Source organism: Cebidichthys violaceus, unplaced genomic scaffold, assembly GCF_023349555.1.
Source record: "Cebidichthys violaceus isolate CVI_PGR_0920_01 unplaced genomic scaffold, fCebVio1.0.p SCAF_204, whole genome shotgun sequence".
In the NCBI taxonomy this organism is placed as follows: Eukaryota; Metazoa; Chordata; class Actinopteri; order Perciformes; family Stichaeidae; genus Cebidichthys; species Cebidichthys violaceus.
This window is the reverse complement of record NW_027176378.1, coordinates 918-73006: the sequence shown is the minus strand read 5'-3', so window position 1 is coordinate 73006 and position 72089 is coordinate 918. Positions and strand designations below refer to the sequence as shown.

The 72089-nt window shown below is 43.1% G+C and overlaps 1 protein-coding gene across 1 annotated transcript; it reads right to left on the bottom strand.

Moving 5' to 3' along the window:
• Positions 1 to 11838: 11838 nt before the first annotated feature.
• LOC137877015 (SH3 and multiple ankyrin repeat domains protein 2-like) lies at positions 11839 to 70675 on the bottom strand. The gene is made up of 12 exons (XM_068716693.1): positions 70575 to 70675; positions 63549 to 63631; positions 61385 to 61509; positions 43833 to 43968; positions 42295 to 42375; positions 42156 to 42164; positions 40260 to 40283; positions 39311 to 39349; positions 38544 to 38656; positions 38198 to 38303; positions 33829 to 36322; positions 11839 to 17673 (listed from the first exon to the last, which is right to left on the bottom strand). Exons 4-12 carry the CDS (start codon positions 43918 to 43920, stop codon positions 17154 to 17156), a joined length of 3474 nt encoding a protein of 1157 aa, XP_068572794.1. The 5' UTR covers positions 43921 to 43968; positions 61385 to 61509; positions 63549 to 63631; positions 70575 to 70675; the 3' UTR covers positions 11839 to 17153.
• Between the last annotated feature and the right edge of the window lie 1414 nt (positions 70676 to 72089).

The window sequence follows — 72089 nt, the reverse complement described above, 5'->3', positions numbered from 1 at the left end:
GGTGATCAAGTGTCGTTTTGGTGCATTGAAAACTGTGAGAAAGCGAAACTTGTGATTGTCTGGATATAAGTAGAGTGAGACCAGAAATGGTTCAAAGACTGCTCTCAGATTCTGATATGCACGCTCATCTAATCGTCAATATCTTCTGATCTTTACTGATGCAAGAACAATGAAAAGTTTGTCTTTTTTTATTTTGTCAGTGTGACATTAACACAAGAGGAAGGAAACAGATGTTATGATTTGATTATGGTTCTGATTTGTACTTTTGTTAGTGGGTTGAGTGTTTTGGGGAATGCATGAAAGTGTGTTCATATAAAAACAGCTGTGAGCAGCAGAATGTGCAGGTATGTCAGAGGAGGAAGAGGAGGAGAGAGACATTGATAAATAACCACGTAAATAAATGCTCATAAAAATAATAATGATAACAAAGATCAAAAGATTCTTACACGATTTTCTCTGAAGCATATCTCGTCAATCATTTTAGTGTGTAGTTTTGAACTGTCATGTCTTTTGACCCTCTCTGCGTCTTTCACACCAGGATGCAACACGTGATTATGGATGAGGTCATCTGCTAGCAGTCACCTGAGGTCATCATGAATAAATAAATAAATATGTGTGTTTTTTGTTTCATCTTTAATCCTTAATGTTTCTGTGTACATGTAATATGACAGGCTGAACACACATGTGCCGTCCTCTTTGTTTACCAGAGTAAAGGTCTCAAACAAAGTTCATTTTCTTTCTTGTGTCTGAAAAATACAATTTTATTGTCAAAATGTATGGAAGACATGTGGTTTGTGAAATTTGGGTCCTTTATTTACTTAGAGTGAAAGAATGATTCATGTTCATGCTCACTTCTCTGGAGTCAAGAGACTCAGGACGTGTTGCTAATGTCGTGTCAACATTGGGCAACGACGTCTTATTTTATTCACTCATCATTTTTTTTAATAAATAATGTAATTCGTGTAACTGTAAAAAACATTTCTGAGTATAATAAGGTAGCTGTGTTTAGCGTACAAAACAATTGTTATTTAGCAACTCTCTCAAGGTAGAAATAATCTACAAACATGTGGTAGTATGAATGACGCAGTGAATTAAAGATGTACTGTTGGAGATGTGCCTTTGGCAGAAGTTAAAAATAATAACTAGTAATAATAAGGTGGTTTAGTTTCCTGTAACAGTGTGTTGTTGACCGCTAACCTCGCCTATGTTCTTTAAACAAACACTGAAGTGATGATGTGGAAAGTTCCCTCACTTAAGTTTATTTATATATATGAGTCACTTAAGTTTGATTATTTATATTTATGACCAATTAATTTTAAAAGAGTGAGTGACTCATCAAAAGCCAGACAAAGTTTATAACATCGATGAGCTCAGAATGACTCAGTAAAAACTTTTTTTTTTATCTTTTTGACTGGTGAACTCTTTTTTTAACACATTCATATTCACAACACAAAAAAAACACATATTCACACAACACACTAAATGTGTGTTTCAAACCTCGGAGGTAAAAGAATGTGAATATGGCGTGTTCACCTTCACCTGATAATAAACAGGTTCAAGGAGCAAGTCATTGCACTAATGCACAGACAGTCGAGAACAATCGTTCAATGAGATCCTTCATCAGTAAGTTTATATATTGTGTCACTAAAATATTTCTTAACATTACTAAAAGTAATATTTCAAGGTGTTTAAAAAGAAGTATTTTTCTGTTCTTTTGGATTGTATGAAGAGAACACAACACAATTCTAAACATGCATTTACAGTTTCACAAAGTTTTAATGTTTTTGCCACCAATAGTTTCAATCAATTCATCCAAACAATGAAGAAAGACTACATTGGCATTTAGCAACATACTTAACAACTCCCTGGATAGGCAAATCCCGGCTACCGCCCCTTGTGTACTTTCTATGTGTAAGTTGCGTACGTTGTGTGCTACTGGCACATCAAATGTCATGATGGTAAGCAATGCATTCAGTATGTTTAGCACTGAAAGGATGAAGAATCAGTGCCAGCTGTTGCAAAAGTGCAGCAGAGAGAAGTTGTTGAGGTGTGAAAAGAAAAAAGGAAAAAGAATGTGGTACTATGTGAAATAAAGTGATTTAGTTCCTTTTGAAAATGTTGCATTAGTTGTTTTCAGGTTATTCTGTACTACAAATGTAAGAGTAACTCTCTCCAAACAGAGTATGAACGTCTACTGCGTCACATAAAAGCAGCAAGCATCATGTGGAGAGGGTTGTGGCTTAAACCTTCTCTTGGCACTCAGCCCGTACTGAAGTCAAGCAACAATAACAAATCAAAAAATAGGAATGCAAGAACAATCAAACAGCGCAGCTTCAATGATTCCATTGGTTCTCATTCACAGTAACAATTCTTGCCGAGGTAAACGTCACTCCTGCTATTCATCTTCATGCCAATCCAAAACTATGTTTTCTAACTAAACAAACGGTCTCATTGTTTTCTTCATTGGACTCAGGTCTGCCCAGATACCTCTCACCGACTTTCAGTGGAATTCAAGATACTCCCTTCAGGTCACAGAAACCGATATTGTAAGATCAGAACCAACCGAGTTAAAAAGTAGTTTATCCCCATGGCAATAACCCAATTTAACACCACGCTGTTGTAGAGTGTCCTGCAACACATGTGTTGCAGGACACCCTACAACATCTTAAGTTGGGATAACCCAACTTAAGATGTTGTAGGGTGTCCTGCAACACAATAACCCAACTTAAGATGTTGTAGGGTGTCCTGCAACACAATAACCCAACTTAAGATGTTGTAGAGTGTCCTGCAACACAATAACCCAACTTAAGATGTTGTAGGGTGTCCTGCAACACAATAACCCAACTTAAGATGTTGTAGAGTGTCCTGCAACACAATAAGCTAATTTAATTAACTGTCCTAGGGCGACGTGTAACTAATTACATTACACCACACCCTCGTCCACCGCCCACCCCTGATTACATGCTTCACCATGCAATCAGCATGCAAGCAGCCTTTGTTCATATGGAGAGGGATGAGACTGACCTTCACTTTGGTGATTATCTTGTTATAATTAAACAATAATGAAGGAAGTAAGTAAGAGCTACATAATAACACATTTGGTAGCAGGTTAAATCTTGCACTGTCATGATTAATATGTTTCTAAACTCACTAAATAAACTAAAAACTAAATGTTGTCCCATTAAAGCTTGTTTAAGTAACCGATGTTTGGTATGAACTTGCAAATAAACTGAAACACATAACCCCTCAACAGGTGCATCTCAATCTGTTGTCAAACATGTTGTCTTTACACGTTTCTTCAAACCACGGGAAGCATTGAATGCCGACGTTACTGAACCAAAAACACGTTTCATAAATACGTTTCATAACGGCCTCTTATTACGCCTGCAGAAACACACGATGCCTCGTGGTTAATAGATACATACAACACTATCTTAGTGTTGTATGTATCTATTTTCATGGCGACTTGGCTGCCGTTGAAGACTCAAAACTCAATCTTAACAGAACTCTTTTAATTGAATTGTAATCATAGTTTGACTTCTGATTAGGACTTTGAAAAATGATGATATGTATTATGGTTCTCATGGACAGGATGTCATGATCTGACTTGGCTGGGAGGTGTGTCTTCTAAGTTTCAGGCTGGGTGAGCAGGTTTCCGTGGAGACCAGGGTGGAGTCTGGCTGCTGCCTGCTGTCACACCTGTTCTTCATTCACCATCAAGAACCCTACTTAAGGAGCAGCAGGAGCACCAGTCTTCGCCAGATCGTTTTACCATTCCCATGCCTCGTTCCAGTCTCATTTCTCCCGAGTCTGACGGATTCCCTGGCTTCCGGTTGCATTTCTCCCACATCTCAGCATTACCTGGATCTGCCTCACCACCTGCCTGCTCACCCGCCGCCACACTGGAAAACACCCTCCAGCCAGTCAGTCTCTGCCTCACCCTCCAGTTGTGTTTTCACCAGCTCACATTGCACCTGTCGTTCGGACCCCTGCGTTCTCCTGGTTTCCCCAACGTTTCTCTGGCTCATGATCCAGCATTCCTATCTCGCTCCACTTCTCTAAAAGAAAAGAAAAATAAATCTTTTTCATACTATTGAATCCAGCATTTGAGTCCACCTCTGTTTGGCTTACACCCCGTGACACAGGACTGCTGCTCGGGAGAATCCAGCATGTGGTGTTGGGTTAGTCATCAACTCAGTCTATGGAATGTATTCTGGTTACGGGAAACATTCACTCAGCCCTTCCTTCTTTGCACCATGAGATTAACAGGAAGCAGATCATCTTCATCTTTAGTCTCAACAGCAATGTGCTGACATAAACAGTCAAAGTAAACATTAAAGAAACATGTATTTTACTCATAAAGGAGTATGAGCAGTGCCCTCTGATCAAAGATTAAAGAATAGTGATACATATAGAGAAAGGTTTCCCTCATTTATTTAACACAACTATTACATTTACATTATATCCTACAAATGACTTTCTGGATGATGAGTATTGTGATTTTCCAAAAGTGATCTGTCGGGCGATCCTGTTTCCGGAAGTAAAAGTATCTCATCTCATCATCTCATCATCACCCGCTTATCTGGGATCGGGTCGCGGCGGCAACAGCTCCAGCAGGGGACCCCAAAACTTCCCTTTCCCGGGCCACATCAGCCAGCTCTGACTGGGGGATCCCGAGGCGCTCCCAGGACCAGTTTGGAGATATACTCCCTCCACCTGGTCCTGGGCCTCCCTCGAGGTCTCCTCCCAGCTGGTTGTGCCTGGAACACCTCCCTAGGGAGGCGCCCAGGTGGCATCCTCACCAGATGCCCGAACCACCTCAACTGGCTCCTTTCCACGCAAAGGAGCAGCGGCTCTCCTCCGAGTCCCTCACGGATGACCGAACTTCTCACCCTATCTATAAGGGAGATGCCAGCCACCCTCCTGAGGAAACCCATTTCGGCCGCTTGTACCCGTGATCTAATTCTTAGATCTAATTCTTAGATCGCGGCTCAGCTCTCTTTTCGTCACAACGGTGCGGTAGAGCAACTGCAATACTGCCCCAGCTGCTCCGATTCTCCGGCCAAGCTCACGTTCCATTGTTCCCTCACTCGCGAACAAGACCCCGAGGTACTTGAACTCCTTCACTTGGGGTAAGGACTCATTCCCTACCCGGAGTGGGCAATCCACCGGTTTCCTGCTGAGAACCATGGCCTCAGATTTAGAGGTCCTGATCCTCATCCCAAACACTTCACACTCGGCTGCGAACCGATCCAGTGAGTGCAGGAGGTCACAGCCCGATGAAGACATCAGGACCACATCATCTGCAAACAGCAGCGACGCAATCCTCAGCCCACCGAACTGTAAACACTCCTCCCAACGACTACGCCTCGATATCCTGTCCATGAATACCACAAACAGGATTGGTGAAAAAGCGCAGCCCTGGCGGAAGCCAACCCTCGCGGGGAATGAGTCCGACTTACTGCCGAGAACCCGGACACAGCTCTCGCTTTGGGCGTACAGGGATTGGATGGCCCCCAGAAGTGGCCCCCTCACCCCATACTCCCGCAGCACCTCCCACAATATCTTCCGGGGGACCCGGTCATACGCCTTCTCCAGGTCCACAAAACATATGTAGACCGGATGGGCGTATTCCCAAGCCCCCTCCAGGATCCTTGCGAGAGTGAAGAGCTGGTCCGTTGTTCCACGGCCAGGACGGAATCCGCATTGTTCCTCTTCAATCCGAGGTTCAACTATCGGCCGAACCCTCCTTTCCAGCACCTTGGAGTAGACTTTACAAGGGAGGCTGAATAGTGTGATACCATGGTAATTGGCACACACCCTCTGGTCCCCCTTTTTGAACAGGGGAACCACCACCCCGGTCTGCCACTCCCTAGGCACCGTCCCAGACCTCCACACAATGTTGAAGAGACGTGTCATCAAAGACAGCCCCTCCACACCCAGTGCCTTCAGCATTTCTGGATGGATCTCATCAATCCCTGGGGCTTTGCCACTGTGGAGTTGTTTGACTACCTCAGTGACTTCCACCAGGGAAATTGATGATGCTCCCCCATCAGCCTCCAGCTCTGCCTCTACAATAGAGGGCGTATTAGTCGGATTCAGGAGTTCCTGAAAGTGCTCTTTCCAACGCCCGATTACCCCCTCAGTTGAATTCAACAGAGTCCCATCCTTACTGTATACAGCTTGGATGTTTCCCCGTTTCCCCCTACTGAGGTTCCGGAAGGTTTTCCAGAAACACCTTGGTGCTGACCGAAAGTCCTTCTCCATGGCTACTCCGAACTCCTCCCACACCCGCTGCTTTGCCTCCTTCACGGCAGCGGCTGTAGCCCTTCGGGTCCGTCGGTACCTTGCAACTGCCTCAGGAGTCCTCCGGGATAACATATCCCGGAAGGCCTCTTTCTTCAGTCGGACGGCTTCCCTGACCACCGGTGTCCACCACGGTGTTCGAGGGTTACCGCCCCTTGAGGTACCTAAAACCTTGAGACCACAGCTCACCGCCGTAGCTTTGGCAATAGAAGCTTTGAACATCGTCCATTCCTGTTCAATGCCCCCAACCTCCACAGGGATGCTAGAAAAGCTCCGCCAGAGGTGTGAGTTGAAGATCTCCCGGACAGGGGCCTCCTCCAGACGTTCCCAGTTTGCCCGCACTACCCGTTTGGGCTTACCAGGTCTGTCCAGAGTTTTCCCCCACCCTCTGACCCAACTCACAACCAGATGGTGATCAGTTGACAGCTCTGGCCCTCTCTTCACCCGAGTGTCCAAAACATACGGCCTCAGATCCGATGATACGATAACAAAATCGATCATCGACCTTCGGCCTAGGGTGCTCTGGTATCACGTACACTTATGAACATCCTTATGCTCGAACATGGTGTTCGTTATGGACAATCCATGACTAGCTCAGAAGTCCAACAACAAACGACCGCTCGAATTTAGATCAGGTAGGCCGTTCCTCCCAATCACGCCTCTCCAGGTATCCCCATCGTTGCCCACTTGCGCGTTGACATCCCCCAGCAGAGCTATGGAGTCCCCCACTGGAGCCCCATACAGGACTCCAGTCAGGGTCTCTAAGAAGGCCGAATACTCTGAACTGCTGTTCGGTGCATATGCACAGACAACAGTCAGAGTTTTCCCCCCCATAACCCGCAGGCGTAGGGAGGCGACCCTCTCATCCACCGGTGTAAACTCCGACGCAGCGGCACTCAGCCGGGGATTTGTGAGTATACCCACACCCGCCTGGCGCCTCACACCCTGGGCAACTCCAGAGAACAAAAGAGTCCAACCCCTATAATAAAAGTAATTTAATTTAAACATTCAGACATTGGAGTACTTCTGCAGCTTGTATCAGCATGAAACTCTCCAGATTTACCAACAGTAAAAAAAGAAAAGATTCAAGAGGCATTGTCCTTCTCAGTCTTTAGTCGATATATACTTACTCATGACATGGAAGCAGGGACAACCTCTGGGTCTGAAAAGTGGAGCCAATACCGAACTGTCTTAAACCTGCATTCTTTGTGATGTCCATCAGAGGGCGACTCCTCTCAGAACAGAAGTGCATATTTAACAGATTCAGCGTTGACAGCAAGCCTCCATCTTTAAAGGACACAGCATATAGAAGAGGACACATCTCTGGAGGTAATGTACACAGACACAACTGACACAGGTTCAATACTGAGAGAGAACGAGAGGGAGAGAGCAGTATGAGCCAGAGGAGGAAGGACAGACTGCACATCTTCTGTAGTGTGGGAAGAGACTGAGGGAACAAAGAACTTCAGTTTTCAATTGAAATGAATAATTATACATTTTCATTGTGTCACAGTTAAGGAAGGCTGTGTAAATCACATTTAATCTCCTTTATTGTCTTGTTCATGAGTTTACCTTTTGGCCACCAAAGATGTGCTGAATGCAAGTGCTTAAAAATATTAGCGTCTCTCCCTGAACTTGACAAATTGATCATCCAAATCACATCAAACTGCATTTAGTGTGTGAGTAGATGAACTATGCTTTCAAACAAAAAACTTTACGTGTAATAACTGTAAAACAGCAACAGGGATGGAGGGTAAGGGGGGGGGGGGGGGGGGTAAGGTGATGGTTCCTTTACTCTCTTTTACATGTATAATTTATATGTTTACGCCATTTTGTGAGGATGGTTTGGTAAATTAATAAAAGTTTGGTCAGATATTTTATTGTCTATATATCTATAGGATCTTCATTTTTTTAATCTCTCAAATCTTCATCTTCAAAGTCACGTACTCATGTTGACAACATCTGTCCACAGACAGAATATAAACATCTGGTGGACAAAGAATACTCCAAACCTCCCGTGTGGTAGTTACATTACAGCAGGTGTCTCCAGGACCACATGTCGCTTTGATGCCTCACAGAATGTTCCGTTGGAGTGTGCATGTATGTGAATGTGAAATAGTTGAGTCCTGATGGTATTCTCAGCCATCAGTGTGTGGATGTGTGTGAATGGGTGAATGTTGACATGTAGTGTTAAAGCCCTTTGAGTGGTCATCAGACTGGAAAGACACGACACAAAAGCAAAGTCCATTACACAGACTCACAAGATGAAAACAACACCAGCGTCTGGAAGTATTTCCTAGTTGCAAAAGTTTTGATCACTCAGGAACAGGCGTAGTTTTAAATATTAAAAGCTTTTTAAAATAGCCAGTAAATAAATTCAAGTTCCATAACAGTTTTGTATTAAAGGTGTGAATGAATTGAAGAAGTAAAAGTTTTAATTATAAGTTTTAATTATAAGTTTTAAAAGTTATATTATTATGTATTTATGTCTGTTGCAAATCATTTTGACTATTTGGATGGTTGTACTTGACTGTGTCACAATGTCATACTTTGTATATTTCCAGTTATACAATAAGTAATAATATTTCAAGTTGTTGTTCTTTCATTTCCTCCTCCAGATTGAGTTGATGCCAAAATGCACATTGTCTCATTCTCATGTCATGAGTGGAAAGTTTTTAATTAATAATAATAATAACAAAATGACCTAGTGATTACTGCCATAGGCATGCTCCACCAGTGCACACCCACACATGTGTTGTTCTGTGAGTGATTGATTGTTTGTTAAAAATATTTTGAAAGTGTCACACCCAATGACCCACTGAGACCTTACCTGGAAATGTTGTCAACTTGTACTTGCAAGCTGCTCACTGTGAACGTCTGCTGCAAATCAACTGCTGGGCCTTTATTCTGTCACGGATGAGAAGTACTGTCACTGCACTCTAACTAAGTACATTTACTGTGCTGAAGTACATTTTCAGCTACTTATTCTGTATTTAAGCAGTGCAGTTTTATGCTACTATATACTTCTACTCCACTACATGTTAGAGGAAAATATTGTTCTTTTGACTCCACAATCTGACATCTGGAGTTACTTTACAGATTAAGATTTTAAAAACAAAACATAGGATGAATTTAGAAAATATGATGCTGTGCTACAGATTAAACTATCCAGCAGTATGCGATTAACATATTTATATATATATATATACACATATATATATATGTGTATATATATATCGCTATCTTCACTTCAAACTGCAACTTCACTGACAGATGGGGAATTTAGATTGCATTTTGAAAAAGACATTTTGTAGATCTCCATCAGCTGCATGAGTGGGTGAAGTCCATAAAGCCACTGTGTGAAAGTCACTATATATATCAGCCACCATCAGCAGGCTGAGAAAACATGAGGACATCCAGCTCGGTCTCACCAAACGGCGAATGAATCATGAATTATATCACAATTTGCAAGTGTAATAACAACGCCATTCTTGCTTTTGCATGTAATGTTACGCCATGTAGTCCGTACTGACTGCAACGTCAACACATATGCGTTCACATGCTTCGTGTTGAGTTGTTTTGAAGTTCTGTTTGTGATGGTTGGTGACGACGCAGAGTAACATTACCCTCAGAATGTCCCTTTACTAGCAAGGACCACACCGACAAAAGAAGCGTTTTAAAGATGGATCAAAGGAGAAAATGACTGATATGCAAGTTTTTCAGTTTTTTAAAAACAAGAATGGCAGCATTCACAGGAAAAACAACACTTTGTTGTATTAATTTAGTGTCAAATGCTCAGCGAAACATACTGTGATTGACTGATCTTTATCTCTAAAAGCTGGAATTTCATTTTCATTATGGAACCATGTTAAAAAAAAATTGTTAGGTTTCTTTCAACCACAAGATGAATAACTTGATTCTAAGTTCTGTTGGTAGGAGCGCAGCAAGAGCGTTAAAGAAGGAACATTTGAACCCAAAACACAAGAAATGATAATCATTTCTGAAGCACCGGCCAAAATTTTTGCTGCCTCGATTAACTGTCGAGATCAGTGTTGTCACTTAACTTGAAGCATGAGATAGAGCAAGTATCACATATCACCGTCAGACAAAGACACATTGTTTGGGCTCTTACTGTAAGGAAGTAATTGGCTTGTAATATGATCACATTAAAGTCAAGGTAATTATACGTATTTGAAACAGTTAAGCTTATTATTAGCATGCATGTAGTGTCCATTGTTTGTATCTTTCAACCTTTTTTTTTTTTTTTAAACTCCTTAAATGCTTGAGTGTGCTTGTTTCTTTTGTTTTAATAAACCTGTACTGTATGATAACTTTTAGTTAGACAGAAAGTACAAATGTTTCTCACGTCTTTGATGCACAATGTCTCAGATAAAACAGTTCAAAGAGAAAAACATAGTCATTCAAAGTAGAACGCTTCAGCACACAGAGAGGAATGAAGGTGTAAAGTTTGGTGTATAAGAGCTACTGAAGTAGAGATTTCTGGATCAGAGAAAACGTCCTTTAAAGAGACGTTTATTTAAATTACATTACATACAAAATTGCCCAAAATGGCCTGTAGTGTCTCTTGTAATGCATTAAAGACGTGGCCGTCATTGAAAGTGTTGCCTCTATAATTCTTCTGGTGTCACACTAGAAGCTCCATATGTTCAACATAATCCCAAGCTGTTGGAAAAAAAAGACAAAAAAATCATTTAAAATATACATTTGCACACTAAAAGTGTTTTAAAAACCTAAATTATGTCAGTACAAATCCACCCTTCACACAGAATCTCTCGGCGGCTTCGTTTGTGTTTATTTTGGTCCACACAAACCAGACGATCATCCAGCGTCAACACGCCGCTGTACTGTAAAGACTGAGAGGAAAACAACACTAGTGCAATATTATATTTATTTCTTACAGTGAATTTTGGTTGCCATACAAGAAGTCTCGAGGATTTAAGGGGGGGGGGGGGGGGGGGGGGGGGGGGCAGAGGGGAGTGCAGTTACAGGAAAATTCTCTCTCTTCTCAGTTCAGTAATTCAGTAATTAGTTGACTCTATGATGATTTAGTAGCACAAAATTACAGCAACATAGAAAACATGAACACAAGTCTTTGCACAAATTACCGAAAACATCTTAGCCTCTATGAAGACTTAATCAAAGAATAAAATCTATTAATGCGAGAAAAAAAATCTGTAATTAATTAAGAAAATAAAGAGAAAAGAAAAAAAACAGTTTACCCGAATATGATAAAGGTGGGAGCAGTGTTTTTGGAGGGGAGTGGAAAGTGGGTTTAGTGAGCCATGCCTGTCCTAAAACACGGCCTGGTGAAGCGCCACACCGCGGTGATGCGCTTTAAAGATTCCTACTACGTCTACTCAGCTCTACATTTCCACAGAGAAAACTGCCTAGTGACAACGTCGATCCAAATAAAGGAGTCGACAGCCACCACTACTCTTTTTGGTGGATTTATGTATATGTTTACATATATATAGGTTTCATATAGTTTCCTACCAAGATGGCCTTGCGGATGGATGTGTATATATATATATATATATATATATATATATATATATATATATATATATATATATATATTTTTTTTTTTAAATGTACACATTTTGCTCTGTTTATACACACACTCTAAACTGGGGGGAGATGAGAGAAGTCTGGTCAGGCAGATGGTGGTCGTCAGAACATACCTGGGTTTTTGTGGTCACTTGACTGGCCAAAATATCTCAAGCCTACTACAGCAGTAGAGAGTATCTCATCTAAATGACATAGGAGTACAACAGACATTCCCAGTCGCAAACTCACCGAGGTTAGGTTTTGAGTGACAACTTTGTTCGGCTCATTTGCTGTAACCAGTGTAGCATTGAAGCATGGTGGAATTAGCGAGCTAGCAATCTAACTAGCCAGCCGCTAAATGAGTCAAATTTAAAACATCCTAATTCTCTCGTTACAGCGTAGGAAAGAACATTGCTATCAACAGATAACTTTGTTCACCCTATTTGCTGTAACCAGTATCGCATTCAAGCATGGTGGAGCTAGCAAGCTAGCTAGCTAACTAGCCAGCGAATGAGTCAAATTTAACAACCTAATGCTTCCCCCACACACTCTTGTCAAAGTGTAAGAAAGAACATTGCTATCAAGAGATGAGTGACAACTTAGTTTGGCCCATTTTATGCAACAAGTGTAGCATCAATTATCACACTAGCTTGTTAGCTAACTAGCAAACAGCTGTCTAGTTAGCTAGCTTGCTAATACCACCATGCTTTAATGTTACACAGCCATCCGTCTCCGGAGCTGCGTCCGCTTTACACTTTTACAGCCCCTCTGACTTGTGTCATCAACATAACAACTTTAAACAACGGCCATTTTATTTTGTACTACTCAAATGACCACAAAAAAAACAAACTGTTCAATGTCCGTTCTACTCCTGTTCTATTTCTATGCTGTGTCTACTTTAGGCAACACTTCTTTAAAACACTGACAAGTGATCGCATCATGATATGTAACTTTAAAAATGGGAAAATAAAACACAACCAAGGAGATTCGTTCAGAATAAATATTGCTTCTTACATAACCCATATGTCTAATAATATCCATGTGTTTTTTTTGAATCTATATAGTATTTAGTTGTTGTTTTTTTGGCAATCCACGAGTCAGTGATGAACAGCTTTTGTTCAGATAACCTCTATAAAATTTTCATAGAACTCTATACAAATCTTTAAAAATACTGTGCTTTTCTACGCCCCTCCGACACGTTGCTGTTCTCTTTAAAATAGGTCACGTGTTCAAACAGGAACAGGATTATAGCAGCATTGTCCCGTGCCGGCCTCTGTACGGCTAATGTTCACAGAACACAGAGCTTGTGTATGTTTCATTTGTCTCCTCGAAAGCTGCACCTACACATGAAGCCGTGGAGTGAGATATGAAACCAAATAAATCTTTAAATATATATATGTAAATATATATATATATATATATATATATATATATATATATATATATATATATATATATATATATATATATTTCAGACGTTGGGTTACTGTCGAGCACATATCGAACCACACGTTTAGGTGTGCTCTGAAAGAATCTACTTTGAGATAAAAACACAGGCTCCTTCTTCTCTCTTTGTGGAGCTATACAACCGACAGTGGTGCAGGTATAGTGGAGGAGGGGAACTGTGAGCTATTTAAGGCATCCTCTGCAGGATGAAGGGGCGGATGAGACCACTGCTGTTGTCGTCAGGTGAGCTCTGGCAACTATAAATCAATCTCCATAGAATTCCTTTTTTTTCCATTTTCAAACTCTAAGCCTTTTAATAGAGCTATACATATAATCAAATAGACATTTTTTTTTTAATCCTGTTAAACACTCTTATATACACGTTTCAACACATACTGCACTTCTACTTCTGACCAGCCTGTACTCATTGCTAGCAAACACACATACATTTCCAGCTTTATAAATGCTGATTTTAGTTTAAGATTGGACCCTTAATGAGAAAGTTTAAACCCCGTCTCTACTGCTGGAGCTGCAGTGAGACTGGATAGGAATGCGGGACTAGGAGAAGCTTATAGTCCCGGTCTAGTTGCAGGGACTGAAGTTCATCCGCAACAGATCGGGAATTCTTTTCTATCTCTTTCTAATCTCACACAGGGCTCACGCTGATGAACATCTGCCGGCTCTGTCAGGTTGATCTCTGGTCATTCTTTTTTTTTTTTTTAGCACAGTGGATAGAGGGCAGGACAATGTGGACTTACGTTAAAAAACGTAATTCGACATAAAACCCCGAAGCCACAGAATCTCCATCTGCTCTGAGAGCCAACGGTTTGGCGAAGACTTTCACGTCCTCTGGCTGAGGTCGCTCTACGTTTATAACAAACCGCCAGCGTCGGTCTGCAACAGCTTTGTTAACGCAGTGTTGCGTCTCCGGCCTTCTTCTTTTACGAGACGAAAACGCTCTGCTTGAAGGTTGTTTTCGGTCTGAAACAGTATTTTCCCTTTGAATCACAGAATTGTTCCTCTAAACAGCTGCTCCAGTTTGGGATGCTGTTTGGGTCATTTGGGATCCGGTTGGAAATAAGCTCCAGTTAGCTTCATGCTAACGAATCTCTTATTGAGTCTTTAATCTCCTCGCTCTTTTTTTTTTTTAATTAAACAAAGAACAATGTACAAAATGTTAATTTAGCTATATAGAAAACACGTCATTTCCTTGGTAAAACTGGAGCTTTAGCTCATTAAATGTCAACCTATGAGTTCTTAAATACTAGGTTGCTTATCACTTGTGTTATTTAAAATTGTTGAAAGCTAAAAAAAGGCCTCCAAAAGGATTTGACACTGGATTCAAAGTCAATAAAACGCTATCAAACGACAGACTTCAATAGTTTGACATTTCGGAGAGTACGCTGTTTAATCATCCTGCTGAGAGTTTGAAGAGAAGATCAACACCACTCTCCAGGAGACAATTAGCTTAGCATGAAGACAAGGAAACAACTATGCTAGCTCTGTACGAAGTTTAAATGAAACTAAAAGACTTCGGCCATGCTCCGGCACTGAGTCTGTACTAGTTAGAGTTAGCACAGCTGCTTTGAGCTAAACGCTAACATCAGCATGCTAACGTGTCCACAATGGCAATGCTAACGTGCTGATGTTTTAGCAGGTATAACGTTTACCATGTTCACTATTTTAGTTGCTAATTAGCACAAAACATGAAGTACACCTGCGAGGTTAATGTGGACGTCATTATTTTAACTGTTGCTAAACTTTGACTTGATGACGGCGCTGGAGGAAAAGATTTCCCTCTGAATGGGGGGGAACATGAACGTCGATCCATCTAATAATTGTTTAAACATTTCACTCATTTACGACACACAAACAAAAGCTTAATAAATAGAACTGGTTACAGCTTTGGAAGCGTTTTCCATTAAAGTTGCTCAGTGGCACACAAAGCAAAAAAAAGTTTGACTTCTGATATACAATTCAGATCAAATTTAAGAATTACGTGGATTTTTCGGCAATCTTAACCATCCATGGGGACCTGCCTTTAACCATCCACGGGGGCCTGCCTTTAGCCATCCACGGGGGCCTGCCTTTAGCCATCCACGAGGGCCTGCCTTTAGCCATCCACGGGGGCCTGCCTTTAGCCATCCATGGGGGCCTGCCTTTAGCCATCCACGGGGGCCTGCCTTTAGCCATCCACGGGGGCCTGCCTTTAGCCATCCATGGGGGCCTGCCTTTAGCCATCCATGGGGGCCTGCCTTTAGCCATCCATGGGGGCCTGCCTTTAACCCTTCTAACGTCTAGGACTTCATGATATAAATAAGGGATATTCAAGTGTTTACAGACGTCAATTTCCCAATGTAAGTCTATGGGAAAAGTCTTTTTGGGCCCCATAGCATCATGTGACAGACCAGGGAGTGGTCATTTTGGCCACTATGTAAAATGATCTTCATCGTTTACTCTTCATGCTAAGCTAATCGTCTCCAGCTTCATATTGTACAGACGTGACATCTAAATTGCTGCAAGAAAGCGTATTTTCCCCAAAATGTCGAAACTGCCTCTTTAAATGCTCTCTCTCTCTCTCTCTCTCTAAAAAAGCCCTCCACCTCTACCACGAACACACGGGGTGTTTGACACATCAGCATCACTGTGGAGTGTTGACCTGCTAATGGTGAAGAGGAAGGAGCTCTGACGGGATGAAGAAAAAGTAAAGTACAAAGGTAAAGAACAGCTCTAGTGTCCCTAAACTCTGGCCTATGAAGCGGATCCATGGAAATAGCTAAACTGGCCCTTAATGATATTTTGGGTCAACCAGTAACACACACACACACACACACACACACACACACACACACACACACACACACACACACACAGAAACACACAAAGGAAAAGCCAAGAGTGTGCTCCCCTCGGTTTCCGTTGTTACGATGAGGTGGACAGCTGGGCGGGTGTAGACTGGGCGAGGGCGGAGCTCCTCCTGTGGTGACCACCTCTACCCACGCTTTGCTCTCTCTCAGGAGAAGAAGGCCATCGCAGCAACGGTGTGTGTGTGTGTGTGTGTGTGTGTGTTCATGCTTTAGGTGCGTGTGTGTCTGTGAAAACAGTGTTTTCTCATATGTCAGTGTGTGCATAAAGTGTGTGTGTGTGTGTTCAGTATCTATTTTAAACAGTTCTTATTTTGACACAAACAGGTGAAAAGCACAACAGAAAAGAAATGGAGTCTATCTCAAATTTTTCTCTACAACTTTAGATGCACCCAGAAATATAACTCCGGTAGGACTCTAGTGAAGAAATATTATTCTCTGAACAAACTCTAGCAAAGATAGAAAAGGAGCAACGACCAGCTCAGCTGGTTCTTCGTGCGCCCACAGCGGGGTGCACGGGAAAAGTCTTCAGTATTCCAAAGCAGTAGGGTGAGTCTTCATGTGAAACAAACTTCCAGACGAGTATTCTTTCTGTCCAGCGTTTGAGTACTCATTATTCCAGAGTTGTGTTTCCTGCCTCCTCTGCTTTCCGCTCTCCTAGATGTGACATAGCAGCTATTCTCTTCTCTCTCTCTCTCTCTCTCTCTCCCCCCTGCTGTTCCTCCCGTCGTCCCATGATCCCCCTGATGCTCGGGGGCGGCGTGGAAGGAAGAAGAGGGACGGACAAGACCGGAGCGCTGAGATCGAGGGCGACGGAGGACGAGAGAGGACAAAAGACAGCAAGAGGCAGCGTCAGCTCGGACAAAACTTCTACCCAGTTCGACGACTTGAGATTCTGTCCGATGAAGAGGTCGGTAAAAGGGATCGGCCCTGACTCCGCGCGTCGCCACCCCCGCCGTCCTCGGAGGCTTATCTGTCCTGCAGCAGCTTGAGGGCCCTCTCGATGTTCATGCGGTGGCCCACCCTCGTCACGCCCAGGTCTATCAGGTCCTCCTTCTGCAGCGAGGGCAGGTGGGCCCCCTCGATCTCATTGTCCAGGAAGGCGTCCCTGTGCTCCCCGAGGTTGAGGCTCTCCAGCCAGTCCGCCACGTCGTGCTTGCTCCACAGCTCCATGGGCTTGGAGGCGAAGGGTTTGCCCGAGGCCGCCGACTGCTGCATGAGCGTGAGCGGCGACGGGGAGCGCGAGCTCCCGCTGCCGCCGCACGAGGAGCTCAGGCTGTAGGCGCCGCCGCTGCCCATGGGCGGGGTGGGCAGGCCGAAGACGTCGGTGAGCGTGGGCGACACGGAGGGCGGCAGCGAGGAGCAAGGGGTGAGGGAGGAGCCGGAGTCCGGCGGGCTGCAGGGGTGCGTCTGGGACGGGAGGCTGCTGGGAGGGGTGGAGGTGAGGCCGGCGGCGTTGTTACGCATCCCTGAGTCGTCTGAGGGCGGCCTGAGAGGGACAGAGACGAGACCGGAGTCAGTCAGGGTCACATGCAGAATCAAGACCACGAACCACGAACCACAAACCACGAACCACGAACCACGAACCACAAACCACGAACCACAAACCACGGTTTTCCAGAGCTGCATTAAGTTTTTGATTTCATTTTAAATCTGGAATATTGACGCAGTTTAAATTCATCACTTTCTAGAACACCCACGTCCATAATGCATTAACATAGAAATACTTATAACGCATTATAATCAGCTTAAAGTGCTGTAATATCATAGTTATAAGAATAATACATATTCGTTATAACAACAAGCACTTTATAATGACTATAAGGTGAAAAATGGAGGATCTTAATATAATTCCCATTGTTGTAATACATTATATTTTTTACAACATATTATAATATTATTACAATATATTATAATATTTTCATGATACATTATATGTTTATGATACATTATAATATGTTTATGATACATTATAATATGTTTATGATACATTATAATATGTTTATGATACATTATAATGTGATCATAATTTTATGTTTTATGTTGCTCTTTTTAGATTTAATGCCATTTTCTCCACTTTACTTAAGGCAAACAATGACCACTTATAGTGACTTATAACCACATTGCATTATAACAGTGATAATAACATATTATTAAAGATTATAATGTATTACAATAATGGGAATCATAACACACTTGCAAATTAAAATCTGTAAGTTACCATCAGTTATGTAGCATTATGATACATGACCTCATGAATGATTATAAAATGCTTTTAGGTCCTGAACTGAAGTCCGTCACTGGAACTACATCCTGTCACTGCTGGAAGGATTTAAGGATTCATCCACTAAAGTCACGTTAAAGCTCTCATTTTGATTCACTTTATTGGTGATTTTTTCGTTTTATTCATCTCTTAGTATTTGTCCATTCTCCTCTGGCTTTTTCTTTTTTTGTTTGTTTAGTTTTTGTTATTATTATCTTGAAAACTTGAATAACAATACATGATAAATAAATGAATGCAATGCAGCAGAATGAACAGCAGGTGGCATCACATGCAGCTTCAGCAGCTGATGCAGAGGAGGACTGTAGCAACAGACCAGAGCTCTGGAGGTTTTAATCTGCATCCAGACATTTTAATAAACCTGATTCACCACTTTTAATTATTACTAGTATTTACTGTGAGCTGCTATAGTTTAAATCATTTGATTCATTCGCTCCATTCAAACCTTTTTATGTGATATCTTTTCATTAAAGCACATTGAACAGCCTCATATGACTTATTATGATCAGCTGACAAACACTAAATACTGAGTTTATGTTGTTGTCTTTTCATTTAAATAGGTGAAATATGTATATAATCATACTTTCCTGGCTTCATAATAACAATTTGAACCTCGTGCTGTGATTTAGATGATCATTTTCTAATAATTTTTCCAACTTGTTCAGAATTCATTAAAATACAAAATTGTATCTAATAATGAAAACAATCGTCTCACATTCAGTTCAAGGCGTCAGAGATCAAAGGCTTGGTCTCATTTTGAAGTCACAAGATATTGTCTAAAATGTTGCATTACATGTCAGTCTTTATGAGAATAGAATCCATCCTGGTGAGTATTAAATGAACATAAGAAGTGTCTTAATTGGGACACGAGGCTCCCTGAATGAAGAAACATTCAAAGGGTTTTTATCTCCCGCCTGAAGCAGCAGCCTCTCCTCTCACAGCGTGAACTCCTCATAGCTAACATGTTTCATGGTTTCATCACATTCATGTGAAGCGATTACTGTAACAAAGCCTAAGTGCAGGCCTCCGGGTCCGCGCTGGGCGTCCTGCAGCGCGTTACTGGAGGGACGTGTAACACAACACGGTTAGCCACGCCCACCTTTTTACAGCCCTTACAGTACGAGGAGGGGCGGAGTCTACATCACGCACTTGTTAAATCTGCATCCTAGGATTTAACTCTAAATCACTTATCACATATGTACAGTTCACTTATTGTATTATGAACAGATTCCTGTATCTGGTGCTCAGTCTAGTGTTGAGCAGCTATTTTTCAAAAAGTAGTAATTGTGTGCTGAAGTGTGTGGAGATAAATGTGTGCGGTTGTCAGATGATTAATGGGTCAGGACAAAGGAGATAATGTTCTGCCACTCACAGTGATTTCTTTCTTTCTGTTTTATTGAGACCCACACAATAGTTCCACCTCTTCAGAAGGTTCACAGGGAAACGTATACTGTGGTTCAACGGTTTACTACTGAGCAACAGCAACATTTTGGTGATACACTATATTTTTATTATTGTCAAAAAAATAAATCCCATTACAAAACTAAAGCCAAACACATACAAGTGTAGTGGATTGAACGGCAAATACATATAACTATATATTAATCCGCAGCTGAAAATAGTCCCAACAACAGCATTCCTCGTGTTTGAGTAACGTTTGCTGAAATACTAAACTGACCTTTACTGAGCCTTTCATTACAAATGAAACTATATGTTTCTATATGGAGAGCTGTTTGTTTTTACATATTAACGTCTTCAGTAGGAACTGAAACCCGGCAGACAGGAAGTCAGACGTCATTGTTGGTTTGAGACGTTTCATGAGATTTGTTGACAATCAGAAACCTGTAGATCAACAACAGACCAGCAGATGAAACATCGAATGTTGCTCTGAAAAATACATATTTGGAGAACGTGAAACCTCAACGAGGCAAGAAACAAGTCTCACCACGACATGCAAAAACCCACAGAACCGCGCGTGTGTGTGTGTGTGTATCGTGTGTGTGTGTATCATGTGTGTGTTTGTATCATGTGTGTGTGTGTGTGTGTATCATGTGTGTGTTTGTATCATGTGTGTGTTTGTATCATGTGTGTGTGTGTATTATGTGTGTATTTGTATCATGTGTGTGTTTGTATCATGTGTGTGTTTGTATCATGTGTGTGTTTGTATCATGTGTGTGTTTGTATCATGTGTGTGTGTGTATCATGTGTGTGTTTGTATCATGTGTGTATTTGTATCATGTGTGTGTTTGTATCATGTGTGTGTGTGTATCATGTGTGTATTTGTATCATGTGTGTGTTTGTATCATGTGTGTATTTGTACATGTGTGTGTTTGTATCATGTGTGTGTTTGTATCATGTGTGTGTTTGTATCATGTGTGTGTGTGTATCATGTGTGTGTTTGTATCATGTGTGTGTGTGTATCATGTGTGTGTTTGTATCATGTGTGTGTTTGTATCATGTGTGTGTGTATCATGTGTGTGTTTGTATCATGTGTGTGTTTGTACATGTGTGTGTTTGTATCATGTGTGTGTTTGTATCATGTGTGTATTTGTATCATGTGTGTGTTTGTATCATGTGTGTGTGTGTATCATGTGTGTGTGTGTATCATGTGTGTGTTTGTATCATGTGTGTGTGTGTATCATGTGTGTGTTTGTATCATGTGTGTGTTTGTATCATGTGTGTGTTTGTATCATGTGTGTGTGTGTATCATGTGTGTGTTTGTATCATGTGTGTGTTTGTATCATGTGTGTATTTGTATCATGTGTGTGTTTGTATCATGTGTGTGTGTGTATCATGTGTGTATTTGTATCATGTGTGTGTTTGTATCATGTGTGTATTTGTACATGTGTGTGTTTGTATCATGTGTGTGTTTGTATCATGTGTGTGTTTGTATCATGTGTGTGTGTGTATCATGTGTGTGTTTGTATCATGTGTGTGTTTGTATCATGTGTGTGTTTGTATCATGTGTGTGTGTGTATCATGTGTGTGTTTGTATCATGTGTGTGTGTGTATCATGTGTGTGTGTGTATCATGTGTGTGTTTGTATCATGTGTGTGTTTGTATCATGTGTGTGTTTGTATCATGTGTGTGTGTGTATCATGTGTGTGTTTGTATCATGTGTGTGTTTGTATCATGTGTGTGTTTGTATCATGTGTGTGTGTATCATGTGTGTGTTTGTATCATGTGTGTGTGTATCATGTGTGTGTTTGTATCATGTGTGTGTTTGTATCATGTGTGTGTGTGTATCATGTGTGTGTTTGTATCATGTGTGTGTTTGTATCATGTGTGTGTTTGTATCATGTGTGTGTGTGTATCATGTGTGTGTTTGTATCATGTGTGTGTGTGTATCATGTGTGTGTTTGTATCATGTGTGTGTTTGTATCATGTGTGTGTTTGTATCATGTGTGTGTGTGTATCATGTGTGTGTTTGTATCATGTGTGTGTGTGTATCATGTGTGTGTGTGTATCATGTGTGTGTTTGTATCATGTGTGTGTTTGTATCATGTGTGTGTTTGTATCATGTGTGTGTGTGTATCATGTGTGTGTTTGTATCATGTGTGTGTTTGTATCATGTGTGTGTTTGTATCATGTGTGTGTGTATCATGTGTGTGTTTGTATCATGTGTGTGTTTGTATCATGTGTGTGTTTGTATCATGTGTGTTTGTATCATGTGTGTGTTTGTATCATGTGTGTGTTTGTATCATGTGTGTGTTTGTATCATGTGTGTGTTTGTATCATGTGTGTGTGTGTATCATGTGTGTGTTTGTATCATGTGTGTGTTTGTATCATGTGTGTTTGTATCATGTGTGTATTTGTACATGTGTGTGTTTGTATCATGTGTGTATTTGTATCGTGTGTGTATCATGTGTGTATTTGTACATGTGTGTGTGTGTATCATGTGTGTGTTTGTATCATGTGTGTATTTGTATCATGTGTGTATTTGTACATGTGTGTATTGTACATGTGTGTGTGTGTATCATGTGTGTATTTGTACATGTGTGTGTGTATTATGTGTGTGTGTGTGTGTGTGTGTGTGTGTCATGTGTGTATCATGTGTGTATTTGTACATGTGTGTGTGTCATGTGTGCATCATGTGTGTATTTGTACATGTGTGTGTGTCATGTGTGTATCATGTGTGTATTTGTACATGTGTATGTGTGTATTATGTGTGTGTGTGTGTGTGTGTCATGTGTGTATCATGTGTGTATTTGTACATGTGTGTGTGTGTATTATGTGTGTGTGTGTGTCATGTGTGTATCATGTGTGTATTTGTACATGTGTGTGTGTGTATTATGTGTGTGTGTGTGTGTGTGTGTCATGTGTGTATCATGTGTGTATTTGTACATGTGTGTGTGTGTATTATGTGTGTGTGTGTGTATCATGTGTGTATTTGTACATGTGTGTGTGTGTATTATGTGTGTGTGTGTGTGTCATATGTGTATCATGTGTGTATTTGTACATGTGTGTGTGTGTATTATGTGTGTGTGTGTGTGTCATATGTGTATCATGTGTGTATTTGTACATGTGTGTGAGTACTTCACTCTCACGTTACCTGCTGCCCCAGATGGATGGATGAGTTGATAATTGGAGCAGTGACACACAAGAATACCCCCCCCCCCCCCCCCCACACACACACACACACACACACACACACACACACACACACACACACACCAATCCATGCAGGATGTTCACACCTTCCTTTAGGGGGGATCTGTTGGGGGGGGATCTGTTGACTGTTTCTCTGATAAATTTTAAATATGTGACTCCTCTGCTCTGTACAGAGGTGCAGCCTAGATATCTGTCTGTCCCCTCTTGTAACATATGGGACGGCCCGAGGGGAAGTGAAGGGGGACTGAGGGGAAGTGAAGGGGGACTCTGCCAAAATGGAACTGGGCCATTGTTCAAAAGTGCTGCCTTCTAAAAAAAAAACAACTTACAGATTTTCACTTTTTCAACACCGGCTTCTCCGCAGGAAGTCGTGTTGGACGGGTGCGATGGAGACAGAGGACAACGTTAGACATTCACGAGACAAACGGACAAATGACATGAGACGAGAGAAAAGAGGACGGCATGCAGCAACATCTTCATGAACCGACGCGTCTCTGCCATCTGTCGGCCTTCTGCTGTTCCACCTCTACGTCTTCATTCATTGAGCGGACGGCCATACGCTCCCACTCACACTCGACCTGAGATCAGTGAAGCACTGCTCTGACTGGCATCCTGCTACTCTATCCTCTGGTAAACCATCACTTTGGGCTCCAGGAGTGAAGTTGATGTGAAAAGTATGTAATTGCTTATTAGGCTAATTAGCGCAGAGCCTCGTTCAGCCTCTCTGACCTCATTAACACTTCGATAGAAAGAGTCATGTTCCACAAACCAGACCATCTCTGCATACATGTGCTGTTGTTAATTGAAAACAAAATCTATATTTGTACAGATGACACTCATGTCTTCAAGGTAGTACAAGGTAGTATAGTACTAGTTACAGTATAAGGTGACCATATAACTACCTGAAGCACACCTTTCAACACCATTCACAGCAGACAAAAACAACTGTTTTGACTGCAAAGTCCACCAAAACAGTGTTTCTTTGATCAGTTAAAGAACGTACTGCATTGGTGTCGTATAATTACATCCCTTTTTAAAATTAAACACACTTGTGTATCGCAATCTGGCCATCTAATAATAATGAACATGAAAATGACTCTGGCTCTCTAGGCTTCGTAACGTTACTACTCTCCTGCTCTTTTCAGTTGTTACTGCAGAATCACCTCAGAGGGTCCACAGACGACGGTGGATGAAGAAACATCGTCATCATTTATCTTCATCGCAAACAAGCAAACCCACAACAACCACGCTAGTTAAGGTAATAGGTTATGGTAATAAGTTATGGTAATAAGTTAAGGTAATCAGTTATGGTAATAAGTTAAGGTAATCAGTTATGGTAATAAGTTAAGGTAATCAGTTACAGTAATAAGTTACGGTAATAAGTTACGGTAATAAGTTAAGGTAATCAGTTATGGTAATAAGTTAAGGTAATAAGTTATGGTAATACGTCATGGTAATAAGTTAAGGTAATCAGTTATGGTAATAAGTTAAGGTAATAAGTTATGGTAATAAGTTATGGTAATAAGTTAAGGTAATAAGTTATGGTAATAAGTTATGGTAATAAGTTATGGTAATAAGTTAAGGTAATAAGTTATGATAATAAGTTACGGTAATAAGTTAAGGTAATCAGTTATGGTAATAAGTTAAGGTAATAAGTTATGGTAATAAGTTAAGGTAATAAGTTATGGTAATAAGTTAAGGTAATAAGTTATGATAATAAGTTACGGTAATAAGTTATGATAATAAGTTATGGTAATAAGTTATGGTAATAAGTTATGGTAATAAGTTAAGGTATTAAGTTATGGTAATAAGTTAAGGTAATAAGTTATGGTAATAAGTTAAGGTAATAAGTTATGGTAATAAGTTATGGTAATAAGTTACGGTAATAAGTTACGGTAATAAGTTAAGGTAATAAGTTATGGTAATAAGTTAAGGTAATACGTCATGGTAATAAGTTAAGGTAATCAGTTATGGTAATAAGTTAAGGTAATCAGTTAAGGTAATAAGTTAAGGTATTAAGTTATGATAATAAGTTATGGTAATAAGTTATGGTAATAAGTTATGGTAATAAGTTAAGGTATTAAGTTATGGTAATAAGTTAAGGTAATAAGTTATGGTAATAAGTTATGGTAATAAGTTAAGGTAATAAGTTATGGTAATAAGTTATGGTAATAAGTTACGGTAATAAGTTACGGTAATAAGTTAAGGTAATAAGTTATGGTAATAAGTTATGGTAATAAGTTACGGTAATAAGTTAAGGTAATAAGTTAAGGTAATAAGTTAAGGTAATAAGTTATGGTAATAAGTTATGGTAATAAGTTAAGGTAATAAGTTATGGTAATAAGTTAAGCTAATAAGTTATGGTAATAAGTTAAGGTAATAAGTTATGATAATAAGTTAAGGTAATAAGTTATGGTAATACGTCATGGTAATAAGTTAAGGTAATCAATTATGGTAATAAGTTAAGGTAATCAGTTACGGTAATAAGTTACGGTAATAAGTTACGGTAATAAGTTAAGGTAATCAGTTATGGTAATAAGTTAAGGTAATAAGTTATGGTAATACGTCATGGTAATAAGTTAAGGTAATAAGTTACGGTAATAAGTTAAGGTAATAAGTTATGGTAATAAGTTACGGTAATAAGTTAAGGTAATAAGTTAAGGTAATAAGTTAAGGTAATAAGTTATGGTAATAAGTTAAGGTAATAAGTTATGGTAATAAGTTACGGTAATAAGTTAAGGTAATAAGTTAAGGTAATAAGTTAAGGTAATAAGTTAAGGTAATAAGTTATGGTAATAAGTTATGGTAATAAGTTAAGGTAATAAGTTAAGGTAATAAGTTAAGGTAATAAGTTACGGTAATAAATTACGGTAATAAGTTAAGGTAATAAGTTAAGGTAATAAGTTATGGTAATAAGTTAAGGTAATAAGTTAAGGTAATAAGTTAAGGTAATAAGTTATGGTAATAAGTTATGGTAATAAGTTAAGGTAATAAGTTAAGGTAATAAGTTACGGTAATAAGTTAAGGTAATAAGTTAAGGTAATAAGTTATGGTAATAAGTTAAGGTAATAAGTTATGGTAATAAGTTAAGGTAATAAGTTATGGTAATACGTCATGGTAATAAGTTAAGGTAATAAGTTACGGTAATAAGTTAAGGTAATAAGTTAAGGTAATAAGTTAAGGTAATAAGTTATGGTAATAAGTTACGGTAATAAGTTAAGGTAATAAGTTAAGGTAATAAGTTAAGGTAATAAGTTATGGTAATAAGTTATGGTAATAAGTTAAGGTAATAAGTTACGGTAATAAGTTACGGTAATAAGTTAAGGTAATAAGTTAAGGTAATAAGTTATGGTAATAAGTTATGGTAATAAGTTAAGGTAATAAGTTAAGGTAATAAGTTAAGGTAATAAGTTACGGTAATAAATTACGGTAATAAGTTAAGGTAATAAGTTAAGGTAATAAGTTATGGTAATAAGTTAAGGTAATAAGTTAAGGTAATAAGTTAAGGTAATAAGTTAAGGTAATAAGTTAAGGTAATAAGTTATGGTAATAAGTTATGGTAATAAGTTAAGGTAATAAGTTAAGGTAATAAGTTAAGGTAATAAGTTAAGGTAATAAGTTATGGTAATAAGTTAAGGTAATAAGTTAAGGTAATAAGTTACGGTAATAAGTTAAGGTAATAAGTTAAGGTAATAAGTTATGGTAATAAGTTATGGTAATAAGTTAAGGTAATAAGTTATGGTAATAAGTTAAGGTAATAAGTTATGATAATAAGTTACGGTAATAAGTTAAGGTAATCAGTTATGGTAATAAGTTAAGGTAATAAGTTATGGTAATAAGTTAAGGTAATAAGTTATGGTAATACGTCATGGTAATAAGTTAAGGTAATCAATTATGGTAATAAGTTAAGGTAATCAGTTACGGTAATAAGTTACGGTAATAAGTTACGGTAATAAGTTAAGGTAATCAGTTATGGTAATAAGTTAAGGTAATAAGTTATGGTAATACGTCATGGTAATAAGTCAAGGTAATAAGTTACGGTAATAAGTTAAGGTAATAAGTTATGGTAATAAGTTACGGTAATAAGTTAAGGTAATAAGTTAAGGTAATAAGTTAAGGTAATAAGTTATGGTAATAAGTTAAGGTAATAAGTTATGGTAATAAGTTACGGTAATAAGTTAAGGTAATAAGTTAAGGTAATAAGTTAAGGTAATAAGTTATGGTAATAAGTTATGGTAATAAGTTAAGGTAATAAGTTACGGTAATAAGTTACGGTAATAAGTTAAGGTAATAAGTTAAGGTAATAAGTTATGGTAATAAGTTATGGTAATAAGTTAAGGTAATAAGTTAAGGTAATAAGTTAAGGTAATAAGTTACGGTAATAAATTACGGTAATAAGTTAAGGTAATAAGTTAAGGTAATAAGTTAAGGTAATAAGTTAAGGTAATAAGTTAAGGTAATAAGTTATGGTAATAAGTTATGGTAATAAGTTAAGGTAATAAGTTAAGGTAATAAGTTACGGTAATAAGTTACGGTAATACGTCATGGTAATAAGTTAAGGTAATAAGTTACGGTAATAAGTTAAGGTAATAAGTTACGGTAATAAGTTACGGTAATAAGTTAAGGTAATAAGTTAAGGTAATAAGTTAAGGTAATAAGTTATGGTAATAAGTTAAGGTAATAAGTTATGGTAATAAGTTACGGTAATAAGTTAAGGTAATAAGTTAAGGTAATAAGTTAAGGTAATAAGTTATGGTAATAAGTTATGGTAATAAGTTAAGGTAATAAGTTACGGTAATAAGTTACGGTAATAAGTTAAGGTAATAAGTTAAGGTAATAAGTTATGGTAATAAGTTATGGTAATAAGTTAAGGTAATAAGTTAAGGTAATAAGTTAAGGTAATAAGTTACGGTAATAAATTACGGTAATAAGTTAAGGTAATAAGTTAAGGTAATAAGTTATGGTAATAAGTTAAGGTAATAAGTTAAGGTAATAAGTTAAGGTAATAAGTTAAGGTAATAAGTTATGGTAATAAGTTATGGTAATAAGTTAAGGTAATAAGTTAAGGTAATAAGTTACGGTAATAAGTTAAGGTAATAAGTTAAGGTAATAAGTTATGGTAATAAGTTAAGGTAATAAGTTAAGGTAATAAGTTACGGTAATAAGTTAAGGTAATAAGTTAAGGTAATAAGTTATGGTAATAAGTTAAGGTAATAAGTTATGGTAATAAGTTATGGTAATAAGTTAAGGTAATAAGTTCATATTTTGAACAGATGATGTTTAGTATTTATGTAATGAGAGGTGTACTTATAACCTGATGACACTAAAGGAAACAAATGGAAAAAAGTAAACATTTTGAGAATATTGAGAATTTAGAAACAATGGTTTCTTGCAGTTGATTTAGTCCATTTTCTTTGTTCATTTAAAAGTCATCACACAGCTCTGAACCACGAGGGTTTGAGCTGAAGGAGTTTACAGTTAAGAACCAACAATATTCTGCAAATGTACCACAACACACACACACACACACACACACACACACACACACACACACACATAAGTAACGTTAGCACGTGTCCCTCGCTGGCCTTCATGTCAGCGCCGCCGCTCGCTCTCCGTCAGCTGAGAGCGGAGTGATGCGGTTCTATTGATATCTGTGGTGGGAGACCTCGCCTCCACCATGCCCACACATCGCATGACGACTCCCTGCTTCTCTCCAGCACACATTCAGGGTCGCACTCATTGGCGGTGCATGCACAAACGCTGCATGTATTTATAGAAGTTTGATCGCACACACACACACACACACACACACACACACACACACACACACACACACACACAGATAGATACTGACTCGGCTGTGCCGGTGTTACATAACGGTGGCCTACTAAAGCAGCGCTGCACGTGACCTGCGTGAGATGATGTTGAACTCTGCCGAGGGTTAGGCCCACTACCCTCCTGCTCCATCACACACACACACACACACACACACACACACACACACACACACACACACACACACACACACATACACACACACACACACACACACGTATTCACACACACACACACACACACACACACACACACACACACACACACACACACATACACACACACACACACACACACGTATTCACACACACACACACACACACACACACACACACACACACACACACACACACACACACACATACACACACACACACACACACACACACACACACACACGTACAAACACACAAACACAAACACACACACGTACAAACACACACACACACACACACACACACACACACACACACACACACACACACACCTATTCACACACACACACACACACACACACACACACACACACACACACACACACACACATACACACACACACACACACACATACACACACACACACACACACACACACACACGTATTCACACACACACACACACACACACACACACACACACACACACACACACATACACACACACACACACACACACACACACACACACACACACACACACACACACACACACCCCTCCCCTGACTCAGACTGACATCACCGTAGGCCTCAAGGCTGCTCTCATCAGCCGGTTGCTAGGCAACCCTTTCGTCCACAGGCACAACCAACGCACATTTAATCTGGGAGGCTGAGAGACGGGGATGAAAAAAACATGGAAGAAGAGAGAGAGAACGAAAAAAAGAAAGAAAGAAAGAAAACCCACAAATGTCCACTGGTGGTGCCGAGGCTGAAAGGAGAGGAGGAAAGGGCACGAGGAGCAAAAGGATGGAGGGCACGAGGGAGCGAGATGGGGGAGCATGTGTGAATCTAGGCCATCTTCTGTGCATCTCTGTTGCCATCTGTTTGACAGTCAGAGAAGCAGGACCACCCCCACCACCCCCCCACCGGGCCTCTCTGGGTCCTATCTGCGAGTCTTATCTGCTGCTCAGTGAAGGACCAAAACCCTCCACAAGACAAAGCAGTGCCACAGGAAAACCCCCTCTGAGCACAGAGGCAAATAATCGGAGAGACCCCGGCGACACCCGAGAGAGAGAGAGAGAGAGAGAGAGAGAGAGAGAGAGAGAGAGAGAGAGAGAGAGAGAGAGAGAGAGGGTTTAAAACTCCACCAGACGGCAACAATCGGGAAAAACCCCCAGATTACAAGCAATCTACTGGTTTTAGCTAGGATGACATCTGGTGGTGTGATCCCACAGAGGAACCAGAATACTGAACTAAGCTAATCAGATCAGTCAACATCCCTTCAGACTACACACAGAAAGAACATAACAAAAAGGCAGCCGTGAGCAGAGCTGCAACGGATCACAAAACTCACGGTTCGGATCGGATCACGGGGTCAGAGTCACCAACATATATATACATATATATGTCATATTCAAGATAACTTGTTATTACTTTTTAATATCATTAAAAAACACATCCCCTCTTGTAATTGTCCCTGAAAAGCTAACATGAAATACTTTCCCCCTCTAATTGCAGCTCATATTTTCATTAAAGCTAACATAAGTCACATTAAAAGAGAATTCAAAAAGTACATAAAAATCTCTGCTTTCCAGAAGTCCTAAAAACATGATGTGCAAAACAATCCTCTTAGTTGCAACAACAACAACAACAACAACAACAAAAATCATTTCAAATGCATGGCTTGGGGGGAATAAACAGTTTACTTTGAGAGGCTGCCAGCTCCATTCACCTGATACCTCAGCACCATCGTACTGTTTCCGAGATGCTTGTGGGCGTCAACCTCTATAAAAACATAGCAACCAGGTGTCACATCCAACACAAATCCAACAGGAAGCTATGAAAATGGCAGAAACAGCGCCAAAAACTCCCCCCCCGCAAATATTGCGAGGTGAAACGCCGAGCTGACAAAACTCGTTCCAAAACCAGAGTGAGTCTTCGGAATGTGTTTACAAACCGCAACTCAACAAATCAGACAACAAATCTTTAAGTGCTGTGTATTCTGTGTGTGGCAGCGTGAACCAGGCCGTGACCCCGTACCGTGACGGTTTGGCCTGACGGCGGTGGATGTACATGCTGCAAAGGCCCACGGCCGACCAACCAGCCAGACCTGACGGACCAAACGACACCAAACCGCCCCAGAGAGGAGAGACCAGATGGATGCTAAGCTGACCCAGCTAGAACCTGAGGCTACTCCACTACCCAGCATGCTCCTGGCTGTCTGATGCCCGGTCGCAGAAAAATAAGACGGATGAAAGCAGCGGGAGGTCAGTGACCTTTGAGCCCACATCTTCACAGAGACCTGGATCCATCGTGGTCCAGGATCAAGCTACACTTGACGGGGGGACAGAAAGCAGGACTCTGGTGGACCAGAGGAGGAGGACTCTGTGTTTACATCACGAGGCCTCTGGTGGACCAGAGGAGGAGGACTCTGTGTTTACATCACGAGGACTCTGGTGGACCAGAGGAGGAGGACTCTGTGTTTACATCACGAGGACTCTGGTGGACCAGAGGAGGAGGACTCTGTCTACATCATGATGCTCAAACACAGTCACAGTTGATGAACAATATTTTCCTCATGTTGAGTTTTTAATGTGAAGATGTCGATCATATTATCTGATCAGAGAATGTTTTTGTTGATGCTGTTTACATTCTTTATGATGCAAATAAAATAATGCACAACAGGAATGTTCTACTGTTTCTGTTGTGTTCATCATGTGTTTCTTGTGTTACAAACGGGCTACAACTGAATTTCGTTGTGCATCCCTGTGTTGCACGATGACAATAAATGTTTCTTAAATCCTTGAAACACTGAAACGAGCTGCAGGAGTTTCCATTTTTCCTCACTAGTATTCAACTTCATGCTGCAAATCTTCTGTCATCTACTTGACAGGAGCAGCATACAGTTGAAATATGTAATTTATATTTGAGTGACAGTGTTCACAAGAATATGCCAACACACACACACACACACAGACGGACAGGCGGAGACACCAACAAGACAACTTCAAACCAAAAGACCATGTACCATGTAGGCGATGGATAAAACTGTGAAAGTGGAAACGGGGCTTTGGTGTGACGTGGAACCTACCTGTGGAGACGGGAGACACAGAGGGCATGAAGAAAGAAGAGGTGAAGGAACTACAGGAGACTGGAGAAAATGGAGATGAAGATGGAGAGGCGTGGGCTGAAAATGAAATGAGTACAAGGTGTAAAGGTCAAATGGACATGACTTTGAACAGAGGATGAAAATGAGGATAACGCGATAGCATGTGGCGTGAAGCGTGAAGGAGGGCACTCAAGGCCAGACCTAAGCGGCTGCTGGGCGTCTCGCTGTAATCGCCACGAACGGACGTCACCGTGTTGATGCGATGCCGTCGGCACAGTCGCCCGGAGGAATCGACTCTTTCCCCTCTGCTCTCTACAGCTCTCTGATGAGCGATGGGACCATTCATGTAAAATGCATGTGAGGGGTGAATTATTCATCGTGCTTTTTATTTCCCTCTCATACAGAGGAGATGTGAGTTTAAAAAACCATGAGCATGAGCTGGTTCAGGTGCAGGGTCCATCAAAACGCTGTCCCAGTTACTGTCGAATGTTGACTCCTGCGTGCCCCGAACAATCTAAAACATGGCAGGAAATCGATCTCGTTGTATCAAATGTACCACCTCTTAATCCTGCCTATCAACAAGTAAACCCTACAGTGGTCCTCTGTGCTTACACCCAAGTAAACAGTCACTTTAGATAAATCAACCAAATAGAAAGCGAGAGTATGAGCACATGTGCTACATTATTAACATGATTAACTCCCCAGAGTTATCAGATCATCATGTGAAGAGCTTATACAGAAGGATGTCCATGGATCATGATACACAGACCTCACAAGCTGAGACTTCTACCACAATAAAAGCTTGTTTCAACACTATTCTCTACTGCCAAATATTGTGACAAGAAACATTCAAGTCCTTTTTGGAGGGAGTTACATAATAGGACTATTTCTTGGCGAACAACAGCAGGGTGGCAGTGACTTAGCACAGCCTCTCGACGTCTTCCAGTAACAGTGAGGTTGCCAGGTTTGGCATCATCAGATCCCTTTACAAAGACCCGTGCTCGCCTCTGACAACCTGCAAAGCTATGCTCTGGAATTTGTGATATATGTACAGTATGTAAAGAGCGCAAGCCTCAACAATATGAAGCTTCTGAAAAACCTTGGGTTGACCATGCTTCTATAAAACCCTTCACATTAAATACATTACACACCTTCATATACACTTCACAAGACTCAAGAAGCTATAATCTACAAGACATAATTTAAAATCCTGTTTACACAAAAAACAAACTCACAATAATCAATGATGAGCATGTCCTTTTGTGATATCACAACACATGGGGAAACAAAACCCAAACTACCTGCATATCGGCAAGATATGTCAACGAGTATCTCTGGTGAACCGATCCTGTAAGAAAAACTCCTGGCTTCTCCCAAATGAACAAAATAAACCCAGCTACACTGTGCACAAAACATATAGTATCATTCAGGCATTGCTACATGCAAATACTGCAATAGGCAATCCGCCATGAAACCACTATGGACTGTAAGGGGTATACTTAACCCATCCAGAGAAAGAAGTTCTTACACAAGTTACTAACCATTGAGGAAAGATCTGGGACTGACATACGGGGAATTATACACATCAAAATAAGAAAATGTGAGTAAAAAAGATAAGTCAGAGCCATGAGGGTCTGACTTATCACGCACCTTGTTCCGAAGCCCCCCCTGGTCCCCGTCGGGGAGTCAAGGCTGTCTCCTGGCTTGGCTGGCCTGTCGCGATTCATTTGCTGCAGAATGGAGCTCAGCTCGGTGATGACGGTGTTCTTGCCGTCCGGTGTGGATGGGGGGCTGCGCAGCTCCGGGGGCTGATCGCCCCACAGTTTGGATGTCCTTTGAGTGGGAGTCCTAGGAGGTTCAGAGGACGAAGGGGGAGGGGGAGGGGCCTGAGGCGGTGACCCATAGGACTCCGGGGGCTCTTCAATGAGAGCGTCGTGATAAAGCGATGTCCTGTTGATGACGGACTTGCCCTTGGGTTTGGGTGGCACAGGGGGCCGATCCACCAGGAAGGCATGTCCGTCCGCGGTGGCATAGAGGCTCTCCAGAGCGCTGTCGCAGAAGCCTCCCTCTGATGACAGGGTGGAGATGCTGGAAACGGTGCTGGTGGTGTCCATGTGCTGAGGATCCCCGCTACTGCGGCTGTCTACCTCCTCGATGCCCGAGTCACCCACCACTGACTCTGAGTCTGGTGGAGGAAGAGGATATGAGGGGGGCATGCTGTTCGCCACCCGTTTGTGTTGATCCATGACAGGTGGTGGGGCGTGAGCGTGGTATGGGGGTAGAGCGGGTCCCCCATTCCGTCTCTGTTGCTGAAGCATCTCTGCAATGGCACTAGCCTGGTCATCAGGAATGTCAATACTGTTGGCAAACTCCAGCGGTGGGGGAAGGGGCTCTGTAAAGTCAAAATCCTCATCAATGTCAACTGAGGCGAGAGGGGGAGGGGGGATGCGGAAGGACAGCTTTACTGGTTCTTCCATGGACTCGCCTACGGTAATGCTCCTCCTCTGAGCTATGGTTAGCTGGGGATTGGAGGACAGAGTTGTGGTGTTGAGAGGATCGGGTTGGTTGGGGTCCTTCAGTTCAGATGGCCTGTTGCTGTCCTGGCCCTCCACCTCTTGGTTGTTCACCTTGTTGCTTGCTTCGTTGCTGGTGTGGACCATCAGCAGCCCTGCTGACTTGGGTTGCGATGCGTCTGCCACATCTGCCGGGGCGCTTTTCCTCTCCTCTACTGCCTGATGCTGCCGCTCTTCCCGCGCCCCATCGGACTCGTACTTCTGCTCCGTCATCTGCCTCCGCAGACCGCCTCGGCCAGGCCGCCCCATAGTTGCAGTGGAGATTGCAGCAAAACTTGTCTCGATCCCGGAGCGTAGTTTGGTGTCAATAAACAGAGGTTGGTTGAGGTCTGGTTTGTGGCTTGGCTGAATTGGGAGGGACTGGGCTTCGTGCTTGGGCGTTTGCTGAACCTGAGGAGGATTTGTTGGCTGATTCTGAGGATGGTTTTGCTGCTCCTTCATCGCCCGGTCACGAGCTGCCAGGGCCAGAGCGAGTGGAGAATTAGGATCCAAGGGCTTGCCGGTGACAGGATGGAGGTAGGTCCCGTTGGCCCTGTAGTGGCTCTTAGGAGGAGTGGCTGGGAGACTAACGGGACTGTCCAGGTTGGTACACTGGCCTGTTCTGGTGTTTAGAGGCTCCCGTACCACTGTGGGCTCAGGGGTGTTGAAATCTGTCATGTTGCCACTCCCGCCACCAACAGGTGGCCCAAGCTGTGCAGCGGGAGGGGGACCCAATATCCTTCGAAGACGCTCGTCGCTACTGAACATGCCTTCATCGATGGACTTTGACTGGCGTAGGCGAGGGGTTGGTGTGGGACTACTGTAGTCATCATCCCCAATGTCTATTGACTGGAAGGCAATTGAGTGTTTTTTTGCCTCTAGCCTTTTCTCCCGGTCTCGTACTGCCCCGGCAATAGCTACCGCAAAGGGGTTGCTTAGAGACATAGGGTCTTCAGGACGCAAGCCACAAACAGTGGGCGTGAGAGGTGGGTGTTCAGGGGTGGTGGGCTCGATCTCCATACTGCTACCCTGGCTGCTCTTGCCACTGCTGCTGGTGGAGGGCTCCTTCACGATTATGGTGGGGATGGGGATGGAGGAGCATGTTCTTTCTACGGGCGTAGTGGGCATGGATACGGCGCCCGAGGGGTTTGCTGGCATGCGACACGTTTTCTCGGGACTGTCCTCAACGTTGTGCTGCTTTACTAGCATGCCCTTCCTTCGAGCTGGTTTGGCTGGCACATACAGTGTCTTATTGCCCACCTCGGAGTAAGGGTTCTCCGGCACCGGCGTGCGCCCTCGAGTGCGTGTGCTCTCGAACTGCTCTGAGCTCTGGCGGTAATAGCCACGCCTTAACGTACCGACGTCTGTGGTTCGACTAATGGTCTTCACTGCATTGGGTGAGTTCTGGATGAAGCTGGGTCGCGTGGTGCCGTAACCCTTGGGTGTAGGGCCAGAGTTGTAGTCGGGTGGCGAAGGGGGTGAAATGCCTGGAGGGGGAGGGATGTCCTCTGAGGTGTCGGGCATAGAGAGGCTGCGGGCGAACTTGAGTAGAGGCGGTGTGAGGAATCCCTGTTTCTCATCCTCCGTTGTACCTTGGAGAAATGGAGCAGAAAGAAAAATGATGTGAGGACCTGGAAGCGACACCCCCTATTATTTATTTCCAGCATGGCTGCCTCTTTACACGGCAAATGTCTCATTTATAGATGTGAGCTCTTCCTTAACCTTTATTTATCTGAGCAGGAGGTTCCTGAGATTTGTGAGAGGCCAGAAGGATAAAAAAAGAAAAGTCGGCTACAAGACGTTTGCTGCAGCAAGCCGGAATTTACTGGTGAGTTTATTCGACCATTCGCCAGTCACCATCAATTGAAATCTTGAAACCGGAAGTAAGGACAAAAAAATAAACCTTTATATTAAAGGCAGAATGTTTAATTCAAATCTATTCAAAACAGCAATGGCGTCCTTGGCTGACTTTACTCTCTTTCAGAGGCTGTAGCAGGCAACACTCCAAACTAAAGCAACATTTTGGCCAGGGAAAAACTGGCATGGCCAAATTCACAGTCATTTGACCTTTCAGCTCAAAATATCTGAATACTGAATGAAAATGGGTTCTATTGGTACCTAAGAGTCTCCCCTTTACAGGCAGACCCACTTTATCATAATCCCATGCAGTTTGGGGCAAAACATAAGCAGTTTTTTGCATGCAGTATGATTGTGTTTTTATTGCCTATTCTAATAATGGTGTATTTGAATATTTCTCCCTAAACAGTCTTGGAATTGCATAAATTGGGTATGACTGAAAAGCTTGTGGAATGAGCTTGATTGTATTCATGTGTGATGTTGTTAGTCTTCATAGAAGCCATTTCACATAGTGAGATTTTTTTGGAAACTCAACGTAAGTGTATAAAATGATCTGTTGTGAACTTTAAAATAACCACAGTCTCGTGAAACTCTACAACCACAAACTAGAGACCTAGTGCATTCCTATGTATGTTGACAATAAGGGTGTTTCTGAGTAGTTTCCACAACAAGAGGTGCTCGCCATCCAATCGCACAAAAATTACAGAAATCTCCAAATGGGAAAAGTTTTAGATCACAGCGTGGATTTTACTCTGGTGTTCCTCAAGGTCTTGGTGTCTTAATGTGGTATTTTCGATCATTATTTATCAATTCTCGAGTGGTAAAAAACGGTTAAATCTTGCACCAAATATTCGTGAAAAATGGTATTACGTTTTCCAAAAATTGCTGCAGCAACTTATGAAAAATAAGTGAGCATTGGGAATGCCGTCATATATTTCCATCATAATAGTCTCAGCCCTTGTACACTTTCACAAAATATTTTAATTAATTACAATTTATTTTTAATTTCTGATCTATTACACAGTGCTGCTCTTTGAAGGAGTGTATAACACTTCCATGTGGCATATATCTTGATCTTCTATCTCTGTCTAAAGACCACAAAAATGTGTTTATGGTAAAGTGGGATGGAGTGGAAGAGGCTAAAAATATCAAATTATCTCACTTAAAAGACCAAAATGGCTTGAAAAGTTACATTCATTGTAATTTGTCAACACTTTGTCAATGAGTGACGCTGTTTAGTCGACACACCGGCGACATGCTCTAAAAGTGCTTTCATAGCCATCATTGCCAACCAAAAAAGGTTCTTCATTTTTTTTTTTTGTCATAATAATCAAAAAGCGCTGTGAGTAACACCAGCCTGCACGGCGTCCCTCTAGTTCAGCAGTGAGAATGAGGTCTCAGCATACGCTTAATGACCTCCAATATTATCGCCTGAAAGAACACTTTGCTGACTGGATCGTTCTAATTTATCTATAATTAGCTGCAATATTGCTGGAGCACACAGAGCAGGTCCTCTGAGCATTAATAGAATATTACGACGAGCTGAAAAGCACGAGGTAATGGACATGCAGTCGCTCGCACATACACACTCGACGGCACACACGGCATACCTATGGACTTTTGCTTTTTCAAAGTGCCCTTTTCAGGTAGCCCCAGGAATGCCCCTGGCACAGTGGGTGGCACCACTGCTACTCCCTGGCGGTCATGATACATGGACTGCAAACCAGAACTTTGTTAATGGTACACAACCAAAAAACACACAGTCGGCATTGGCTCTCTGACACCTACAGCATCTAGTTTCAGTTATCGATCAGTACAAAATGAGCTGTAAAACAACAACAAAAATGAAACATATTTAAAATGAATGTACTACAATCAAAACCAACAAGAAGTAACAGTATAATATACTGTCTAAACTGTGTAATTCTTAAACAGTGACGGTCAAGTGACACCTACATTCATATCAGCTGCCGTAACCAAGCATCGACTGGATGGGCGTGGTTTGATTGTGGCGATCTTCATATCGACAGGCGAGGCCTTCTGCGCGTGCGTCATCTCTTCTACTTTATCTGGAAGATGAAGCGAGCCGTGAGTTCGTGAGCAGCAGCAAAAAAAACAACAAATGAAATCAAACGCAGAATGCCGGACTGAACTTGCAAAGCCTTGGTGAGTTTCTCATGGGGCCAAACGCAAGCTAATCATTCACAGTGACCCTTCTCTGTGTTTCCACACTGAATTGCAGATGAGACTGAAACAAAAATAAAACATTGAAACACAATCATCTTTTGGGGGACGGGGACGGGGACGGGAGGACTTTGATGAAATGTGTCGGTGCGTCCAGCCTTGCAAGCCGTGCAAGCCTCTTTCCAAACAGCCGACTCAGCAGCATCATCCAACTCTCAGGGTTGTTCCCTCATCCGATGTAAGATGAACAATGAGGTCTGTCAAGTTTGCCGTTATCTTTCTCAGTCGTTTTTTCTTTTTTTTTTTGCAACGTGAGAAAGGTGTCAACGGCAAATTTGGCAGAAGTGAACTTCCCTCTGGTGTGTGATGATGCCGTCAGACAGAGTCCGACCAAAAAGAGGTTTTGCTCAGAGAAGCTACATGCTAGCCCCCGACCTAGCCTCTCACTGCGGGACCTCCCCGGCTAGCTCTGTCTAGGACGTGGAAAGCTTCCATGCACTGGGGGGGGGGGGGGGGGGGGGGGGGGGTGTTGCAATTACTTAGAGTGACTTGGAAAACAATCCTCTTCTTCTGCGCATCTACACACAGAGGAGAGGAGTGGGGGGAGGGGAGAGGTGAGGAAGGGAGGAAAGGTGGGAGGAAAGGAGCGTCAATGACCTTAAGTTACAGCTAAAACACAAACACAAACACACACGCAACAGGAAGAAAATGCACATCTCCTCGCTCTCTCCCGACTGGATTGCTGCTATACAGCACATCAGACAACGTGCAACACGGTTGCCCTGGAAACCAACAACACACACACACACACACACACACACACACACACACACACACACACATATACATACACACAAGGTTGTTGTGACACAGAAGGGAAAAAGAAGGCACACAGAACCCACATTTTTTAGATCAGATAGAATGAACAAACATTAAATCGCAATAACAGTGTTTTTTGTATATTTGTTTAACACACACACACACACACACACACACACACACACACACACACACACACACACACACACACACACACACACGAGTAAAGAGTTCTGTAAGTCCTCATTAAGGGTCTCATGTTGAATTTCTCCCGGACATTAAATATCGCGAGGCTTGCTGCTGCTTAGGAAGCGCTCTCTTTAATAAAGAGCGAATAACGAGACGATCTCTACAACCGAGTCAGAAAGAAGAAGAAACAATAATGTGTGACTGAGCGAAGAACAGAGGAGCTTTCTATTCCACATCGACACAACATTAAAACGTGCAACAGCGACGCTCACAACACAATGAAGTTCACAACAGCTGAAGTGAAAAACAAGGTTGTAAATCATGCAAATACACAACGTCAGACAAATCAAACTCTCGTAGAGGCGTTAAAGTAAGAACAGGGTTAGATCGTCACAGTGAGGTGGTGGTGAGGGAGGAATGTGACATAAATCAATCATTGGAAATGCTGGATCAGACTGAAACATGCCTACAGTCACTTACCACCTTTCTTTTTCCTTAGAGTGGCTTAAAGGGGGGGGTGACATAAACAGATTTTGGAGTCTTTAAAGCACAAAAACTGACTCAATCCTTCTCACAAGCTGAACAAAACACACACTTGTATCGTAGCTTTCTTTAATATTTGCAAAAAATATTTTTTAAAAATATTTAATTACATTTATCCTGCAGCGGCAGATGCATATGTCTCTGAGTTTAAATTCAGATCTGAAGACTGTGATGCTCTTAAGACTTTAAAACGCTACCAGGCTACATTATCATTACTATGCATGTGTGAGGTATAAGAATGATGTGTCAAATAAGCAGCTCTGGAAGAAACATGCTGACCAGAGGTAATATTTTTCTGTCAGCAATTTTCCTGCAATATAAGAAGACTCCCTCTGCCGTCATTTATTTATTCCTTCATTCACCTTTCATCGCTCCGCCTGCTCTTTGCACACCGTTGACACACATGCGTCTCTACAGTAAATCACAAGCTGCTAGTCAAAAACAACACCCCCATCAATGCATCTTTTTTTTATTGTTCTTTAATTAATCATTCAAGCTTTATAATGACACAACTCACGGTGACATCTTTATTTGAGTTTAAAACTCATCGACTGTTTGTGCAGCACACAGAGTGTTTTATTAAAAAAGTGATCACCTGACAAATGGACCACCTCTTCATGAAATTAAATCCCATTTTTAATAACATTTACATTCAGTAACTATCCCGGTATGAAGCAGTTTTTGTTGTATTGGTGGTGGCGGAGTCCGCCATACCACAGCCTCACTGTTTACTGTTTACTCTCTAAACATCATGTACAAAGTTACTGCAGGCGGCAACTTTAGGTTTTGAAAAGTGTGTTAAAGCTGCATTCTCTCTAGTGTCCACCAGGGGGCGACTCCTCTGGTTGTATAGAAGTCTAGTCTAAAATGACTCTACTTCTCTCTTGATTTATTCCCTCAGTAAACATTGTAAACATGAGTTTATGGTCTCAATCTCTAGTTTACAGTCTTCTTCAATACAGCATGATGTTCATTTAGTACATTATGCTCCATTTAGAGTCAAACACACCATAAAGCAGGGGATGATTTAGGGGCGGGGCTACACAGTGATTGACAGGTCTCTACCACAGCGTTGTCTGGTCTGGGAGTTGTCCTCGTTTTTTGTCTTACAACTTAAACTCTTTCACAGTGAGTTTTCACTTCAGGAAAGTACATTAGTAACCTTTTTGGTCACATAAATAGGTCTTGTTCAGCGGTTGTACTTCTCCTCACTCCTGGGTTCTAAAAAAACAAGATGGCGTCGGCCAAAAACCAAGATGGTGACGGCCTAAATGCCGAACTCGAGGCTTGAAAAAGGCAGTCCACAAACCACTGGGTGACGTCACACTGAATACGTCCACTTCTTATATACAGTCTACGGGGTAAACCATGCATGGTACAGTGGTCCCTCCTTTCTATTTCACACATCCTGCCCTCCCTCCCTTCCTTCTTTCCTTTTACCCTCCTCCCTTTTCACCGATGTGGCCTCCTGTGTCTCCTTCTGCTCATGTGTCAGAAAAAAACCGCTGACTGCCCTGCCTGTCAGAAGGTATTGGGACGACACAGCACTTTTAATGCAACACATAAAGAGGGTCATGTGAAGCGGCCACGGCGACAGCTCCATGGTTGCGGGTGTCTCTAGAAGCAAAGAGGTCCTTCATGCATGATGGAGATGAAGGAGATGAGGAGGGAGGAAAAGCAGTTCTTCTACTTATTTAAGAGGCAAAAACCAAAGCGAATGACGGGAACTTAATTAGCCAAGAACAAAAAGCTTCATTCAGCCGCCGTGAGCCGATGGATGTTGCAGTCAAGCAAAATGGATGGAGGAAGGTTATGCAGCGACTAACTGCTTACCTTTATCCACTATTGAGAGATTTAAAGAGTTCAACGAGAACAAGAAGGAAGAGGAAACAAGCAGAGAGAGGTGCTGTTAGACACAGACCACTTCCCATATGACACCGTGAGCAGAACGTCAGGCCGAGGACGCTCTTACCGAGTTCCTCCAGTTCCGAGGTCATCGACTTGGAGCGCATAGACAGGGCTGTGGTGGGAGCTCTCTTTGGTGGGGGAGGAGCTGAGGGAGACAAAGACACACATGAAGAAAATACATACACCTCATTTTGATTTAGTGGCAGTTCATGAAAGATAATTGTTCATTTGAGTCATGTTTGCCATAAGTTACTGTACATCATCCCACGGTCTGGGTGTGTACTCGACTCTGATTGGCTGCCAGGTGTCCATTAATTCCTGATAATCTCTGTTCACCGTTCTAAATGAATGCGCTGGCAACAAAAACATCTGAATATCTTATTTGCAACAACAATTGTAGTCCTACAGTCTTGTTGTTAAACATACTGCTAAATTATATTCATTGTCTTTCAACCGTACGCGTTGTTTTGACTTTGAATCTTGCTAGCATAACGTTAGCTTCATGCTAGTGTTATGCAAATAAAACAATTTGTGAAAACATGACATTGATTTGGGGATCTTAACATTCCCCGGATAGCTAGCTAGTCTTGTTGTTAGACAATGTCATTGACTAGCATAAAGTTATCTTTACGCTTTAAAAACGTAATCAGCATAACGCTAGCATTAAGTTAGCATTATGCTAATAGAGATTTCAAGAAAATATTGATATTGATTCAGGCTAAATGGATTGCTAGTCTTGTTGTTGAACATTCTTTTAAATTATGTTTACTTTTTGTCCACCCTAACACGAGGTTATTGACTTTGAATCTTAACGTTAGCTCGGTGGCTCGTAGCTGAGACAGATAGAAGTCGAATCTGACGTCCGTCCTCTTCACTTGATTCTATTGGTATTGGAGTTCCAGAGAACTGGAGAACTGGAGTCATGTCTTGCGAAAAACTTTAAATCTTTGGTTGCAAAAATGCATGAAAATATAAATGAATGGTATGAAATGTTTTTTTTCTTTGGCAAGTGACAATGGTATGAATATGATAGTGCCCTTTGAGGTGTCAGTTATCAGAAGTGTATGGTCTGATGATGAACACCTCGTCAGCCATCATCCCTAACAGTGAGTGTGAATAAGAATTATTATTGATGATTCTTCTACTTCTGCTACCACATGCTGAAGCATTTCATATTGTTTCATAATTGTCACTTTAATGTGCAGTGAAACATAAAGTCTGAGGTGAGCTCTGAACTGTTAAAGCTAACCAGCAGTCAGCAGCTCAACAGGACACATATGAGCTTCTGGTTCTGAGTTATTCTGGTTCTTTGCGTTGTGAACATGGAGTAAGTCAGATATCCTCACTGCCTCTGAGGGATATTATTACATAACACATCATTAGTCAGCATGCTGCCCTGCTGCAGTCTTTGGTATTTTAATACGACAGTTCCATACAGCAGGAGGTTTTCAACACCAATTTTACGTCGCGTAAAGTGTGGTGCTGTGTCCCCACCTGAAGCTCCTCTCCACTCTTTCCTTCTCTAACCCCGCGTCTGATGTGAGCATCGCTGTCAGTCATTTGTCCTCCGCTGAAAAATACCACTCTGCAGGTCTGCCGTACCTTTTTTGCGTGCCGTGTCGTCGGGGTCCAGATTCCGGCTCACCGTCACCACCTTGATGAGGAGCCGGTTGCCTCCCTGGCGGATCATGTTGACCACCTGTCTGTGGCCCACCTTCACCACGTTCTCCTGGTTCACCTGGCGCCAACACACAAACAGTGGAGTCGTTAACAGCTGGTACATCCTTCAGGACGTCAACACGTCGTCACATTCGTAGGAAACAGCACTTTTCTTAGCCGACAGCATAAAAGTTATACATTTAATTGTGTATTTGAGTACTTTTTGAAACAGCATAATGAAAGTAAAGGGTGTATTTTACTCTGCATATCTTTTAAATCCAGACTCTGACAGATCATGTCCAGTTTATAATGCTGAGTTGATCAAAGACAGAACACCAGATGTCATAAAGTATCCTTCAAGGCTGTGTTAGAATATTCAGTTTGGTGTTCTCTATTTATTAGAATGGCTGCAGTCTTCTGAGAGCCTCGCCACCGATGTTTATGCAAGAAACTGGCAACTAAAAAACATCTCAAATTCAAAGCAACGGCCCTTTTTATGGCACAAAACAACAACAACAACAACAACAACAACAACTGGTGGAAAGCAGCGAGGAACAGAACAACAGCAGACAAGACGGCGAGCGGTTTTGGGTTTTTCAGCGGTTGGCTCTCTGCGGCGGCTTCATGCTGGGTCTGATGCTATTTCTAGGTAGACAGCTCGTCAAAGTGACACACGATGAGGCAGGAAGTCAGACCGACCGCGGGGACGAGGGCGAGACGAACACAAATAAAAAGGGTCAATTACACACAATGAGCTACGAGGACAAATATCACACCTCTACCCTCCAAAAACAGGTCTCTTATTTAGGAAGACTCAGTGTGCAGACCGCTTGATTGACAGCTGTTAGCTGTGTTACACCTACTGGGCAGGACACATTACACCCTCATCACCGTCGGTCATCGGCCTCATCGGGGACGGTGACGAGTCTGCGAACAGACGGGAGGTTGAACAGCTGGTCCTCTGGTGTGGTCAGAACATCCTGGAGCTGAACAAGCTCAAAGCTGTGGAGATGACAGTGGACTTCAGGAGGAGCCCCCCAACACTGCCCCCCCCCCCTCACCATACTCAACAACTCTGTGTCTGCGGTGGAGACCTTTCTGGGATCCACAATCTCCCAGGAACCTGAAGTGGGCCCCCCCCAACATCGACACCATCAGGAGAAAGGTCCAGCAGAGGTTGTGCTTCCTGTTCCGGCTCAGGAAGTTCTCTGCTCCTCCATCACCGTGTGGTTCGGATGTTTGTCCACCTCCAGAGTCCAGGACAGCTTATGACGGGCAGGAGGATAAATGTTTGAACGTAGCCATAGTGTAACACACCGAAGCGCTGCTCCTCATGCACACGTTTACATCTGTATTATTCTACGTATTTAGTACTTTCAGTTGTGACCTGATGCCTTTTTATTATTATGAAGAAAACACTTCATGATATTTCAGTCCCCGGAAAGAGGATTGTGCGTTTTTTTCTACTGTCTGCGCAAAAAAAACAGAAATCTATCTTTAAGAATTAGTGTTTTTCTGTCAAGCTGAACTGAACCATGACTCCTAAACCCAGGTATGAACCTGACCGTGACTTTTGCGTCCTGTTGCACCCCGCTAACCGCTACGTTGTGCACAGTCAACATTAATATATACTTTACTGTAAGTACTGAGGTGAAATGAGTTGATTAATCCAGTGGTTCATCAACAGAAAGCCCATCATCAAACATTAGTTGTTTAACTTCTCAATATCGATGCTTTTCTTTGTCTTATATGGGAACAAAGCAAGTTTATTTCTCCCTCAAGGTGAAAAGTTGTGACTTCTCCTTCATTCATGCTGCAGATAACGGCTCACAGCACATTTGTGAACCAGGCCACAGATATGCAAATGTGGAGGGGGGGGGGGGGGTTATCGCTTTCTTCCTGTCCTCCTGCCATTCTTCATAATTACAATATTCATGTCGCCGGACGACCGCTGCCCCTCACAGTCAGACTTCAAACACAATCGGAACAAGTTGCAAAAAAATAAATAAATAAATCCTGCGGTGATGCGGTTCTGATTAAAGGTGTGTGTGTGTGTGTGTGTGTGTGTGTGTGTGTGTGTGTGTGTGTGTAGACACAGATACCAGCGGGTTACACACATCTCAGCTGCTCAAAACATATCGCATCACAAACACATTTCATACTTTCTCTTTCAAACACAGGCGTCACCTCATGGGTGCTTCTTCCTCTTCCTCCAGACAAATAGTGGAGGAGGAGTCAGATGAGCCCGGAGCGACACCGAGGAACGACGGATGGAGAAGAGGAGGGAGAGGAAGCTACGAGGGGGGGGGGATGAAGAGAGGGAGGTGGGCACAGGGAGAGCGAGTGATCTAACAAACGCTGCTCGGGCTTCACGAGGGCGGACATTTTGGTAATTAGAGAGAAATGCTCCAACAGCTGTTTCAGCGTGACCTCGTGTTCCCTCGTCGTGCTCCACCACACACACACACACACACACACACTCGTACACACACACACACACACACACACACACACACACACACACACACACACACACACACACACACACACACACACACACACACACACACACACACACTTGTAAATATTTTCTACTGTGAAACCGATCGAAGTGTTTCGCCCTGAAGAGACGTGTTTTACAAGCGTCGGGGCATGATGACAAAGAGTATATATAGTATCTATATAGATATAGATACTATATATAAACTATATATATATCTATATATATATATATATATATATATATAGATATATATAGTTTATATACTTTCCACTGTCTCTACTGGCTCAGCATCACAATGTCTCAGTGGTCTGTTGTTTTCTAGAGTAATCCCTTCATTTTATAATAAGGCTGAACAAAATGAATGAAACATGTCAACATGAAGACTTCAGCTGCGACCAGCTGTCGGGCTGCACATCTAACCACAATGTTATCCAAATTGCAACACAGGCTTCTGTAATATTAAAATATTCGCAGCAGAGTATTTTGCATTTTTGTGTGGTTTATTCGCCACACCCCCTTCAGGCCCCAAACGAAAATGACAACGTCTGACCCAGACACACAAACACACAAACACACAAACACACAAACACACAGCCCATAGTGCAACATAGAACTAGTTTATGTTTTTGTCTGCATGAACTGCAGTATGAGCTACAGAGTTGGTTTAAGAAACATTTGGTTAGTTGTTAAAGTTAATCTCAGTGCAGATATAAAAGGTTTCATATTATCTACATATTAAAAACATGTTTAATTACTGAGTGATTCACTAGGATGGTAATTTGATGAGTAAGAGAGTGAGATAGTGAGATAGTGAATGAGAGAGTGAGTGAGTGAGATAGTGAGTGAGATAGACAGTGAGTGAGTAAGATACTGAGATAATAAGTGAGCTAGTGAGTGAGTGAGATAATGAGTGAGACAGTAAGACAGTCAGTGAGTGAGATAGTGAGATAGTGAGTGAGATAGTAAGACAGTGAGCGAGTGAGATAGTGAGATAGTGAGTGAGATAGTATGACAGTGAGCGAGTGAGATAGTGAGATAGTGAGTGAGATAGTATGACAGTGAGCGAGTGAGATAGTGAGATAGTGAGTGAGATAGTATGACAGTGAGCGAGTGAGATAGTGAGATAGTGAGTGAGATAGTAAGACAGTGAGCGAGTGAGATAGTGAGATAGTGAGTGAGATAGTAAGACAGTGAGCGAGTGAGATAGTGAGATAGTGAGTGAGATAGTATGACAGTGAGCGAGTGAGATAGTGAGATAGTGAGTGAGATAGTAAGACAGTGAGCGAGTGAGATAGTGAGATAGTGAGTGAGATAGTAAGACAGTGAGCGAGTGAGATAGTGAGATAGTGAGTGAGATAGTAAGACAGTCAGTGAGTGAGATAGTGAGATAGTGAGTGAGATAGTAAGACAGTGAGCGAGTGAGATAGTGAGATAGTGAGTGAGATAGTAAGACAGTCAGTGAGTGAGATAGTGAGATAGTGAGTGAGATAGTAAGACAGTCAGTGAGTGAGATAGTGAGATAGTGAGTGAGATAGTAAGACAGTGAGATAGTGAATGAGATAGTGAGATAATGAGATAGCAAGACAGTGAGATAGTGAATGAGTGAGATAGTGAGATAACAAGACAGTGAGATAGTGAGACAGTGAGACAGTGAGACAGTGAGATAATTAGACAGTGAGATAGTGAGACAGTGAGATAATTAGACAGTGAGATAGTGAGACAGTGAGACAGTGAGATAATTAGACAGTGAGATAGTGAGACAGTTAGACAGTGAGACAGTGAGATAATTAGACAGTGAGATAGTGAGACAGTTAGACAGTGAGACAGTGAGATAATTAGACAGTGAGATAGTGAGACAGTTAGACAGTGAGACAGTGAGATAATTAGACAGTGAGATAGTGAGACAGTTAGACAGTGAGACAGTGAGATAATTAGACAGTGAGATAGTGAGACAGTTAGACAGTGAGACAGTGAGATAATTAGACAGTGAGATAGTGAGACAGTGAGTGAAAAGATAGATGAAGCCTGAAGGCCATAAACTGCAAAAACGGTTCTGAATCAACAACTACAAGAAGGGAAAACAGCTTTGAACCAGCAGTTTTATGGCTGAACATTTACAGTTTAATCAATAATGCACACACACACACACACACACACACACACACACACACACACACACACACACACACACACACACGAGATACAGTGTGAGTGTAAGAGCCGTCCTTCCGTCCCATCGAGCAGAGGGGCCTATTCAAAATCCATTATCATTATCATAACCATTGTAATAGTTGCACAACATTAAGCATCATCCGGCCCATTTAGCCCAACACGCCCCTGGATCTATCGGCTCGCTCGGTCCGATCTCCTCCCGTGCACGTAGTCCCGACTCACTGCCGGTCGCTAATCCGGTTAATCAATTCTAATCTGACCGATGCAGGCGCCGCGCTGTGAAGACACGCCGCTAATCCGGGCTGTCGGAGCGGATCAGAGGTCAGCTGATCCCTCCTCAGTAACATAAATACAGACGAGAGTATTTACACACAGCGTGCTCTGCTGCTGACAGTCCACCGGGGAAACGGTACATATCCGTATATGTGGGGAAAAAGGGTTTAAGTGTAACTACAGTGACACGCAAAAGTATTCATCTCCTTTTGGCATTTCTTTTCTATTTTATTCAACCTCTGATTCTTTATGACGCATTTGATACCTGACTTGTTTCTGTACAGGGTTCGTATGAAGGTGATAAAGTAGTTTATGAATATGAGTTTAGTCAGTTTATGGCGTCACATCTTCACTCGTTGTCTTCTCGACTCCTCACAGCTCAGTTTGTTTGTTCGCCCTCTGGCGTTCAGGAGAATAAAGCAGCGCGTTGAGCGTGAACTCTGCGGCGCTGAGCGAGAGAATAGACAGAGCTGGACTCTGCTGGGTTTAAAGTATGTCCAGTAGAACAATCAGAACATGTGAACAGCGCCAAGATAGACAAATACTGTAAACGACAAAATAAAATGACGTTTGTTTTTTTTGCTTTGTGCAGTGTAAAAAAAGAAGTGATGAAATGTGATGAGACACAGACACACACACACACACACACACACACACACACACACACACACACACACACACACACACACACACACACACACACACACACACAGACACACACACAGCAGCATTAGAAACATGGAGCTGATCTACATCTCAGACTGGGGGCTGGGTGAGAGCTCTCTGAATTCTGTATGTGTGTTTTTCCTCTTGTAGGAAGCTGGAGTACATCAAAGCAGGCTCATTAAATACAGAAATATACAGACTGTGTCTCTCACACACACACACACACACACACACACACACACACACACACACACACACACACACACAGGAAAAACACAAAGAAGAATAAAGTGAAGGATTGAAATAGGATGAGAGGGGGCCGGGGAAGATGGAGACAAGAGTTTTATTCTGATGAGTCAGAGTCCTAGTTAGAAGAGTCTTGACTCTGATGAATCACGTAGCCCAATATCAAGCTGACGACGAGAGCACATGTTAGGGCATGCACACACACACACACACACACACACACACACACACACACACACACACACACACACACACACACTCTGCATGCAGTCCTCCAGTTCCACCCAGAATGTTCCTGGAAACACACACACCTACACACACCTACACGGTCGGGCTCACTCTCGCCACAGAGAAGTCACGTGACCACGAGCGGTGAGCCAATGGCTGCGCAGACGCAGACGAGCCTCTCAGAGGAGGACCCTAACGGACGGACAGATCCAACATCACGCCCCCCCGGGCTCACACACACACACACACACACACACACACCGGCCCCTCACATCTGTGTGAGTTGAGGTTCCGCGTGTCGATAGTCAGAGCGTTAATACGACAAGTGTGTGAAGACGTGGTGGAGGAAGAGGAGAGCGTGAAGTAAAATAAAATCATCACACACGCAACAGAAAACACATCATCAGCACACACAGCTTCATATCTGCATCAAACCACCACAGAATAGGTTTAATAGGTTGTCCCAACGACGACTACGCCGGTCCTCCCTCACAACAACGATAAACATAACGTCAATCACATGTCTCTCAAGTGAAAGGATCAACAGCAGGAGCCAGTCTGGCAACACTGGTCTCCAGCTAGTGGACGATGGATTACATTTATCTTTACACTCTATTGACTTAATAATGTCTGATACTGTTTCACTGTGTTTTATTGTCCTCTAATAAAAGAATTAACGCATCTGTGATCGTGATTATTAAACTCTATCTTCATATTCTCTCCGTCCTCGTCCCCTCGTGCTCGGACACTCGTCCCCTTCACTTTGTTGCTCGCGTCCTCGCGTCCTCTACTCTCCAGAAAACTCTACACTTTCAGACTCTCTGGCTCAACCAAAACCTTCCCCCTCGTAGAAAGCTGCATTATCACCGTGTGCACAGAGAGGGAAACGTGCTCCTCGTTGCTATGCGACAGTTGCTGCGTGGTACTGGATGCTGGAGGTGGAAGCAGTGCTGAGAACGTTGTCAGTGGATTTTTCTTATTTTTTGGGGGGGGGGGTGGATTGGAGGGTGGATTGTACCATTCGTCAGGAAATGGGGACTTTTTATCAATGGACCCCCCCCCCCCCCTCTCCTCCCAGTGCAGCCATCTTAAAGAGGTTTTTAGTCTGAAGCCACGTTTGGACGGTGTTGTGGTTTCTTCGGCTCCCTGAACACCGGAGGGCTCGGGGAGCTGCTCTTTGAGCGCTGCGCCTATAAATAAATGATTTATGGGAAACGACGCTCTCCACTCTGTGTTATTTTAAGACCGGCGCCGTGCGGTTCCGGCGCGCGTGGCGATGTGGGCTTTGTGAGCACACAGCTGCATGTGAGGGAGGTTCCTCTGAGAGCGATTGATTAAGCGTCTGAAGTCTGGAGCGAGTAAATAACTGAGGGTGACTGCTGATGATGAGGATGGTGATGGTGGTGGAGGGCTTTCTTCAGTCAAGCCCCGAAGGCTGGAGCTTCCTGGGGTTCCCACAGCAAAAAACACAACAAATCAATACTCAGTATTAGACCAACGTGAAGGTGAGCAGACCGAGACGTGTCTGACACAAAGGGACAGATTCATTCAGCAGAGGAAGCACAGAGAGCATCGGACGTGGACGATAGGATGATGTATTCACATAAAGGTCGTACTTTCTGATCGATGTTTGACTTTTAGGACCTTTCAGAAGTTTGTAATGATTTAGGACACAAGCTGTAAACACACACTGACACACTATCAGGCTGTGCAGTAGATCAGATTTATACTTTGATATTCACTCCGAAAAGTGTTTGTCTCTGTAGTACGGATGGGAATCGTTAGGATTTTATCGACACTTGTGCTCTTATTGGTTCTTTTGATTGATTTGTGAGAAAAAAAAGACAATTAATTTAGAAAAGAACATGTCTTTATTCTTTTTTTAGTTTGTCTTGAGCAGCAACACAAGAAGTTCTAAAATCTTTAAAACACATCCTCAGCTAATCAATGATCAAACACCGTACGACATCACTACCGTATGACATCACTACCGTATGACATCACTACCGTACGACGTCACTACCGTACGACATCACTACCGTACGACGTCACTACCGTACGACATCACTATCGTACGACGTCACTACCGTACGACGTCACTACCGTACGACGTCACTACCGTACGACGTCACTACCCTACGACGTCACTACCGTACGACGTCACTACCGTACGACGTCACTATCGTACGACGTCACTACCGTACGACGTCACTACCGTACGACGTCACTACCCTACGACGTCACTACCCTACGACATCACTACCGTACGACGTCACTACCGTACGACGTCACTACTGTATGACATCACTACCGTACGACGTCACTACCGTACGACATCACTATCGTACGACATCACTACCGTACGACGTCACTACCCTACGACGTCACTACCGTACGACATCACTACTGTATGACATCACTACCGTACGACGTCACTACTGTATGACATCACTATCGTACGACATCACTACCGTACGACGTCACTACTGTACGACGTCACTACCGTACGACGTCACTACCGTACGACATCACTACCGTACGACGTCACTACCGTATGACATCACTACCGTACGACGTCACTACTGTATGACATCACTATCGTACGACATCACTACCGTACGACGTCACTACCGTACAACGTCACTACCGTACGACATCGCTATCGTACGACATCACTACCCTACGACGTCACTACCGTACGACGTCACTACTGTATGACATCACTACCGTACGACATCACTACCATACAACATCACTAATGTATGACATCACTACCGTACAACATCACTACTGTATGACATCACTACCGTACGACATCACTACTGTATGACATCACTACTGTACGACATCACTATTGTACGACATCTCTACTGTACAACATCACTACTGTATGACATCACTACCGTACAACATCAATACTGTATGACATCACTACTGTACGACATCACTATTGTACGACATCTCTACTGTACAACATCACTACTGTATGACATCATTACCATACAACATCACTACTGTATGACATCACTATCGTACGACATCACTACTGTATGACATCACTACCGTACGACATCACTACTGTACGACATCACTACTGTATGACATCACTACCGTACGACATCACTATTGTACGACATCACTACTGTATGACATCACTACCGTACGACATCACTACCGTACAACATCACTATTGTACCACATCTCTACCGTACAACCGGGTGACCGTGGCTAAGTGTAGAGCAGGGCCGCCTTTCAATCAGAGGGTCAGCGGTTCGATCCCCTGCTCTACTAGTCTCATGTCAATGTGTCCTTGAGCAAGACACTTAACCCCAAAATTGCTCCCGTAGCTGCTGCGCCTACAGTAGATAGATACTGAATTGTAAGTCGCTTTGGATAAAAGCGTCTGCTAAATGACTGTAATGTAATGTAATGTACAACATCACTACCGTACAACATCACTATTGTACGACATCTCTACCGTACAACATCACTACCGTATGACATCACTACCGTACTACATCACTACCGTACAACATCACTACCGTACGACATCACTACTGTATGACATCACTACCGTATGTCACTACCGTACGACATCACTACCGTACCACGACAAAAACAAATCACAATATTGATCAGTGCTGCTTTAAAGAGACAGTTCAACCCAAATCAAAAACACACATTCTCCCTCTTACCTGCTATTTATAGGTAAGAGGGAGAATGTCTGCCTTCTCTCCAATATAATGAGACTAGATGGCACTTCACTTGTGGGACTCAAAGTGCCAAAAAAACACATTTTCTAAAAACTCAGCAGCAGTGTCTGTTTCCAGAAGATAATCCACAGACCTTTGTCGTGAGCAATTTCATGCAGGAACTATTTTCTTTCCATCGAATTACAGCCGTCAAAACTGTATCACCACGCAGAAGGAAGTGCGCGCCTCCACTCGATACCGCTAGCTCACCTAGCGCCTCAGAGCTAGCTCACGCTACAGCCAAGGAGGACGTGAGCAGACTCACGCTTCCTTCAGCGGCGCGATGCGGTTGGAGGGTGTAGCTGACATCAGTATTCCTCATTTATTGGCTTCGTACGTGTTGATTTGTGAGCCTCTGTGTTGTCTTGTTACTACTTCACAATAAGAGACTCCTGAGGTATGTTCCTATTAATATTCTCTCTTTTTTCATTGTTTTTCACTTTGCAACATCTGGCCTGGGACTACAGATGTTAAATAGCTTCTTGGCTAACTCTGGCGCATTTACAGCAATGTTTTTATTCATGTGTGCTGTTCCTAAAACCAATAAATAGAATAAAAACTATCTTGATGGATCAACAGGTAAGAGGACAAATGTGTATTTTTAAATGTGGGATGAACTGTCCCTTTAAAAGGTGTTCAAAAACACACAGCAACATTGCACAAAGTCCTCCAATCAAAGAGGTTGAAGTTTATGGGAATAAAATGAGACGAAAACTAAATGTGAACGGCTCAGAAACAGGAAAACAGATGCATCCTGGGTAATAAACCGTACAGTGAGGAGGAACACACCAGTGCAGGTGACCCTTCAGAATCACACACCTGCTCACAAAAACCCCAAAAACCAGGCTCAACACAAATGTACTGGGAAACGATGTGTAAACACACACACACACACACACACACACACACACACACACACACACACACACACACACACACACACACACACACACACACACGCACACAGGGCCATCTGTCTGAACACGTTCTCCTCTGTTATCTTTGCTCTGTGTGATTATCGCTCCCACAGCATCGTGTTTTATTTACCCAGACACACGTTCTCTGGCGGGTTTGAACTGGAACAACACAGCTGCAGGTCTTTCTACACGACGCTCAGGTTCTCAGGACGACTCGAGACCTCCGAGTGCTGCTGTCTTCATCTCGTCCGTTTGAGAAGGAAGGACCCACGGGACCTCCGAGTGACCGTGAGAGCGGATCCTCTGCACTTAGTCTCAGCGGATCAATAAAGCAATGCCATCGATTCATAAATGATCACATCTCAACAGGAGATGAATAAAAGGACTAATATCAGCTGCTACAGCTACTGCACCAGCCGCTCATTGTATTTATATTTTTATCTTACAAAAAGGAGGAAATAGCGCATTCCTTAGGGACTATTTTCAGCGGCGGATGAATCCACATTGGGTCCTTTATGGCAGCAGGACGGTGCACAAACAGCAGTGTGTGTGTGTGTGTGTGTGTGTGTGTGTGTGTGTGTGTGTGTGTGTTGTTATTAGATACATCTATTGTCTCTTTGGCTGAATCCCTTCAGACACGCTGTGTAATAAATAAGTAAACATCAGTTTTTACAACGACTCCTTCTTTTATGTTGCACCTCTTTTCCCCTCAGACGAGAGTGTAGAATAACTTCACTAAACACAAATAGAACTCCGACATCTGTGGCCAGTAGTGACAAAATGCTCACGAGCAAAGCGTACACAAAGTGATGTTCAGGTCCACACAGAGATATAGGATGCAACCTGGAATCCAGAATGAGGTCAGACCGCAACAGAAAGCCAAAGAGGGGAAGCAGACATGTCCTCTTTATATCTATCTGACGGCATTTTAAGACAAAACCAGCTTTAAATAGAGCAGGAACACCTTCACTGTCACTTTAGGCCTCAATTAAGCAGCGTTAGTTATCTAAAATACAGAAGTCAGACGATGTCATAACCTGTAAACGGCACTACATTTAGATTTTTATGACCGCTTTGAAGTATCAGTTTTTACACAATGAAAACATCCAGGAGATTAATATTTTACTATTTTACTGTGCCAATACACCAAATACAAATCTCTTCATCTGGAGATAAGCCTGATGTGAGTCTCACGCTGTACTGAGAGGAGACAAAGAGACAAAAAGACAGACAGAGAGAGAGAGAGAGAGAGAGAGAGAGAGAGAGAGAGAGAGAGAGAGAGAGACAGAGAGACACAGAGAGAGAGAGACAGAGAGACAGAGACAGAGAGACAGAGACAGACCTCCCTGTTCTCTCAGAGTCTTTTGGAGGAAGAAATGCTGAGGACGGCCTGTGCTAGTTCACTGCACACTACTGACAGTTGTGTGCAGTGTTGCAGTCCTCAGAGAGATGCAGAGAGGCAGAGATCTGACAGAAGGACAAGTGTGTGCATGCACACACACACACACACACACACACACACACACACACACACACACACACACACACACACACACACACACACACACACACACACCTGGGGGCACAAGAGGCAGATGCATTTGCATGTTACACTGGTCACACATCTCTTCTCTCGGCCAAAGTTGCGTGTTATATAAGAGAGTAAGTGCTTCACTCTCTCTGCCTCCATCGCACACACTCTTGCAGACACACACACACACACACACACACACACACGCACACACACACACAGGATGTTAACTTTTTAATAATGTTCTGTCCAGTGAGCAGCACCGTATACGTTCCCCACGTGACCCGATGTCTCTCAGTAACAGCGTCTCTGTTGACTCTCGTCATCCTCGTTGGCATTTGGTCGACGGTTTAACTCTCACATGACGTTCAGACACCAGCAGTGAGCTGTGATGTTTGTTTGCCCTCGATGTCGTCCGATTAGCGAGTTGAAGAGTTTTATATCTTGCTCCCAATCATTTTATGACCACATCTACAGGATTCTTTTGAAAATGTTTGTTTTTGCTTCGTGTGTCAAAGCTGCATTCTCTCTAGTGTCCACCAGGGGGCGACTCCTCTGGTTGTATAGAAGTCTAGTCTAAAATGACTCTACTTCTCTCTTGATTTATTCCCTCAGTAAACATTGTAAACATGAGTTTATGGTCTCAATCTCTAGTTTACAGTCTTCTTCAATACAGCATGATGTTCATTTAGTACATTATGCTCCATTTAGAGTCAAACAGACCAGAAAGAAGGGGATGATTTAGGGGCGGGGCTACACAGTGATTGACAGGTCTCTACCAGAGACGTATACGGCGTCTCTACGTCACTCCTCCTCAGTCCAGATGTGGTCACTTCCTGTTCACTGGTTGCAAAAAAACAAACATGGCGACGGCCAATTTACTGAACTCGAGGCTTCAAACGTTCACGAATCAATGAGAGACGTCTCCATCAATATGTCCACTTCTTACATGCAGTCTATGATAAAACCGTGGTTACGTTACGACCGACTCCACCGGCCGAGAGGACAGAAAGAGGAAAGCATGGAAACACAGGCGAGCGTGACGACAACACGCTGCATCGACACGTAGCTCAGGAGCGAGTTATCGACGGCGACGACGACGCGTTGAGGCGAACGATTCGAGCGCACAAAAAAAAAAACTGCACGGCAGGCGTCCTCACGCCGAGCTGCAAGAGGCAATGAAAGATTGATGCTCAGCCGAGGCCCTGAATCATGCATGCAAATGGATTATGTTCTGCTCATGTACATTAAGGGGACATGTGCACTCTTGCAGACACAAAAGCAGATGTTTAAACACACACACACACACACACACACACACACACACACACACACACACACACACCTCTGTGAACTCCGCCTGGTGCTTTGAAATAAATGTCAAAAACAAATGAAGTCAGCCCGCTCTGGTAATACAATCCACTTGTTAGCGACGCGTAGATGTCGTCTCGTGTGACAGTCTCCAGTCTTTGATCCCGTCCTTCAACCTGTGATCTGAAAATCAATCCCCCCCGTCTTCAAGGACGTAGCACTCAAGGAGACATGTTCTGAAGGAGACGAGGAGCGAGGATTCGAGACATGTGAATGCATGAGGGGGGGGGGATCCATCATCTGGACGCGTAGCGTTTCAATCCGTCCTCCTTCACGTGTGATGGAGGACGGAGAGTCTTCAGGGAAAACGTGACGGAGACGTCTCTTCAGCGCTAATCTGTTTAGTGGCCGAGTACTGCGGGTCATGTGACTGTAACAGGATTACACACCGGAGCCAACGGGCTGCCATGGTAACCGCATCATCACCACTACGTTGTGACAAAAAAACAACAACACCGACCATCATACTGTCTGTCTCTCTCTCTGTCTCTCTATCTGTCTCTCTGTATGTCTGTCTGTCTCTCTGTCTCTCTTTCTCTCTGTCTCTCTGTCTGTATGGCTATCTGTCTGTCCCTCTCTCTCTGTCTCTGTCCCTCTGTCTCTCTCTCTCTCTGTCTGTCCCACACGTCCTCATGGGTACAAAAACGTCCACTTGGACTCAAAGACGAGCTGATGGGATTTTAGTTGAAGGTCACTGTGAGTTTATAAAAACACATTTTAAGATGTAACTCAGGAACTCATGCTCTAATCATGACGGTTCAACACAGATGTTTTAAAGGGACACAATGATGAAGTGATGACATCACAGACAGACGTGATGAGGACTGGATGTTGTTAGGATTTTATAAAGACTAGTTCTCTTATCCATTCTGCTTATTGGCTCTTTTTTTTACTGATGTATAATAATGTGTTTATAGCTCGAGTTATAAAGTTAAACATCATAATTCATCTCTAACATCTATTTTATATTAACATGAAAACATCTCCTTCAAACTACTGGATTCATTCAAGTTCATCACCAAAACTACATTTTACAGATTACATGTGAACACATCACGATAACGTTATAATGTACCTTCAGTCAGTATTCATGTTCACTGAGCAGAGCCTGAAGGCATCATAGTGTAACTGAAGTGAACCTCCGTTGGTTAGCCGTTAGCGGTGATGCTAACGTTACTAGCTCTCCTCCTGTTGGTCTGAACACTGACTGGTTGTTTGTGATGAAACATGATCAGAGATCCAAACCTGCAGACATACGACACAAATGAATTCTAAAAACTCACACAACAGGTGAACGTCACCACTAACTGTGCTATTAGCACACATTTAAATGAGGCAACATCCAACATTTGGTCTATTTCTATGTGCTGCAAAAACAGTCCAATTCACACAGACCAGCGCTGACAGACAGTGACATCATCAGCATCTTCAGGGAGGTGGAGGGAACTGAAGACTTGTTCTCTTTCTGTCGCGTTTAAATTCCTTCCTGAAGTGTTGACCTGAAGCTCTACATCCCAGCATGCACTTTGTCTTGTTCTCTCTCCAAAGGCGACATTTGTACTTTGCCACACGGATAATTGCAATCAGCAGCAAGACGGGCGTGGTTTGCGCTGTAGTATCACTAGCACTGAGATATATCTATAGATATAGATATATATATCTATATCTATAGATATAGATATATATGTATATATACTCCACGATATGAGCCGTGGAAGTGTTGTCGAACGTGTATTTTCATTCGTTCGATGCATTTTGGTAAACGCGTCGGAGGTGCAGCAGACTGATGACGATGCTTGAAGGCGACCGACAGACAGCTGAGATGAAAGCGAGGCGGGACGAGGAGTTCGCTCTCTCCACGTTTGACGCTCCATTTAGCAGGAGAGCAACATAAAGCCGCTCCCGGAGCGGAGCTGCTTGTCGTTATGGAGTCATTCGGGGGGAAAGAAAAGAGCTCAGAATAGACTTTCTGACTCCGTTTGGTTTCTCAGCAGCTGTGACGATGATCTGAGATGTTCGAGGCTACGCTGACATCCACAGCAGCACGCTTCTTCACCTGAGTAACGACGCCCTGCTCACGTTAGCAAGACACACACTGAAGATTACCAGTCATTATGATGAACCAACGGAGGACATGTTACAACAGCTTACACAACGCTGTCTCCACTTCAAAGAGACAAACACACACAGAGTCTATTTCAGTGTTTGGGACCAGATTTAACTTTTATAAGTATCAAAACAAAGAAATATCAATTCATTAAAAACTAAACGGCCTCAAAGGCAAAACCAAACAACTACCAACAGAGATGTTCCAATACTGACACCAGTATGAGGTATCGATGAGTAGAGTCTGTGCACTGGTCTGATATCACGTCATCAACATTACATCAACATGAACACACAGTTATAGATGATAACCAGCTCACAGGATCATGACGTCAGCAGCTGTGAAACGTTCTCTTCATACACAAAGTCATCCTGAACCTCTATGAGGCTTTCAATCTCCCTGTAAAGAGTTGACTATGATCCTCACCAGCATCATGTGACCAGGCTTCTTCATGTGTTAAAGCTGCATTCTCTCTAGTGTCCAGCAGGGGGTGACTCCTCTGGTTGTATAGAAGTCTAGTCTAAAATGACTCTACTTCTCTCTTGATTTATTCCCTCAGTAAACATTGTAAACATGAGTTTATGGTCTCAATCTCTAGTTTACAGTCTTCTTTAATACAGCATGATGTTCATTTAGTACATTATGCTCCATTTAGAGTCAAACAGACCATGAAGCAGGGGATGATTTAGGGGCGGGGCTACACAGTGATTGACAGGTCTCTACCAGAGACGTATACAGCGTCTCTACGTCACTCCTCAGTCCAGATGTGGTCACTTCCTGTTCACAATTTGCATAAAGGCAAGATGGCGACGGCGAAATCGCCAAACTCGAGGCTTCAAAATGCCCACAAACCAGTGAGTGACGTCACGACGACCACGTCCTCTTCTTATATTCAGTCTGTGGACGAGACCAAAGACATGTCAGCTCTACTGCAGAGGAAACTAATATTGATCCTGTTGTGACTCGGTGGACAGCTCCTGGTGCTGAAACGAGTTCTAATGAACCCAACAAGTGAATCAACACATGCAAAGTGGCACCACTTTATTTTAATCAGACAACACCTCTTTAAGTCAAACACAAATCCAATTCATCAGTGGTGAACCTCAGCAGGTTCACCTTCACGACTCAGTCAAAGAGCCTCTGACAGCCTGACGCTGAAATACATGTTCAAATAAGTGTTGTACCTTTAAGTGTAGGTATGTTACAATGCACTGGAGCCATGGCAAGAACAATGTAAACAACAACAGAGTCATTATTTTCAGGCACATTTTAACAAATAAAAGACCCGAAACAAACAAATCTGTCTTTTCACTCATTGGCCGATGAAAAGCGAGTTAAATTCATCCCACGACGACGACTACAGGCCGCACACTTTACCTCTAAATGCTTCCATCAGAGCCCGATCAGCTGATTGCGTTCAATGAATCGACACCGTCACAGTCAAGGCAACCAGCTCCAAATAAAAGGAGGCTTCGCTCAAAGCCACTTGACTATCAGGACAAAACCTCCTCCTCACGAGCGTCTTCAACGAGCAACAGCCACACTTGGACATTTGGATTCAAACAAAAAAAAAAGCATTTCATGTGACGGCTGAATATCTGTGCAGCATCAGAATCAGATCCAAACACGCGAGCACCCAGGAGATCAAAGGCAGAGTCCAGGATTCACCGGGTCTGACTGGATACGCAGGTTAACCTGGAGGTGGAGGTGGAGGTGGAGCCGCTCTTACCTCGATGAGGAAGTCCCCGGTCCGGAGCCCGGCCTGCCACGCCACCCCTCCCCTCGTCCACGGACTCCAGGTACTGCAGCGCGGGAAGGCGGGCGTGGGAGTGAACTCCTCGATGGGCGTATCCGCTGCACGGCGGGGGGGGGGGGGAATAATTACAACACGTTAAGATCTGACACTTGTTTCATTCACGCCTAAATGTAACCAATGTTTTTATGAACACGTTGATGTTTAGTTACTGGGTGTGTTAGCCTAGCTTAGCATAAAGACGTGAGGGTTTACGGTAATGGTGAGATTCAAACAACGCTGCACATCAGAGGCATCGGTTTTAGATTCAAACGGTGAAGCAAATGAAGCTCGACCGACCGTCAGCATCACAAACGTGATTGAAGTGACCAACATGTAGAGTATCAATGTGTGAGCTGAAGCAGGAACACATGACGCGTCTGTCATCACCAAAGGGTTCTAATATCATCTGAAGAGAAGAGACTACAACTGGCAACCATGTTTTCAGTTTGGGCAACCAAAAAGCTGCCGTCTGGTTTTAAAAGTGACACGCACACACACACACACACACACACACACACACACACACACACACACACACACACACACACACACACACACACACACGGTTTCAGCCCCCCCCCCCCCCCCCCCCCTTGCTCTTGGGAAGGTTACAGAAATACTGCGGGCTGCTGGGAGAAACCAGTGTTGACAAGTGACACTTCCTATAACTCATCCTGAGACTGGGAGAAGAGCCGGTCCGGGTTTCATGAGGGGTTTTCTACATGACTGTGACGTTTCTTTAGGTGTCGTGTGTGTGTGTGTGCGTGTGTGTGTGTGTGTGTGTGTGTGTGTGTGTGTGTGTGTGTGTGTGACATGGAGACGCAGACAGAGGAGGAGGAGGAGGAGGAGAGAGATGGACGAGGAGCGTAAAAAACTGCAGAAACGCAGAGAGCAAAAGAGGATGTGAGCTTATGTGACAGCTCGAGCATCAGTGCATGTTTGTATGTCTGTGTGTGTGTGTGTGTGTGTGTGTGTGTGTGTGTGTGTGTGTGTGTGTGTGTGTGTGAGGATAAGCTCGGCTGGGTCAGTTCCCCGGGGGGGATAGCAGAGTGTGTCAGAATGACTAGAACATTCCTCTTGTTTTTCAGGCCAAATCCCTCTTTTCCTCTGCCTCCATGTCAGCGTCTCCGCCTCCCCCTCTTCCTCCCTCTTCCTCCCTCTTCCTCCCTCTTCCTCTTCCTCCCTGTCTCTCTTGCCGCACGTCTTTTAAAAAAAACCCTCACCAAATTCACCCCTCGACAGTAACCGCCAATCGAACTGCGGCGCACGCACACGTTTGTGGAACGCAACGTATGGATTATGACATGGCGAGCATCGTCATAGAAACCGAACGCAGCACAGCAGCTGAATCGGGCTATTTTTAGAGCCGATGGAGCTCGTGGCCCGGTGGAGAAATATCAGAGAGCCGGGACGGGGGGGTGGAGGGGGGGGGGGGGGGCGCTCAGGATCACAACAACCCGTGACGCGGCGATGAGCGACTGATTGGAAAGAACGTGAACTGTCTGCAAAAGCACATCTGTTTCCTCCTCAGATTAACCGGTGATGTCACGTTACAGATGTTGGACCGCAGAGCTCCGATCAATCGGCTGACTGAGAACCTGATTATCTCTGAGTCTGGACTCAACAAGACTGTTCAGCGACGTCGGCACTTCTCATTCAAACCATCATTTTCTGACATGTTTAACCGATTAATGGAGACATTGGAAATAATCGGAATAGTTTTAGCCAAAGAAAAAGTCCTCAACATGCATCATGCTGTGTGTGTGTGTGTGTGTGTGTGTGTGTGTGTGTGTGTGTGTGTGTGTGTGTGTGTTCTTCAGAGGTCACAGTAAAGTTGCTTTCAAATGTATTTTTAACAGCAGAACTTATTTGCATGTTTTTGCTGGAGGGGTGGGTGGGGGGGGGGGGGGGGTTCTCTCCCACACACACACACACACACACACACACACACACACACACACACACACACACACACACCTCTGAGATTGAGCCATTGCACATTAAATCCAGGGTCTAACATGCATGTGAGTAGAGGAACGTGTGTCTGACCCGTGAACAGTGAACAACAGTGACAGGAGCTCAGTGGAAGGTCTCCTACCTTTCGCTCCCCGCAGCACGAAGCCGAAGCCCTCATTCTCCTTCTTCTGGAGCACCACGGTCTTCTCGTCCACCACGCAGTCACTGTGGAGGAGATGCCGAGCAGAGCGCCCGTTAGCACAGCCCATCATCCGCAGCATGGCCACGGACGCCCTGCCCGAGTGGAGGTTCATGCTGCTGGAGGAGAGCTAGTCCGGCCAGGGCAGGGCAGGGCAACCCCGACCCCACCCCACCACCACCACCGCCGCCGCCGCCTCCTCCTCCTCCCCCCCCCCCCTCCCCCCCTCCTCCTCCTCCTCGCGCCGGCCTCTATGTCTATCAAACGGTATGACAGCGGCCCCGGCAGCCCGGCGACAGCATCTCCAGAAGACAGACGACCCAGAAAAAAATAAATACAAATAAAACAGGAGAGACGAAGGAAGAGACGCGCCTCCCTCTCCTCCCTCCCTGCAAAACTCCTCTGCGGCCGCAGCTGCTCTCCCTGCGCGGGGTCCGGCAGCGCGGTTACCGCCGCCGCCGCTGCGGAGGCTCCGGGCGGCGGTGTGGCAGAGCTGCGCCGTCGAGGAGAGGCGACATCGGGCTGGTGGCGATAGCGGCTAATAGCTCATGATGAGGCGGGGAGGAAGGCTGAAGCTCGCCGGGATGGATGGAGGGAGAGGGGGGGGGGGGGACGGGGACGGGGGACGGGGGGGGGGGGGGGGGGGGGGGGGGGACGGGGGGGAGGACGGGAGCGGCGGTGGAGGGAGAGCGCGCGAGAGGGAGGGAGAGCCTCGGTGTGAATGGGTGTCTAGGTGCGCTGCGCTCTGCGATGTGCAACCGACTGGCTGGTATAGGGAGGGCGCGCGGCGCGTATGTGTGTGTGTGTGTGTGTGTGTGTGTGTGTGTGTGTGTGTGTGGGAGAGAACGGGGTGAGTGGGTGTGTGACCTCACGCACTGACTGATCACTTCATTGATTGATTGATCATCTGCTTTCTGTGGATGAGAATCATCTCATCGTTTCTTCTAATACACCTTATAGAAATACATGTTCTGGGGATCAAGGACAAACAATCAAATGACCAAAAAACAGCTGACAGGGGCAATCAAAAAGGGGCATTCAGGGACCCTGGGTAACCTGGGGACCAGCTGTCCACTCTGCCTCCCTAAGCACATATTTAGAGACCGGTTTATTGTTTAAATCAGGAGTTCTGAAACTTTTGGGGTCACGAGGAAACAATTCTCCCTTTTTGAAGCGAAACATGGATTCAGCATTTTGCTCACAACCATTTATTTTAGAAAGTCTTCAGACCTGTTTGATGATTTGAATCTCGTTAACGGGGACTTTACTCAAAGTTCATCCGGACTCCTCGTTTTAAATGTCAAGTAATGGATCTTAAAACAGCTGATAGACTGACACGGTCCTTTCCACACAGATGTCTAAACTACTTTCAGCAGCTTCGACTAAACAACATGACATCATATCACACGTGAGTGATGGACACAACGTGCTTGTTTGGTTGGTGCAAATGGTCCCTGTACCCGTGGACGTTCACTTTCTACTGGATCTTCTTCATGCTCAGCTCATTACTGCTTGCAGCCCGTGACGGAGCACCTCCTCTGCTCGTCCTCTCGTTAAACAGCAGCAGTGGCAGCTGCTCGCTCAGCCTGCGTCGCGCAGCTTGAGAAAAATGCACGCATTACAAAAAATGCACATGACGCTCCGCCTCCCGTTTCCTTCCCTTTGACTAACAGAAGCAGCAGCTGCGGTTGTTGTTGTTGTTGTTGTTGTTGTTGTGTTTATGAGGAATCCTCCATATGGCGATGCAGCTTCTGCAGAAGGATTATACCAAAATGAAAAGCCCCTCTTGAAGTTTGACTCAGCAGTAAGCTGTCTAATCTGACGGCGGCTCAGAACATGTTCACAGTTTTTCTGAGATTTTTTTTCTTTTCTTGCAGGTCTTTGTTTACTGGATTATGCATAATATGGTACGTTCCATCTCTCCATTTTCCTGCAGCGATGATGGCTGTGGTGGAGCCGGATCACAGCCATGTGGGCTGTGGAGCTAAAGGGAGAGGAGCTCAACCTGAAGGCCAAGTTCTGCTCCTCGAACCTCACTCAGCTAGGCACTGAACAGACAGGTGGGACGAGGGAGAGGAGGAGGAGAGAGAGAGAGAGAGAGAGAGAGAGAGAGAGAGAGAGAGAGAGAGAGAGAGAGAGAGAGAGAGAGAGAGAGAGAGAGAGAGAGAGAGAGAGAGGTGCGACCGCCATCCTAGCAACAGTTCCCTTAGCAACGCAATCTGTCTAGAGAGGAAGAAGGCCTGCACTGCTGACACGCTGAAGGTTATCTCCCAGCATTCCCTCACACACACACACACACACACACACACACACACACACTCACACACACACACACACTCACACACACACACACACTCACTCTGGCCCGTAGTGGGCGGCCGCTGCTAATCACACCTTGATCACCCAAAATCTGACACGGGTGGCGGCTTCAATAGGTCGGTGTGCAGAGCTGGCAGTTTGTCAAAGGTGTCATCTTGTTTCAACAAGTGACGAGAGTGTGTGTGTGTGTGTGTGTGTGTTTGTGGGGGGGGGGGCGCAATGCAGGATGTGGGCCGCGCTGCTCGGCAGGCTGCATGGGATGAAGTGCGAGCTTTCCCCAGGGAGCACGCCGCCTCGATCTGGGCTCCGCCGTGGAGGCTGCGATGTATTTATAGTGCGGAGGAGAGGAGGTCTGAGTGTGAGCAACGGGATGTTTGTCAGACATTCTTCTCTCGCTGTCCACGTGCAACGGTTTCTTTTTCTTTTTTCTAGGGGTGTTTTTTGGAGGTCTGGCTCAAGGGAACAGTGGTAGGACGAGCTCTTACGTTGCATGGCTGATGGCTGGTGGAGAAAATTGTGTGTGTGTGGGGTGGGGGTGGGGGTGGGGGGGGGTGGGGGGGGGGGTCTAACCTGTCGATGGCAATGCGCCAGAGTGCTCCAGCTCATTCCCTCTGCACACTTTCATCTGTGCCTCTACAGCCCGGTGTCTATTAGTTTGTACAGGGACCTCTGTTTTTTTCGTGATGCTCAGGATGAAAAAAACTATCTGTTGGTTTAGTTGTCTAAACCTAACCGTTGGTTTAGTTGTCTAAACTTAACCGTTGGTTTAGTTGTCTAAACCTAACCGTTGGTTTAGTCGTCTAAACCTAACCGTTGGTTTAGTCGTCTAAACCTAACCGTTGGTTTAGTCGTCTAAACCTAACCGTTGGTTTAGTCGTCTAAACCTAACCGTTGGTTTAGTCGTCTCAACCTAACCGTTGGTTTAGTCGTCTAAACCTAACCGTTGGTGGTTCGTTGCCAGTTATAAAACAACATCTTCTTGCATTGTGGAGAAGAACAGCTTCATCCTGCCCATAAACACAGCAGACCAGGAAAGTTCCTGCCTCATGCAACATTCAACCCTCTGCCAGTTAAAGAAAAACAATTATGAATCTTTAAAGAGCAAAGGAAGGACTTGATGTGAGTGCCTCTGAAAAGTCAGCCTTCCAAAAAAAAGAAAAAAGGAACGCTCACATTTGAATATCTGTTTGTTCCATGAGGGGAACATTTAAATGGCCATAGCTCCGTCTTTATCCAGGTCAAACATGCTCTTCCCCTGGATCTTTAAAGTCACACGGGTCTTTAGTCTACATTCGGCCCACCAGCCTCGAGGCTTCACCTTGACCCACATTGGACTCTTCCTGGAAAGACACCTTCCAGCATGTTCAGGGTCCCGCCGGAAGAAATCCAGCAGACTAATGAGGGGAATGTCACGCTGTCCTTGTAGCTTCTCCACCACACATTTCTACACTTTAGATAGCACTGAGGGTTTGTTCTGCAGTGCACAAAGAATAGAGAAGTCATTTGAAACTGATACAGAATGGCCACTGTGTTCCTCCCAGTAGTTACTGTAAAATTTCCCGACACCGTTTGGTAGAATTAGATATGTATTTACATACGTGTTTGCTATTTTTGATCCGAAAGTGGTTTAAATAATGTGCAGCGTTCTGGGGTTCACTCACCAGACTTCAGATGCATTACCATCAGCTGATGAAAAACTGTCAACATGTCAGCTTAGAATCACGAGGAGGACACTGACGAGGACTTAAAGCAGCTCCTCGGACGCAAAACAGGTTCATTTTATTTCCAGATGCAAGAGGAGACAGGAAGTACTAGTATTAGTACTACCACAGTATTTAAAAAGTCCTGCATTTCACATTTTACTTGACTAAAAGTACCACATTATTACCACAATGTAAACTTAAAATTTGACCTCTGCTTTTGAACCATCCTGAGCATTCTCACTCAAACCGCCAACCTTTTGGTTAAAGGAGGCAAAGCCATCCTAAATGTACTAATCAAAGGTTAACATAATCATCATACCAACCGTTATATCATGAAATATGACGATCAGGGACTACAGCTTTTGGCTATATCTGGTTCCATATGTATTGTGTATTGTCCCTGCTAAACAATAACATAAATAAATTATGGTTTATTTCTTATTCATTCGTTAACATATTTAAAGTTGCAGCTGCTTGATTTGGAGCGGATTTAAAAAGGTATCTTTTAAAAGTATTTTAATCTATAACTGTGCATCATATTTATCATTTATATTATGTGTAAAAAGAAAATCCAACAACTCCAACAAACAGAGATCTTTTATCCAAGAGACCTCTGTTCGTTCCTCTAACCCTAACCCTCTGTTGTTGTCTCAACCTAACTTAAGTAGTGCTGTTGTCTAAACCTAACTAAGTCAATTAGTTGTCTCAACCTAACTAAGTAGTTTAGTTGTCTAAACATAACTAAGTACTTTAGTCGTCTCAACCTAACTAAGTAGTTTAGTTGTCTAACCATAACTAAGTAGTTTAGTTGTCTCAACCTAACTAAGTAGTTTAGTTGTCTAAACCTAACTAAGTAGTGTTGTTGTCTCAACCTAACTAAGTAGTTTAGTTGTCTCAACCTAACTAAGTAGTGTTGTTGTCTCAACCTAACTAAGTAGTTTAGTTGTCTCAACGTAACTAAGTAGTTAAGTTGTCTCAACCTAGCTAAGTAGTTTAGTCGTCTCAACCTAACTAAGTAGTTTAGTTGTCTAACCATAACTAAGTAGTTTAGTTGTCTCAACCTAACTAAGTAGTTTAGTCGTCTCAACCTAACTAAGTAGTTTAGTTGTCTCAACCTAACTAAGTAGTGTTGTTGTCTCAACCTAACTAAGTAGTTTAGTTGTCTCAACCTAACTAAGTAGTGTTGTTGTCTCAACCTAACTAAGTAGTTTAGTTGTCTAAACATAACTAAGTAGTTTAGTTGTCTCAACCTAACTAAGTAGTTTAGTCGTCTCAACCTAACTAAGTAGTTTAGTTGTCTAACCATAACTAAGTAGTTTAGTTGTCTCAACCTAACTAAGTAGTTTAGTCGTCTCAACCTAACTAAGTAGTTTAGTTGTCTCAACCTAACTAAGTAGTGTTGTTGTCTCAACCTAACTAAGTAGTTTAGTTTGTCTCAACCTAACTAAGTAGTGTTGTTGTCTCAACCTAACTAAGTAGTGTTGTTGTCTCAACCTAACTAAGTAGTTAAGTTGTCTAAACATAACTAAGTAGTTTAGTTGTCTCAACCTAACTAAGTAGTTAAGTTGTCTCAACCTAACTAAGTAGTTTAGTTGTCTAACCATAACTAAGTAGTTTAGTTGTCTCAACCTAACTAAGTAGTTTAGTCGTCTCAACCTAACTAAGTAGTTTAGTTGTCTCAACCTAACTAAGTAGTGTTGTTGTCTCAACCTAACTAAGTAGTTTAGTTGTCTCAACCTAACTAAGTAGTGTTGTTGTCTCAACCTAACTAAGTAGTTTAGTTGTCTAAACATAACTAAGTAGTTTAGTTGTCTCAACCTAACTAAGTAGTTTAGTCGTCTCAACCTAACTAAGTAGTTTAGTTGTCTAACCATAACTAAGTAGTTTAGTTGTCTCAACCTAACTAAGTAGTTTAGTCGTCTCAACCTAACTAAGTAGTTTAGTTGTCTCAACCTAACTAAGTAGTGTTGTTGTCTCAACCTAACTAAGTAGTTTAGTTGTCTCACCTAACTAAGTAGTGTTGTTGTCTCAACCTAACTAAGTAGTGTTGTTGTCTCAACCTAACTAAGTAGTTAAGTTGTCTCAACCTAACTAAGTAGTTTAGTTGTCTAAACATAACTAAGTAGTTTAGTTGTCTCAACCTAACTAAGTAGTTAAGTTGTCTCAACCTAACTAAGTAGTTTAGTTGTCTAAACATAACTAAGTAGTTTAGTTGTCTCAACCTAACTAAGTAGTTTAATTGTCTCAACCTAACTAAGTAGTTAAGTTGTCTCAACCTAACTAAGTAGTGTAATTGTCTCAACATAACTAAGTAGTTAAGTTGTCTCAACCTAACTAAGTAGTTTAGTTGTCTAAACCTAACTAAGTAGTTTAGTTAAATACAGCGCTGAGTACTTAAATTGTAGTTTGTTCCAGAGCTGCACTCGCTGCTCTGCAGAGCGCTGCATGCCTGATGATGCTGGACGGACGACCCTGCAGGTCAAACAACAACCCAGAGCTCATTCATGTTCCTGAAGGACGTTCTGACTCTTCTGACTATGATGTGTTTACAATGCTGGAGAATAAACGAACCTCTCTCACACACACACACACACACACACACACACACACACACACACACATCCATCTTTGTTCGTCATGAAGCTTGTGTTGAAGTGGATATGACAGAAGAGAAGAGTCGAGCGACCGTTAGACAGGACTTTCCACTTAACTGAAAGTCGGCTTTTTTTCTCTTTTCCCCTCAAGAACAGAAGAAAGCTTTCCATCAGAAGCTGACTGACGGTTATAAACAGCTCAATACAAAGATTAGTATGCAGACTTATTGAGATCGTAAACAGCCTCCTGAAATCAACACAATCGTCCGTAATCAATGAAAAGCTTCAAAGATTGTCTTGATTTCTTCACCACAGACACACATGTGGTTTGAAACACCTGGGTGAGGTCTTACCTGGAGGCGTCGAAGCTGTCGTAGGAGCCCACAGTGTAGTGTCTGAAGAGCTTCCGTCTGTCAGCGCGGTCCGCTCGGGAGTCTGACAAAAATAAAAAATAATAATACTTAAAAAGCAGCGTGAGATCAATATTCACATCCCATTTGTAACCAATAACAGCAGTTTACAAATCAATAAGTGCTGTTGAGAGGAGGCTCTTTAAAAAACGTTACAGCTCATGAGACAGAGCTGCGTCTTCATGGACACAATCCAAGAACAGTTCAAGACATTTGAACCTCTGTCATGTCCATCAGTTGTTTGGGGGAGAATCCTCCCTAGAAGACAAGTCACAGCTGTCCTCACACTGTCTGTACAATTCAATATATACAGGCAAACACAAACGGTAGAGTTTAACGGTAAACGTCTTTGGTTCTGAATCACAGTTCTCACAGTGATCTCAGGTGATCATGTGTTGTTTTAGGCAGTCAAATTAATGACTGTCTTTATCTTGAAAATTAACAGATTTTGAAGCTTTTGAAGTAACGTAACGCAACGAAATGCAACAACTGAACGCAACAACGCAATAACGTAACACTGAAGCGTAACAATGAAGCGTAACAACGAAGCGTAACACTGAAGCGTAACAATGAAGCGTAACAATGGAGCGTAACAATGAAGCGTAATAATGAAGCGTAACAATGAAGCATAACAATGAAGCGTAACAATGAGGCGTAACAACATAATGTAACAACGGAATAAAACAACGGAACGGAATGCAGCAACAGAACGCAACAACGGAACGCAACAACGGAACGAAACAACAGAACAATGAAGCGTAACAACGTAATGTAACAACGCAACGTAGCAACATAACATAGCAATGTAACGTAACAACGTAACTAGCTTAAATAAAAAACAACTGCACATAGAGGACTTTCTCTTGTAAGGTAACGCGCATAAATGTTGACTTTTGGTTTCACAAGGGACATAAAGTCAGGGTGGAAGTCATGTGTTTAGTCTGTTTCTGGCCACTGGACACACGTCCTTTCCAAATCTAGAAATGAAAACTATCTGTTTCAGTTTCTTCACCAGCAACCCGCTAACTTCCTCTCCTTGAGTTTATTGAAGCCTCTCAGCTGAAAACAGCAAAGCTACTGCTCCAAAAAACAACAACACTCAGCTGAAAGACGCTAAAACACCCAGCAGAGCTGAGAGAAGCTCTGTGTGGAACAGTTTCCAGTGCCGGACACACTTTCATGCAGATGTTTGGTACAATCACTTCATCACGTTGCCTCTCAACATGCAAGTTTCTGTATATTTGAAGTCTACAGTAAATCATAGAAAATGAACAGATATTTGAGCGAGACGGTCGGTGATAAACATCTTTAAGATCAAGAGGGATGAGCAGCGTCAATCTCACATCATCAATAAAGACAGAGACGAGTGTTTGAACAAAGATCGAATATCAAGGGACTTGACCATTTAACCCTGTAACATGTATATTCAACATTGTGAATGAGTCCAGGGGGAAACAA

What these genes read in the sequence shown, in the direction of transcription:
- LOC137877015 (XM_068716693.1), bottom strand. Translation starts at nt 43,920, where the DNA reads ATGATCCGCCAGGGAGGCAACCGGCTCCTCATCAAGGTGGTGACGGTG. An exon ending in TTACGGCAGCTGATATGAAT is followed by an intron (nt 38,304 to 38,543) that starts GTAGGTGTCACT and finishes TCTGGTTTGCAG; the next exon opens with TCCATGTATCATGACCGCCA. An exon ending in GAAAAAGCAAAAGTCCATAG is followed by an intron (nt 36,323 to 38,197) that starts GTATGCCGTGTG and finishes CATTTCTCCAAG; the next exon opens with GTACAACGGAGGATGAGAAA.